This window comes from Halichoerus grypus, chromosome 1 (genome assembly GCF_964656455.1).
Source record: "Halichoerus grypus chromosome 1, mHalGry1.hap1.1, whole genome shotgun sequence".
In the NCBI taxonomy this organism is placed as follows: domain Eukaryota; kingdom Metazoa; phylum Chordata; class Mammalia; order Carnivora; family Phocidae; genus Halichoerus; species Halichoerus grypus.
Window position 1 is genome coordinate 42,452,180 of NC_135712.1, and position 72,089 is coordinate 42,524,268.

Consider the following 72,089-nt stretch of genomic DNA (forward strand, 5'->3'; position numbering starts at 1 on the left):
TTTCCACTACCAACTGCCAATTTCATTCCAGGAATCAAGTTAATCCGTTATCAAGTGTCTTAGAGCTCACCTATTGTTTGTGGGCGAATATGATTTTTACATGTCCATATGCATCAGGGGTATCTACTATAAAGCTTCTAGAAGGCAGGGATGTTGTCTTTTCCAACTCACATAGCTCTTGCAAACATAGGCATTTCATTTTTTAAAAATGCAAAACAAACAAACGGAAAGAATCTACTAATAACATCTTGGTGTCTGACGATGTCTCAATCGCAGATATAGCAAACGGCATCCGCTTTATTAAATAAGAATCTTTCGGGGGACTATTTAAAGTACTGGTAACTTAACCAGTTACCAGCTGATTCATTCTGGGTCTAGGAATGTGTATTCTTAACCTTTTCCTGCCCCTGATAGGCAGAGGTCAATTGTATCCTATCTCAACACATGGATCCTTTCTGTGTCTGGAAACATATTGCTTCTTAAAGGGTCCAATAGAATGATGGTAATAAAATTTAAATTCAACCTATTGAATTATTTCTTGGTTGGAAACTCTAATAATCTTACCTGTATATATTTGTCTGTCCTATTTGTGCATTTCAGTACTGGACAAAGGAATCTGTGAATTCAGTGTGTTTTAAATCACTTTGGAGTCTGGTGTTGAAGAATGTAAAGGCAAAAAAAAAAAAAAAAAACAACATTACTATTATGTATTGCAAAAGCAGAGAAACCCTAGATCCTTGCCTCTGCCGGCATTTGTCATATTTAAAAAAGAGAATTTTGAAAATGAGCCTGTGTAATACCTGGGCATGTCCAGGGCACCTCATAGGTGTGATTATTTGCAAAGAGTAAAATCTCCTCAGGCCATATCAGCAATACCTTCACTTTCCTGAGTAACAAGTCATGCTTCTTTGATGACATTCTGTTAGGCAAAGAAGAGAATAATAATAATAATAATAAAAAAAATCCCAGTCTTTTTTCTTTATCTTTTTTTTTTCTTTGATATTATCAATATGTAATACCCAAGGCATGAAGAGGCCTTTGGCATCCTTGTTAGTAAACAAACGGAGCAGTTACAATTCTTTTGACAAGAAGGTGTGGAAGAGTGTGCTCTGGAAGGCTCTTTCTCCTTTTCTCCCCCAACTTCCTCTCCTCCAACTTGACAAGCTGATTGCAGAGGCCAGTGAAAAAAACATCCTTGTCTTTTTCAGGTTGAGAGCATTTGTTTGGCATCTGGGTGGGTGGCCTTCTTGCTATGCGGTGTCAAGTCACGCGATGGGAACGAAGGCAGCCTTCTTGGACTGCTCAGCCGTCGTTTTCCTATGAGGGCAGCACTGATGCCGAAGCAAGTGGCCCAGTTAGAAACTGAAGAAAACATTTCACCACGGGGGACACCAGCTGACTTTACCGACTGTGGTATTATTAGTTAGATTGACAGGGGCAGCCAGGAGAGGTTGCAGTGGCTGAGAGGATATGGAGACAGAGTTCATGTTTCCTCAAAAGGCGAGAAATCACTGTTCTTCTCGTGTTGTTGGCAAGCTGTTGATCTTGAAAATCAGAAACCTGATTCACAGCCTCTTTTCCAGACTTTGTTAATATTTTAAATTATTTTGACTGACATTCGCAAATGTAATGTCTCACAATATTTATTTTATTTATTATTTTTTAAAGATTTTATGTATTTATTTGACAGAGAGAGAGACATAGCGAGAGAGGAAACGCAAGCAGGGGGAGTGGGAGAGGGAGAAGCAGGCTTCCCGTGGAGCAGGGAGCCCAATGCGGGGCTCGATCCCAGGACCCTGGGATCATGACCTGAGCCGAAGGCAGATGCTTAACTGACTGAGCCACCCAGGTGCCCCATGTCTCACAATATTTAAAGTACCACAGATTTCTCTAGAACTTAGCTCCATCCTGTGCATCCAGGTAGGACCACTTTAATAGTTCTATTCAGGGTTTACTCTCTGCATATGTTGCCTTTGGTTATTTCTTGGTGCTTTCAGGAAGCACTTTATATATCTTCACCAATATGTTTCCTTATAGCTGGGCACCATGTTGCCTACCTTTTCCACAGAGCCTCTGCCTTCCTTAGCCAGACATCACTGTCAATCTCTTATTCTGTCACTGCTCCTAGGCATTGCCACTGATTTACCAGACCCCTGATAAGTTCTATATTCAATCCAAAGTGAGGAGCGTATGTCTTTTTTTTTTTTTTCTTCATACCTTGTCACTGGGGACATGATCAGCATTTGATCCCTGTTTCATATAGTCTCTCTTAAAAATGAACTTGTCATCATTTCCCTTGGGAAGGAGCCCCTTGGCCTTGCCTAGTCGACTTTTGGGCCAACAATAGATGAGAATTGACAGATAATAACAGTAAGTTCCAGACCACGAAAACCCGAATGCAAGACGAAACAATGTCTTCTAGTACAGGCAGATCACATAATTAGCTGTATTTGTATGCTTTGGGGCTTCAGGATAGCAGAGGATAAACCACATAACTTGTCCTCTTAACCTAGATCTGTCAGGCATTGTCTTGTAGCCTTGGACTCCTGCCAATTCAAACCTGAGAGACCAGTAGTGACCACAACATATTTCCTCAGCTCCAGGCCTGCCAAAAGGGATCAGATCCAGGATCTGCCAAAAGGCTCAATCAGTAGTTTCCAAGAATCTGTTAACTTATGCTGCATACAAATTACTCTGAAATTAGTGGTATTTATTTATTTATGTCATAATTTTGCAAGTCAACAACTTGGGCTGGGTTCAGCTAGGAGATTCTTCTGGTCTTAGCTGGGCTCACTCATGCGTATATGTCCAGTTGGCTGGGAGCCAGCTCACTGGGATGCTCTCAGCTGATATGTGGTCTTTCATCCTCTAGTTAGCAAGCCGGGGTTTATTTCCATGATGTCTGCTAGGATTCTAAGAGATACTGAAGAAGTGTGCAAAACTTCTTGAGGTCTAGGCTTGGAATTGACATGTCATTACTTCTGCTGTATTCTGTTGGCCAAGGCAGATTAAAAGGCAGGTGCAAACTCAAGGGGAGGAGAAATAGGTCCCCTTCTTGATGGGAGAAGGATGTGGATTCAGATTGGAATGAAGGTTTAGTATCATTTTTGCAACGTACTAGAAGACATGTTTTAAATACAGCTACATGTGATATTTCTGTGGATTGATTAATAAACAATTCTTGACTTTTGTTGGGTTATTTTGTTTTGTTTGTTTATTTTTGTAAGCATAGATCCGGGTATGCTTCTTATTTATCTCCCAGAGCCTACAAAGTAATTTTGCCTAAACCTCGTCTTGTAACTTACTGTGTAATGCCATAAGATTATAGAGATAGGTTTAGAAATAAAAAAGAGAAAAAACAAAAACAAAATCAATACCTTTCTATCTTATACAACCAAAAGAGAGGGATATGAGGAAAAGTATTACATAATAGAGGAAAATATAAGGGTAAAAGTTATGGGACTTCTACCTCTTACCTGGGCAAAAGAAGGGGAAATAACTGTCCATGGCTATTTGGAGGAGTATTTACTCATCTCTTCTGGCTTTGCTTTCTTCCTCTTATACCTCAAGGCTTCTGGCTCTTCATGTCCTTGTTCTTCCACTATACCTGCCCTGTGGGCCCTCAACTCTAAATCAGGCCCATCATCAGTTGTGTGCATTTCTTATACCTGAGTTTCTAGCCACTACTAGAAGAAGTGACATCACTAGACAGAATGGTATCACTGCTGGGTCCTCCACTTTGTGTTAGAATCCTTTCATGTGCAAGTCTCTCTCTTCTTCCCCCTACTAACAATCCCACATTCCCACCAGCATCCTCATTCTCTCACATCACCTTTCAAAGAGAACCACTGATATCAGACAGAATGTTCTTAACCTCCTCTCCACTCACAAGATGAACTGTATAAGTTCAAACTCTTCTACATCTTTCTCATTCAGTGTAAAAAAAGTTTCACTTTTCCTGTAACAAGAAAATAACATTACTGAGCGTTCAGATGCACAGATTATGGAGCTAGACTGATTGTATTGAAATGTCTCTGCCTCTTACAAGCTTCATGACTTCATTTTAGGTCTCAGCTTTGTCACCTGTAATAGAGGCAGCGTTAGGTAGAGTAGTTGTGAGATTTTAATGGGACTTTCCCATTGAATGCAATGGGCTTAGCATCATACCTGACACATAGTTATTATGAGCCCTATCGATTCACAGTACTTGGGCCCTGAATTCCATCTCTACTGTTTTCAGAAAACATAATCAATTGTGATGAGCTTCTTTTATATAGTCAGTTTTTATTTTTCTTACTGACTCAAGTGTACTCTATTTTTATTTTCTTTCCCCTTTTCATTCTCATTTTGGGACTTTAAGTGACAAATGATCCCTTTGGAGAATGTGAGGTCAATCTCTCTCTCTCTCTTTTTAAACAAAATATTTAAAATTTTTCTTTCATGTTCCCTGGTTTCTTTAGGCATTTGCTTTTTGTCTTTCTCCTCTTCTTCCCAGACATATATGTTTGATAGAGCTTACTGCATCTTTCTTTTTCTTCAACTAAGTATAAACTTATAGTCTATCAGTACTATTAGTCAACTTTGTTCCAAATGGACAACCCCAAATTTCAGTGGCTTATAATAGAGCTATTTAGCTCTGCTCCCATATGTGGGACATACACTTTCTTATGGTAGAAGGGAAGAGTAAGAGGCTGAGCTGAACCACACAATTGTGTGTAAAATTTTTGTTTGGATATGACAAATGGCATTTCAGCTCATATTCTATTGTCAAACCAAGTCGTATAACCAGATTAAAGTCAATGGGATGGTAAGTATAATTACACCCATAAGAAGTACACAAGATACACAGCAATGGTGTGTGGGCATATGTGTAGTAGTAGAGCTTACCATGTCAGTCCATTTAAATATGGTCTTGACCTGCACCTAAATGATACTTATTTACCAAATCGTGGAGCTTGAGAGTAAGCACACTTGGATTTGAGTCCTGCTACACCATTTACTCACCATAGTTCCATCCTCAGTAAGCCTCATTTTCCCTATCTATAAATGAGAGTTATAGTTCCTAGTTCATGGACAGCTTGTTATGGAGCATTGAAATATTATATTTAAAGCACTTACATAAAAGTTAACTGTATGGTCAACATCACCACTACCACCATCCTGTAGCAGGGACCAATATGAGCTATTTTAAAATTTTCAACTGTTTCTACATTGGAGGAGAGGGGGAAATGGAAGTTGAAGTTCATCCTTTGAGGAGAAGAAGAGAGCACTACCTTTGTTTTGAGAAGAACTACTTTGAGAGGGCACGTATTGCATGGAGCACTGGGTGTTATACGCAAACAATGAATCATGGAACACTACATCAAACACTAATGATGTAATGTATGGTGATTAACATAACATAATAAAATTAAATTTAAAAAATTAAAAACATAAAAAAAAGAACTACTTTGGAGAACCTTTCGAATTCACCTCACCTCAGATACACTGAGATGTTTGATATTAGAATACCATTAAATAATATAAAACAAAGTTTGTCTTTTTTTTCCTTATGGGCAGAGGGTAGCATTATAGAAATTAAAACATATATTTTTAAAATTTTTTAATTTATTTGAGAGGGGGTGGGAGACGCAGAAGAAGAGAGAATCATACTCAGGGCTCAATCTCACAATTCTGAGATCATGAGCTGAGCTGAAACCAAGAGTTGGTGGCTCAACTGACTGAGCCACCCAGGTGCCCCAGAAATTAATATATTAACTTAATGTTTTTTAATGCTTCTTGACCATCCATATATGGGGGCCCAGGACTTAGGGAGAGAAGAGAGAAAAATAAAATTCCTCTTTATTGTCTTATGTATTTGTTCACTAATTCTTTCATGATTCCTTCATCCATTCAATAGATATTTATAGTGTGCCTACTAGAGGCCAGGCATTGTGCTTCTAGGTTCTGGGGTTATAATAATGCACAAATCCCCATATATGGTCCCTGCCTTCTTACATCCTTCAGTTTTACCTCTATTTATGCTTGGAGATGAAGCAGATCAGAGAGTTGAGCATAGAAAACTAAGTGGCTTGGAGAACACTCTACAAAATAGAAGCCAGGGCAGCAGTCTGAAGGGAGGGATGACTGATGGCAATCAGAAATGAATCACGGGGTATGCTAGAACTTACTGGAAATTCTCAAAACAACAGCAACAACAAAAACAACAAATTAGAATATAGGACACAAGACAGGATAATGATTTGGACTATTATCACTTATACACTAAAGGAAAGGATGATGCAGAAAGCTTGTTGTTACTGATTCACTTGTTTATCTTCCCATTCTTCTTCCCATCCCTCACCTCAATTAGGAGACTTGAGACAATGTCTTTCATTTCTTTTGTTATAATCCGAATAGCTAACACAATGCATGGATATAGTATGTATTTAAAAATTGTTTTCTCTAAGAACAAATAAATAAGATCACTTGGGCCAAAGCTGTCCTCTAGCTCTTGGCTGTCTTTAGATATCAAAGGGATTTTGGAATTTGGAGAACATATTGTGAATTTGAAAATTTTTGAAAAAAGAATGTGGCAAGAATTTGAATGTCTCAAGCGAAGGGGATGGACATGTGGTGGAGTCCCTGAATATGCATAAAATCTTTTTTAGGCCATATGCTTTTCCTATAAGAGAATCTTTCTCTAAAGACAATAGCTGGTACTTATTGAGTGTTACCCTGTGGAAGTTACTATTCTAAATATTTTACCTGCATTAACTCATTTAATACTCCCAGAATCACAATCTCGCTTTTGTTCTGTTATTATTCCCATTTTATAGATGAGAAGACTGAGACTTGGGAATTTAAGTCATTTGTCAAATGTAACTCAGTTACAAAGTATCAGCACTGAGATCAGACCAAAGAGGTCACGCTCTCAACCACCACACTGTGTTACGTCCTTATGCTACAGGGTGTGAACCACGGTCAAAGGTTGTAATATCATGTCATAGAGCTCAAGAAGTCACGAATACTTAGAGTCAGATGAGGTAGATCTTCTCACCCCTTTCCCTGAAAATCTATTTTGTAATTAATGTGGGTAAACAGATTTGGTTTCCCAAAGGTTGATTAGGAGGAGCCAAAATATAAACTGCTCTACATTTAAGTAGAATAGAATTTATATTGCCTTTGATGGGGTCCAGAAATTGATGAAATGTAATAATCAATAGTTTAGTTGCAGACACTAAAAAAATTATACCCTTTTTCTTTGAGGGGGAAGGAGTGGGAGAGACGAAGCCATAGGAAGGGATGTTTAGCAGCCTCTGGTTTGATGTATGTAACTAGCTCAAGCTTCCTGTGGGGTTGCTCTAAGGAGAGGTGGCTCTATCTCTTTGCTGCAGATCATCCCAAATGGTGCCCCACACATGTTCTGGGGGTCTGCATGTGGGCTGTCATGTGCATTGTTAGAGTGATGGAGATTGTGTTTTTTTCTATTTTTATAAAATTATTAATTCTTAGGAAATAGATGGCACATGCTATGTTTCACCCTAGAATTTATGGATTTTGGCTGGTACATCAGTTCAGATGTTATCTCCTAGACATAAGCCCTGAGATCCTGAAGCATGATGTAGTATTACAAGGCAGCGATTATTTGCTCAACCGTTTACAGTTGTTTTCTCAGGAGGTAGCCTCTTTGTCTCTCAAGGAAATGACAAAACATCAATGAAGTTTCAGTTCAGGGGCTTGGAGGAAACTTGGAGTCTAATGCTTCCTAACTGACAGGGATATTTTAAGCTGAGACTTAAATCAGGATTCCCCGAGGTAGATTCTGCTGCTTTGTTTAACAAAAGCAAACTATGAGTACAAATTATTCATTACCATATTCATAAGTAGCCTATTTAGTAAGACGGTATGGAGATAATAATAAAAACAAATATTGAATAAAACTCTTTCCATGTCAACCTTTCCAGCACATACAGTAGTTGACTCATTGTTAGTCTGGAATCAATGGTTTAAAATTAATGAGTATTTACTCTTTTTTTTTTTTTTGAGAGACAGAGACAGAGACAGAGAGAGGGAGAGAGAGGGAGAAGGAGAGAGAGAGAGAGAGAGAGAGAGAGAATGAGTGGGGGAGGGGCTGAGGGAGAGAGCAAGAGAGAATCCCAAGCAGGCTCTGTGCTTAGCACAGAGCCCCATACAGGGCTTGACCTCATGACCCTGAGATCATGACCCGAGCCGAAATCAAGAGTCTGATGCTTAACCGACTGAGCCACCCAGGTTCCCTGAATGAGCATATACTCTTGATTTCTGGGTGAGAAACTGAAAAAATTGGAAATATGTAGCCAGACTTTCCATGAGAGCTTTTCATGTAGGAAAATGCTGAATAAAGAAAAATAAAATGTTGGTTTAAAATTCATTTTAATGGATTTGAACTTTCAAAATGTGTTGTACATGGTTCACTCACTTAAATGTGATAATAATTTGTACTAAATTAAAGTACTAACAATGTTTGCCAGTAGTAATTTTTCTTTTTCTTTTTTTTTTTTTTAATATTTTATTTATTTATTTGACAAAGAGAGAGACAGCTAGAGAGGGAACACAAGCAAGGGGAGTGGGAAGAGGAAGAAGCAGGCTTCCCGCGGAGCAGGGAGCCCGATGCGGGGCTCGATCCCAGGACCCTGGGATCATGACCCGAGCTGAAGGCAGTCGCTTAATGACTGAGCCACCCAGGTGCCCCCCAGTAGTAATTTTTCTTATCCATTCTCATTTCTTTCCATTCTCCATTTTTCATCTCTCTCATGGTTTATGACACTGCAACTAGAGAACAAAGACAAGTTGCAAGTATTGCTCTGGCTTACATTTGTCTTTATATATTCTCTTGATTTTATATTCTCCTTTGTGATTCAGATTCCTTGAGCAATTCCTTGAGCAATTTCTACTGCCATTTATAGCTATCCAAGTACAAATATAAATCTGTTGCATTTTTACATCCTGTTTACTAATAGTGTTTTAACAAGGTAGTAAAATTCTATATCCTGGCATATTAACACAGGGAAAGGCCATTTGCTTGCCTTGTAATCTTCTGAGAAACAGCTGAACTTGTTTCTTATTGGTGGAGGGACTCTTAGAAACATTTGCTTCGCTCTTTTCTTGTGATCTTCATTTTACAAAATTAGGAGAAAGTGGGGGTATGGTTAAAGGGGAATCTCTGCAGTCACAAGAACATGTCATTATAAGGAAAAATGAACTGTGGGCTTTGTTCTCAAAAACATGAAGCAGAAAAGGGTTCATTAGGCCCCTGCTGAAAGAAGGCCAGGGAACCCCTGCTGGAAAAAAAAAAAAAAGTCTGGATGGTAAATTAAGATCTGTTAGAAAAGAAAAGTATTCTCTTAGTTCTTCAGAGAGAGAGTATGATTGCACTAAAGCAGAAGAAAACTATTCTTCCTTGATAATAAAATGAGGAAAGGAGAGACAGGTATACTATGCAGCTAATGATCCTTGCAAGGACAGTAGCAATGCATTTTCATAGACTTACTCCTTTTTGTTCTTATTCTTTGAGAGGGCTCTCTAAATTGTAGAAGCCACACAAAACCAGAATCCACCCCTAGAAACAGTGTTTGAATTATTGAATTATCAGTGTTCAAAAAAAAAAAATCTCAGAGTTGAACTGGTTGGAATGAGGAGGCCAGATGAACTAGTGGCAAGTTCTAAAGTACTGAGTATATGCAGAATACAACATGTGCAAAATTTCTAAGTTTTTGTTTCGTTAGCATTTACTTTATCTGTAAATGGATTATTTAAATATACTTAAAACTTTCTTCTGAAATAATTTAAATATCCTCCTTTTTTAGCATTGTGAATTTGATCAGTCAATTGTTTTCTTTATAGAGTTGTCAAGGGAAAGTTTTGTTCTAAATGCCAAGAATCTGAGCCTATGGAATCTGTATTAAAGACTGTTTTAACATACTTCTAAACAGGATCTTCATTTTTGTTTTTTTCTTCCATTTATTTATTTTATTTTTGTTTATTTATTATCTGTAGTTATGGAGTACAGGCCTGGGTAATGATGGACATGATATATGCATCAAATATGGATTTGCATCAAATATGGATTAAATCCTAATAAAACAAGCTCTAATCAGTAACAAGTCTATTTATTGCACCTCTTTTCTTTAATTAAAATTAAAATTAAAAATTTTTTAAATGATTATCAGAGACTCTCCATTCTTTAAAGTGAAGACTCAGGTTGTATTATTATTATTGTCATCATCATCATCATCATTGCTGTTGTTGTTACTCCTATTAATTCTGTAGTTCCTGCTTTTTTAATAGTAATTTGTTCCAATTTCTTAATTATAAGATACACATGACATCAAATTTACTATCTTAACCATATTTATGTGTACAGTTCAGTGGTATTTAATACATTGATATTATTACACAACTATCACTACCATCCATGCCAGAACTCTATTCATTTGGCAAAACAGAAACTCTGAACTGATTAAGCAATAACTCCCCATGACCTGTTCCCCCAGCCCCTGCACCATTCTACTTTCTTCTCTTCTTCTTTTTTTAAATGCCTCTATTCCCCCACACCCCAGCCTCTGGTAACCCACCATTGTACTCTGTTAATATTAGCTCAGGTTTTGGTTTTTGTTTTGGATTCCACATGTAAATGAGATCATGTAATATTTGACTTTCTGTGTCTGACTTATTTTACTTAGCATAATGTCCTGCAGTTTCATACATGTTGTTGTAAAAGGAAGATTTTTTTTCTTTTTAAAGGCGGAATAATATTCTACTCTGTGTGTGTGTGTGTGTGTGTGTGTGTGTATGTGCGTGACATTTTATTTATTCATTCATTCGCTGATGAACATTTAGGTTGTTTTCATATCTTGCAATTGTAAATAATGCAACACTGCAATGAGTATGGAAGTGCAGATATCCCCTTGAGGTGGTGGTTTTTTTCTTTTGGATATATACCCAGAAATGGGATTGCTGGATCATATGGTAGTTATATTTTTAATTTTTTAGGAACTTCCATAATTTTTCCATAATACCTGTGCCAGTTTTATATTCCTACCAGCAGTGCATAAGGTTTGGGTTCTGTATTCTCCCTATCCTTGCTAAAACTTATCTTTTGAATTCTTGATGATAGCCATCCTAACAGATATGAGGTTGTATTTCATTGTAGTTTTGATTTGCACCGCCCTGATGATTAGTGATGTTGACCATCTTTTCATGTATTTTTTGGCCATTTATATGTCTTCTTTGGAAAACAGTCTATTCAAGTCCTTTGCCCATTTTTTATTTGGGTTATTTTTTAAAGTTTATTTTATTTTTTTTGCCATTAAGTTGTAAAACTTCCTTATATATTTTGGTTTCCAAATATTTTCTTCCATTCTGCAGATTGCCTTTTCATTTTGTTGTTTCCTTTGTTGTGCAGAGACTTTAGTTTGATGTAGTCCCATTTGGTTTTTTTGTTTGTTTGTTGTTTTTGCTTGCACTTTGGGTATTAAACCCAAAAAATCATTGCCAAGACCAATGTTGAGCACCCTTCCCCCTAAGTTTTCTTCTAGGAGTTTTATAGTTCCAGATTTTATGTTTAAATCTTTAATCCACTTTGGGTTTATTTATGCATATAGTGGAAGATAAGGGTCCGATTTCATTCGTTTGCATGTAGCCGTTCAGTTTTCCCAGCACCATTTATTGAAGAGACTGTCCTGCCCCCATTATGTTTGCTTGGTGCCTTTGTCAAAAATTCACTGACTAAATATGTGTGGACTTATTTCTGAGCTGTCTATTCTCTTCCATTGATTTATGTGTCTGTTTTTATGCTAGTACCATTTTATTCTGATTACTATAGCTTTGTCATATAGTTTGAAATGGGGACATGTGATACCTCCAGCTTTGTTTTTCTTACTTAATTGTTTAGCTCTTTGTTAATGTAGGTTCTTATTACTATAAACTCTTAGAACTGTTTTGATTGCATCTCATTAAGTTGTGGTTCGATGTGCTTCCATCTTTTTTGTCTCAATATATTTTTTGATTTCCTTTTTGATTTCTTCTTTGACCCATTGATTGTTCAGGTACAAGTTGTTTAATCTCTACATTTTTTGTTTGTTTAATTTTCCAGTTTTCCTCCTGTTATATTGATTTCTAGTTTCATACCATTGTGGTCAGAAAAGATACTTGAGATGATTTCAGTCTCATAAATTTGTTAATACTTGTTTTGTGGCCTAACACATGATCTGTCCTACTGAATGTTTGTGTAATACTTGGGAAAAATGGGTATTCTGCTACCGTGGGATAGAATAGTCTATATATGTCTGTTGTGTCCATTTGGTCTATCGTATAGTTCAAATCCAATGTTTCCTCACTGATCTCCTGCCTGGATGATCTATCATTGGAGTACCTTACTATGCATGTGTTGCTATCTATTATTTCTCCCTTTATACTTGTTAATATCTGCTGTGTATATATAGGTGCTATGATGTTAGGTGCATAAATATTTACAATTGTTATATGCTCTTGTTGAATTGAACCCATTATCATTATATAATGATCTTCTTTGTCTTTTGTTACAGTTTTTTATTTAAAAGTCTATTTTGTCTGATATAAATGTAGCTACCCCTGCTTTCTTTTGGTTTCTATTTGTGTGGACCATCTTTCTGCATACCTTCACTTTCAGTCTATGCATGAAGTGAGTCTCTTATAGGCACTATATAGCTGGGTCTTGTTTTTTTTTTTGCCTATTCACATTATTTTATATCTTTCTATTGAAAAACTTAGGCCATTTACATTTAAAGTGATTATTGATAGGTAAGAGCTTACTATTGCCATTTATTTGTTTTCTGGGTGTTTATAGATTTTTTTGTTCCTTGCTTAATCTCTTGCTGTCTTCCTTTGTGATTTGATGATTTTCTCCTTTGATTCCTTCTTTATATTTTGTATATCCACTATAGATCTTTGCTTTGTGGTTACCATGAGGCTTACATACAAACATACCAGGTATAAAATTCTATTTTAAGCTGATGACAACTTAACTTCAAATACATACAAAAGGTCTACATTTTTTACACTCTCCCCATCATTTTATGTTTTTCATTTCATAATTTACATCTTTTTATATGGTGCACTGCTAACAAATATTGTAGTTATTGTTATTTTTAATATTTTGTGTTTTAACTTTTACACTAGAGTTAAGAGTGATTTACACACCACCATTACAATATGAGAGTATTCTGAATTTGACTGTATTTACTGAGTTATATACTTTTATATTTCTTAGTGTAACCTTTTCATTTCAGCTTCAAGAACTCCCTTTAGCATTTCTTATAAGGCAGGTCTAAGGGTGATGAACTTTAGCTTTTGTCTCTCCTTCAAATATGAATGACAAGTTTGCCGAATAAAATATTCTTGGTTAGCAGTTTATTACTTTCAGCAGTTTGAATATATCTTCCCACTCAGTTCTGGCCTGAAAAGCTTCTGCTAAAAAATCTTCTGTTTTATGGGGGTTTCCTTATATGCAAAAATTGCTTTTTCTTGCTATATTCAAAATTGTGTTAATCTCTTTAAATTTTGACAATTTAATTGTAACGTGTACTGGGTGTGGGTCTCTTTGGATTCATCTTAATAATTTTCTCTGGGATTCCTGGATCTGGATGTTTATTTCTTTCCCCACGTTTGGGGAATTTTTAGCCATTATTTCTTTGAATGGGTTTTTTCCCCTTTTTTCTTTCTGTTTTCCTTCTGGGACTCCATAATGTGTATACCGTTCCACTAATAGTATTCTATAAGTCACTTAAACAATCTTCACTCTATTTCATTTTTTTGTCTTTTTGTTCCTCTGATTGAATGATTTCCACTAACTTATCTTCATGTTTGCTAATCCTTTCTTCTGCTTGATCTAGTCTGCTGTTGAATTCTTCTATTAAATGTTTTGGTCCATTTATCATATTCTCCAGCTTTATGATTTTGGTTTGGTACTCTTTTTATATTTTCTTTCTCTTTATTGGAATTCTCACTTGTTCATGCATTGCTCTTCTGATCTCAGTAATCTTCTTTATGATTGTTGTTTTGCATTCTCTTTTTTGGGTAAATCACTTGTCTTTGTTTACTTAGGGTTGGTTTCTTGAGATTTGTCTTGCTCTTTTGTTTGGAACATATTCTCCTATTCATTTTCCTTAATCCTCTGTGTTGGTTTCTGTGCATTTCATGAAATAGTTACCTCTCCTAGTCTTGGAAGACTGGCCTCATGTAACGGATAAATCTTGCCAATCAACCTGGCCTGAGATTCTGGGTGTCTCTCAAAACTTTGTGTTTGTCTAAACTTCCATCTTTGTTCTTTCTTTTTTTTTCTTTTTTAATTTTATTAAGTTTTTAATTTTTATCCCAGTGTAGTTAAAATACAGTGTTATGTTAGTTTCAGGTGTACAACATAATGATTCAACAATTCTATACATTACACAATGCTTATCATGATATGTGTACTCTTTAATCCCCACTACACAGTTCACCCATCTCCTCATCTACCTCCCCTCTGGTAACCATCAGTTTGTTCTCTATAGTTAGAAGTCTATTTCTTGGTTTGTATCTCTCTCCCTATTTTTTTTTTTTTTTAATCTTGTTCTTTTTTGTTTCTTTAATTCTACATATAAGTGAAATCATGTTTTTTGCCTTTCTCCAACTTATTTTGTTTAGCATTATACTCTCTAGCTTTATCCATGTTGTTGCAAATGGTAAGATTTTATTCTTTTTTATATCTGTATCTATCTATTCCATTTATCCTTTTACTATATATATATTTATAAATATATATATGTTTATATATATTTATCTATCTATATATCTATCTATATCTATATCTATCTATCTATATTATATCCCTTCAAATTAGCGTTTTTGTATGCTTTGGGTAAATATGCAATAGTGCAGTTACTGGATTGTAGGGTAGTTCTATTTTTAACTTTTTTTTTTTTTAACTTTTGAGGAAACTCCGTGCTGTTTTCCACAGTGGCTGCAACAGTTTGCATTCCTGTTAACAGTGCACAAGGGTTCCTTTTTCACCACATCCTTGCCAATGCTTGTTGTTTCTTGTGTTTTGGATTTTAGCTATTCTGACAGGTATGAGGTGATATCTCATTTTAGTTTTGATTTGCATTTTCCTGATGATGAGTGATGTTAAGCATCTTTTCATTTGTCCATTGGCATCTGTTTGTCTTCTTGGAGAAATGTCTGTTCTTGTCTTCTGCCCATTTTTTAATTGGAATGTTTGTTTTTTGGTACTGAGTTGTATTAAGTTATTTATATATTTTGGATACTAACCCTTTATCAGATATGTCATTTGCAAATGTCTTCTCCCATTCTGTAGGTTGTCTTTTAGTTTTGTTGATTGTTTGCTTCACTATGCAGAAACTTTTTATTTTTGTGTACTCTCAATAGTTTATATTTGTTTTTGTTTCCTTTGCCTCAGGAGACATAGCTAGAAAAATGTTGCCATGGCTGATGTCAGAGAAATGATTGCCTGTGCTCTCTTATAAGATTTTTATGGATTCAAGTCTCACATTTAGGTCTTTAATCCATTTTGAGTTTATTTTTGTGTATGCTTTAAGAAAGTGGTCCAGTTTCATTCTTTTACATGTAGCTGTCCAGTTTTCCCAACATCATTGTTGAAGAGACTGTCTTTCTCATTGTATATTTTTGCCTCTTTTGTCAAATTAATTGACCATATAGTCATGGGTTTGTTTTTGGGCTTTCTATCCTGTTCCATTGATCTATGTGTCTATTTTTGTGCCAGTACCATACTGTTTTGATTACTACAGCTTTGTAATATAACTTGACATTGGGAGTTGTGATGCCTCTAACTTTGCTTTTCTTTTTCAAGATTGCTTTGGCTATTTGGGGTCTTTTGTGGTTCCATACAAATTTTAGGATTGTTTGCTCTAGCCCTGTGAAAAATGCTATTGGTATTTTGATAGGAATTGCATTAAATCTGTAGATTGCTTTGGGAGATGGACATTTTAACAATATTAATTTTTCCAATCCATGAGCATAGTGTGTCTTTCCATTTATTTGTGTTGTCTTCAATTTCTTTCATCAATGTTTTATAGTTTTCAGGGTATAGATCTTTCACATCCTTGGTTAAATTATTCCTAGGCATTTTATTATTTTTATTATAATCATAAATGGGATCATAAATCATAAATCTTTCTGTTGGTTCATTATTAGTGTATAGAAATGCAATGGACTTCTGTACATTGATTTTGTATCTTTTACCTTAGTGAATTTATTTATCACCTCTAGTAGATTTTTGGTGGAGTCATTAGGGTTTTCTAAATAGAGTATCACATCATCTGCGAATAGTGAAAGTTTTACTTCTTCCTTACCAATTTAGATGCCTTTTATTCCATTTTCTTGTCTGACTGCTGTGGCTAGGACTTCCAGTACTATATTGAATAATAACCAGCTCCTGGTTTCACTGATCTATTCTCTTATTTTTTTGTTTTTTATTTCAGTTTTATGTATTTTTGCTCTAATCTTTATTTCCTTCCTTCTATTCCAAATCCTTCTATGATTTGAAATTTTGTTTGTTCTTTTTTTTTCCCCCCCAGCTCCTTTAGATGTAAGGTTAGGTTGTTTATTGGATATTTTCTTGCTTCTTGAAGTAGCTTGTATTACCATAAATTTCCTCCCTCTTAGAGCAGCTTTTATTGCATCCCAAAGATTTTGGACTGTAGTGTTTTCATTTGTCTCTGTGTATTTTTTGATTTTGTCTTTGATTTCTTGGGTGAGCCATTAATTGTTTAGTAGCACATTATTTAGCCTCCATGTATTTGTGATCATTCCTTTTTTTCCCCCTAGTTTATTTCTAGTTCATAGTGTTGTGGATAGAAAAGATGCATGGAATGACTTCTCTCTTTTTGAATTTGTTGAGGCTTGTTTTATGGCTTAATATGTGATCTATTCTGGAGAATGTTTCATGTGCACTTGAAAAGAATGTGTATTCTGCTGTTTTAGGATGGAATGTTCTGAATGTGTCTGTTAAGTCCATCTAGTCCAATCTATCATTCAAAGCCACTGTTTCCTTGTTGATTTTCTGTTTGGATGATTTGTCCATTGATGTAAGTGGGGTGATAAAGTCTCATACTATTATTATATTACTATCAATTACTTCCTCTCTGTTTGTTTTTAACTGCTTTAAGGATTTGGCTGCTCCTATGTTGGGTTCATAAATATTTACAATTATTATATCTTCTTTTTGGATTGTCCCCTTAATGATTATATAGTGTCCTTTGTCTCTTGTTACAGTCTTTGTTCTAAAGTCTATTTTGTCTGATATAAGTATTGCTACCCTGGCTTTCTTTTGACAGCCATTTGCATCATAAATGCTTCTCCATCTCTTCACTTTCAATATACAGGTGTCTTTAGGTCTGAAATGAGTCTTGTGTAGGCAGCATATAGTTGGATCTTTTTTTTTTTAATCCATTTTGTCACCCTATGTCTTTTCATGGGAGCATTTAGTTTACATTCACATAATTATTGATAAGTGTGTATTTATTGCTATTTTGTTATTTTATGGTTGTTTTTGGTTTTGTAGTTTTTCTCCATTCATTTCTTCTCCTGCTTTCTTCTTTCATGATTAGTTGGCTTTCTTTAGCAATATACTTGGATTCCTTTCTCTTTATTTTTGGCATATCTATTACTGGTTTTTGATTTGTAGTTACCACTCAGTTTATATATAACATCCTCTGTATATAGCAGTCTATATTATGTTGATGGCCACTTGAGTTTGAACCTATTCTTTACTCCTCTACTCCCCACGTTTTAGGTATATGGTGTCATACTTTACATTCATACTTTACATCCTTTTATTTTGTGAGTCCCTTGACCGATTTCTACTGACATACTTATTTTCCTTCTTTTATGCTTTCTACTTTCCTTATTCTTACTTATGGTCTTTCTTTCCACTCAGAGTCCCCTTTTACATTTTTTTTTTTTCCCCTAGGGCTGATTGAGAGATCATGAATTCCTTTAACTTTTGTTTGTGTAGGAAATTCTTTATCTCTCCTTCTATTCTGAATGATAGTCTTGCTAGATAGAGTGTTCTTGGCTGCAGATGTTTTCCTTTCAGCACTTTTTTTTATTATGTTATGTTAATCACCATACATTACATCATTAATTTTTGATGTAGTGTTCCACGATTCATTGTTTGCATATAACACCCAGTGCTCCATGCAGAACGTGCCCTCTTTAATACCCATCACCAGGCTAACCCATCCTCCCACCCCCCTCTCCTCTAGAACCCTCAGTTCGTTTTTCAGAGTCCATAGTCTCTCATGGTTCATCTCCCCCTCCGATTTCCCCCCCTTCATTCTTCCCCTCCTGCTATCTTCTTCTTCTTCTTCTTCTTTTTAAACATATAATGTATTATTTGCTTCAGAGGTACAGATCTGTGATTCAACAGTCTTGCACACTTCACAGCACTCACCATAGCACATACCCTCCCCAATGTCTATCACCCAGCCACCCCATCCCTCCCACTCCCCACCACTCCAGCAACCCTCAGTTTGAATATATAATGCCACTACCTTCTGGCCTGCAAAGTTTCTGCTGAAAAATCGTCTGATAACCTTATGGGGTTTCCCTTGTATGTAACTGCTTTCTTTTCTCTTGCTGATTTTAAATCTATCTCTTTATCACTACTTTTGCTGTCTTAATTACTGTGTGTGGGCGTAGTTGCATTGATTTTGTTGGGGGATCTCTGTGCTTCCTGGATCTGGATTTCTTTTTCCTTCCCCAGATTCAGGAAATTCTCAGCTTTTATTTCTTCAAATAAATTTCCTGCCCCCTTTTCTCTCTCTTCTTCTTCTGGGATCCCTATAATGTGAATGTTATTACCCTTGATGGTGTCACTGAGTTCCCTAAGTCTATTCTCATTTTGCATAACTTTTTTTTTCTCTCTCTTGCTCAGCTGGATTACTTTCTGTTACTCTGCTCTTCAGGTCACTGGTTCATTCTGTTTCATCTAGTCTACTATTTATTCCATCTAGTGTATTTTTAATTTCATTTATTGTGTTCTTCATCTCTGATTGGTTCTTTTTTATTTCATTGTTAAGGGTCTCACTAATGTCCTCCACTCTTTTCCTCAAGTCCATTCAGTATCTTTATGATCATTACTTTGAATTCTCTATCAGACATACTACTTATCTTCATTTCACTTAGGTCTCTTCCTGTGACTTTGTCCTTTTCTTTCATTTGAGACACATTCCTCTGTTTCCTCATTTTGTCTAACTCTCTGCATCTATTTCTGTGTGTTAGGAGAGACAGCTACATCTCCTGCACTTGAAAGTAGTGGCCTTATGAAGAATAGTTCCTGTGATGCCCTGCTGTGCAGTGTCCCCTGTTTACAGAACCTGGTGCCTCAGGGGTGTTTCCTCTGTGTGATGAGTGTGCCCTGCTGTTGTGGGTGAGCCACTTTCTCTTTCAGTTCAGTCATCTGCAATGTCTCTCTTTGCCTGATGTGGGCAGTCTTTGCTTCCTGTAATGTTAGTGAGCCAGTCTGGGTATGCCTTGGGCTTGAATTGAGTCACACAAGTGTTTGCCAGAGATGCAGTGGCATCAAACTGCCAGGTGCTTTCCTGTGTTGTCCCCTGAGAAGCTTTTGTTCTTGGTCAGGGCCTGTAGTCAGACCACTTGTTTACCTCCAGCCCACTGCTGGGGCCTCTGACAGGTGTGTTTGGTTATCTTTTCCTCTCTCTGAGGCAGGAGTCACTGTGGAGTGGTACTGATCACTGTAGGGGCTGCTTGCATATTGCCAGGCCTGCAGCACTTCCCTGTATGGGTGCTGGCCAAGAGAGTATTGGAGAGGGCAGATCCACTGAAGCACAGTGCTGGGGAGTGGTGCCGTGTGATGACAGTAGTGCAAGTAAGCTTTGCATCACCATTTCTCTCCAGACTGAGGTGGGCTGCATGGGGGGGGGGGGCTGAAATGGCAGAAACACAGTACAGACAGGCTTGGTGGTAGTGCTGGCCAGGTTAGGCAGAGAGTCCTGCAGGTGGCCATGTGTTTATGTTGGGGGGTGAAGGATGAAAATGGTGTTTCCCATTTCTTTTGTTCCTGGAGGAATTCCCCAGTGATTTCTGTACCTCCACGACATGCTCTGAGTTTAATAAATAACCCTCCTGTATGTCCCAGGTGCTTTTCAAACTGCTGCTTCTATGCTGTATCTCTGTGGGCTAGTTCTTTTTTTTTTTTTCCCAAAGATTTTATTTATTTATTTTGACACAGAGAGAGAGACAGTGAGAGAGGGAACATAAGCAGGGGGAGTGGGAGAGGGAGAAGTAGGCTTCCCGCTGAGGAGAGCCTGACATGGGGCTCGATCCCAGGACCCTGGGATCATGACCTGAGCCAAAGGCAGATGCTTAACGACTGAGCCACCCAGGCACCCCTTTGTGGGCTATTTCTTATGCTGTCTCTTTAAGGATGGACAGCTCTCACCCTCCCAGCTCTCCCAGATTTTTTAAAATTCCGGGTTTAAGTCTTGCCAGTTGTAAGAACTCACAAAATTTGGCCCCTCTGGTTTTCACAATGTTATGGGGATTTTTCTTCCCCATGCAGGGTCCCCAGTAGGAGGGTCTGTTTCTCTCCCTTCTTCATACCTGTGGCATCCCTCTCTTTTGTCAACAGTCATGTGAGTCCATTTATTTCCCAATCAAATCTCTGCCCTTCCTACCCTCTTAGATGTGGCCTCTTCTCTACATATAGTTGTTGAGTTTATTCTGCCAGTCTTCAGGTCATTTTCTGGGTTATTTACACTGATGATGAGCCTAGGGTCCTCCTACTACACCATCTTCCCCGGAAGTTGCCATCTTTGTTCTTAGTGGCCCCCAGGAGATTAGATGCCAAGTCTTGTCAGTGCCCAGAATGGGGGGGAGGGGATGCCTATATGCCTATTTAGGCTCCTGGAGGACTTACCTTAATTGTACCCTGTCAGCTCCAAGAGCTAGGTAATTTAGGAGCTAGTCTCTCAGGTGGCAATTGTAGAAGTTGGGGCAAGAGATGTCTGGACCAATACCTTTCAGAGAGAAGCTGGAGATTTGATTTTATCCTGGGGCAAGCTGGGGTAAGGAGGCACACAAATTAGAAGCCTGACCCTCAGGCAGCAGCTGGAAAAGTATGTAGTTACACTCCTTCCAGTGAGAGACTGGGAGCCTTAGGTTTTTGCCTGTTCTCTCTATGCTGAGCCTGAGGGATAGCCCTAGGAAATGCTCATGTGTTCATTAAAAAAAAAAAAAAAAAAAAATGCCACTTTTTTCCTGTGACCGAGGTGGTCTCATGAATGCTGAGCCCCACCAGCTCTCAGAGCTAGATGATTTTTGGAGCCAGTCCCTTAGGTAGCAGCCATAAAACTTGAGATGTTAGATGAATGAATTTGCTCTTCCAGGGAAAAGCTGGAGACTTGTTTTTCTCTGGAACAAGCCAGGGGGAGAAGATGTAGGAAGTGCCCACAAATTCTTTCAGGCTCCCAGGGAAGCCCAGTGAACTCCCAGATGCAAGGTGATTAGAAGCATACCCCAGATAGCAGTTGGGAAAGTATATAGTTAAACCCCCTCCTGGGAGAAACAGAGCCAGGCATTTTTGTCTGCTTCCTCTGTGCTGAGCCTGGGGAAGAGCAGTGAGAAGTCCTTTTAAAATCACCTTGTTTTCTGTGGCACTGGGGGCTTGCAAATGCTGAGCCCTGTTGGCTCCCAGAGCTGGGTGATTTGGGAACCAATTTCTTGGATGGCACAATTAAAGTTGGGGCATTAGATGTTTGACCCAAACCCTTTGCTCATCAGGAAGAACCTGGGCATTGGGGGTTCCCTACTGATTGTAAGGTGCTGGGCTGGTGGTAGGATTTATGATGTGAGTGTGCCTCCACTTTTCCTACCCATTTCATATGGGTATTTTTTTCAGTAGGAGTCAGTCAACTAATTTATGGATTTCTTTCAGAGGGCATTGATCTGTATGTACTTGTTTATTTAGGGAGCTCCATGGGAGAAAGGAAAGTCAGGAGCCTGCTATTCCACCATCTTGTTGATGTCTTCCTCTTGCAACTCTTAATGAGAGGAAGTTTCACTGAAACAAAAAGAGCCAAAGAGTTCCTTGGAGTTTTAGATCAATTTGTTCTGTAGGTGGCATATAAACAGGTAAAATTCAATCTTCTCTTTTCTTGTTTTTTTGCAATTTATTACATATTTTAATTAAGAAATATAATACATGTCCATCATGTAAAAGTTTGATCATAAGATATGGATTGGAGAAAGTAAAAGTTTTCATAATTCCATCTTCGGAGATAAATTTTATCACCTGCTTGGTGCATACTCTTTAATTTTTTTCTATATATTATATATAGAAAATATAGAAATATAGAATATATAGAAAATATAGAAAAAAAATATTTTTTTTTTTGAGAAAGAGAATGCACGAGCGGGGGTGGTGGGGCAGAGGGAGAGGGATGGAGAGAATCTTAAGCAGCCCAGCATGGAGCCCCAGTGGGGCTTGATCTCACAACCCCTAGATCATGACCTAAGCTGAAATCAAGAGTCAGACACTTAACCGACTGAGCCAACCAGGCACCCCTCTATATATTATTTTTATTAATATTATTTTATAAGAAACTAAATCATGCTATAAATATGGTTTTACAACTTATATTTTAACATACATTCTATTTGAACATAGCTGTTTGTATAGATCCATTTTATTCTTTTTAATAGCTGTATTCGTGTACCTTTGTTTAACTGATCCTTTGCTGTCAGATGTGCTTTCCTCAGTCTTTGTCTATTACTAACATTTTAAAAATTTATATCTTATACATGTATCTTCACTCACTGGTGGGGATGTATCAATTTTATAAAATTCACTAAGTGAAGTTGATGTGTCAAATGATACAAAACATAATTTTAGTAGATTTTGCAAAATTGCCTTTCAAAATGGTGGCATCCATTTATAGTTCTAATAACAATGTATGAAATTGTATGAGAATATTGATTTCCCTATTTCAATGATTGAATATTAGGTAGATTTAAAAATATGTCTCATTATGGTTTTGTTTTGATATTTATATATTTTTGTTACATGTATGTTTAAACAGTTTAATTAGTTAAACTATTTGCTTATCTCTTTCATTTGCCTCTTTACATCTTGACACCTTTTTCTATTACTGTGTTTGATTTGTAGGAGCTCTTTTTCTGTCTTGGCTCTCTGTCTCTGTGTATTTACATATATTCATATACCTGAAATTATTTATTGTATATGTTGCAATTGTTTTTTACCTTTTCACTTTACTTTTAAAATTAATTTGAGTTATATTCTATGGATATAGGTTTCAAATGTTTATGAAACCAAACTTACCAATCTATTTTTAACCATAAAGATCTCTTTATGGTTATAAACATTAAAAAGAATCTCTTCATTTATCCAAAAATGGATAAATATTTTTCCATATTGAAGTAAAATATGATACTTTTTGTTTTTTAATTTTATTTTTAGCATTAAGACTTTTATTCATTTGTAATTAAATTTATATATGCTATCCATTTTCTATTCTAGGCATTGCTTATCATAAATAAAAATAATATTTGAACTTTTATATTTACAAAACAAATACACTAAGATTTAATAAGAAGTTTTTTCAGTATCAAACTCTGATAGCATACCTAAAATATAATTTACCAAAATCCAAGTTATGCTAAACTTTTCAGAATTGCATCTATTGAATAATTCAAGGTTTCTGCTTCAACTATTGATTCCTGTTCTTCTTTGTTGGTACTGGCATTTTTCCTTCAATGAAAAAGGGCTATTTCACATATTTTATTTTATTTTTTTTATTTCACATATTTTAAAAGACATTTCACCTTTATAAGTTTCAGTAAAGATAGAAATGAAAGACAATTAAGGGTAGAAGGTGGAAGAAGAAAGTGTAACCATAAAAAGTTCATTAACCCAACAAAGAACTAAGGTTCATCCAGGAAGCTGACCACATTACTAGCATCTGTCACTTCTTGGTACCCACAGAACAATACTGTTGTATACATTTTTCTGCTAGGAGTAAAGGCTTACTCTTTAAAAACAATTCTACAATTTTACTATAAATAAACTAGAGCAAATTGTCTTCCTGCCAATTACCATCAAAAAAAACACATCTTTTGATGTGTTGAAAGAGCTTGTCTAGATCATTTTTTTTTCTTCCTAAACCTGGTGTAAAAAGTTAGGCACATTAAACATGCACTGTGTTTGGGAACTTGCAAAAAATGCTTGTCTTTACAGCATTCTATTTCAATTCTCTTGATTGTTCAGCACAATTAAAATAAAGCTCTCAAACACAAACAGCTTGTCAGACACTTCTGGAAGTTTCTCTTGACTCAGGCCTGTAGTGGCAAGAACATGTTATAAACACTAGAGGTGCTCTCCATTTAAGGGAATATGTGCTCCAGGAAAGTTAATTTTAAAGAATCTTTAAATAAATTGAGTCACACTTTCCTCTTGACTATATATTTATAGAAATAAAATATGTAGAAGCCTCACAATACAGTAATGATGATGATGATGATGATGATGATAAAAATGATGGTAATTAATGCTATTGCATCACATTTTAGGGATTCTGACACAATAATATCATATAATAATTATCATTTATCAAGTTTTCTAGTTACTATGCTGTAATAAATAACCTTAATATTTAGTGATGTAAAATAATGATTCATCCCAGTTTCAAGAAGAAGTAAAATGGCCTACCTCCTAATGGCAGAGTGTCAGTATCATACAATAAGAAGACAGTGTAGAATGTGAGATATATAGTATATAACATACTATAGTGTGTGTGTGTGTGTGTGTGTGTGTGTGTGTATATATAATGTGTATTGTATGGTTGGAGGTTTCTGTGATTTGTCCTGCATAACTGACCACCCAGACCTGCATGTACGCAGGAAGGCTAAGGAATGTCATTTGTGAGACTTGTGCTGCATAAGTGACCTTGGGAGTCTGATTAATTGATTATTAGCTGGCCTCTAGATCAGAACTAACCCTTCTAGTCTGAATGCCAAGGGATATAAATTTTGCCTTTCATCTTCTCTGGCTCTAGGTTGGGCTGGCCCTCCTAGAATTGAATCTGGGTGGGGAGGCAAGCACATATGTCCCAGTCTCCTTGAGGATGTAAAGACATGATAACATAGAAATGCAGCTCACTCCAAACTGCATGTAGGCAAACAAATGTTTAACTTCAGAACCTGTCATTTGCCCTATAAATATGGCCCTTATGGGGATGGTCAGTTGGAAGTCTCACCTGAGGGGAGGATGCTCCACCCAGGCCTCTCAATCAGGACTCCAGCCTGTCTAACTCCATGGGGCTTCCCCAGCTAATGAGTTTGGATGTTGTAAGTACCCAGTTTGATGTAACTCTGTCTTATTCTCTTTTACTTATTATTGCCCTGATCTATGCATAGATTTTCCTTCTCTTCATTTCCACTAGGTTTTTACTTTATAATATCAATAAAGTGTTTTTCCCCTTCAAAACTGAAAACACAGCTGTTGTGAATATTTTCTTTAGAACAGACAGCCATCATTTGAAAATGTAATATTCTACAATAAGAAATTACTTTTTGTTAAATACTTTACATGCAACATTTTAAACTTTACAACTATGACACTGGTCTCATCTTCCATTTATAGATGAGAAATCTGTAATATCAGAGAGGTTAAATAATTTAGGCAAAGTCACATAGGTAAGTAAAAAAAGCCACAATTCAAATTAAGGTTATTTTATTACAAAGACAGTGTGCTCACATACTACATTGAAAGTGATCATTTATTGATAAGTTTTAAAAAATAATTATCAAATAAGGATTTGTGTTAGGAGGTTTACGTGTTAAGGAATCAAGATACACTTTGAATACTTTGGGTGATATTTCATTGGAAAGATACACTGGAAAATAAGAAAGAATTGGATCCAGCCTCTATAGTTTCAGGGCTGGAATTTATGGATAGATTATCTTTGGGTTTACCACAATAGTTTTAGTGACCCAACAGCAGCTTTAGAAAACTGTCTTGTTTTTGACTAGTCACTTTCTGTCCTTAGTATCTACTCTGAGTTTACCTCTGTGTTCTTACCAACAATAGCTGACTCTTGGTGTGTGGATTACTCTATTGTCTGAATTCCTGCACATGTCTCATATACAAACTCTGTGAGAGAGGGTCTGATTTTGGTCTACTAGTCAAAACCCCACAGAGAGTGCCTTCATTCGTCAGCCTCTAGGGGTCAGCGCCCACTCTTAGTCCAGTCAATCCAGAATTTCAGGTCCCATCACAAAATCATGATCATCAACTCCAAAGGACCAGCCCTTGGTTATTTTGCTCACATGGCAGCTTTTGGTGGGGTTAGCAGTCAAGGCATCATGGATTATTTAATACTGAAACTTTAAATACAGGAACTGTTCCAGAGTATTCTAGCCTCCAAGGAAGCAAAGGACTTACCAAATGATGTATTTTATGGACATATCAATTTCTGGACATTTGTGTCACAAAGTTCTAGGTACTAGTCTTTTTAACTGGAGTTAACCGGAGTGGCTTGTGGGAGCTGCTTACAACAGGCTGTATTCATTCTTTCTGGGCACCGATGCTAAGAACTTGAAGCAGGACTTGTCCCAGTTGGCACTATAGTTGCCACAATTTTCTGTGAAAAGCCCTGCAAAAGCCATTGACAAAATTACCTACTTGAGGGCACCAGAAGGAATCATCATTGGAAGTAGCAGGTGAACTCTAAGGTTTGAGGGTTGCCATTCTCTGATAATCCAATGTAAGCGACTTTAATCAGTATGAAAAAGAGAAGAACATTGGTCTTTCAAGATTTTCACATTAGAAGGTATGACTAGTTTTCTCTTAGGAAAGTTAGTTAAAATGTTCAGAAATTTTGGGAAGAGGATAAGGCATATATTGAAACTTTAAACTCTGCTTCATTCCTTAGAATCTCTTTGTAGTACATAATCCTGGAAAGAATTAATAAAATTCTGACTGATGGAAGATGTATAAACTATAACCAAATAAACACAGATGCTAGAAATGCTGAGAATGGGTTAGCTAACAATAAATTGATTTTGTTGTTATTTTCAATTGATTTGGCCTGGAACCTAGCTTCTTATGAATATTTCTTTAAAAAATTACCAGAGGAAAATAGAATAAAATCAATATTCAGTTCATTTGTCACAAATAACTTTATTGTCTTCAGTTAGTAGTATCATTTATTTCAAAGAGGTGAGCAGACGTCCCTAAAAGCTCCCATTTGTCAGTGACAGAAGACAGCCATAAAGCCGACTTTTTTATTTGTGGTTAGATTCCAAAATGCTGAAATAGACTATAATAAAATGTGCTTTGTTCCTAGAAAACTATGCAGCTTGTGTGACTTTTTATATACTACATTTTTTTTTCTTCTCTCTTCAGGGATTTTTCTCAAACTTAATTTTCAACTAGCTCATGCTGAACAGATCTCAGTAAATTACACCACCCTCTAGCTTGTTAGTGAGTCCAGAAGATTGAGATTTATATTTGACATCTTCTTCCTCATTCTCCATATTATATTTACCACTAAATCATCTGCATTCTCCCTCCAAATTGTGCTTCATGCCACTCCCTTATATCCATCTCTACTGCCACCTTTGTAATACAAGCAAAAATACAATCATTTCTTGCCTAAACCACTGCATAACTTCCAAATTCATCATCCCATTTTCTTTCTTGACCCTCTCCGATCCAGTTTTTATAGAATAGCCGGAGGGTTATTTTTAAATCATCGATTGAATTTCATGCTATTTCTCAACTTAAAAATTTTAAATGGCTTTGCGTTGCAGTTAGAATGAAATCCAAACTCCTAATTTTTGGCTACAAGATCCCAGTTGAAATGTCTTCCCCATTATGATTATGTTTGATGGATAATTTTCATTTACTTCTTCAGATTCAGATATTTGAGTGGGAACAGAGTGAGGTCAGGGCATTTAGACCGTTAACTTCCTGCAGTTGGTTACCCCAGCTCCTTTCAGATGGACAGCTAGTTATTGCACATTCTCATAACTGCTCACTCCCCTGCACCTTCAGGCCTGGAGGTGGTAATGGTTTTCCACTGGTTGTTAGCTCTGGAGGAACTATATCTTCCCTCATTTATTTCCTTCCTTCTTGCCCACTCCTTTGTAAGTAGTCCTTTATTAAACTTTTTACAAATTAGCCAGATTACATGTGCCATCTCTTTTTTGTTAGGAACATGACTGATTAAATCTCTGGTAGTGGGGGTGGCCTGAAAAATGGATTGGGTAGCTCCATAAGTTTGAGAAACACATAGATAATCTTTTGGTAGGGAGGAATAGGACCCTAATCGTCCATGGCTTATGGTGTCTTTATGATTATTCAAAATGCCACCCATATGGCACAGGCTTAAGTGAACGTGGAAAGCAAGGGAGTGGAATCAAGTGCTGCGGCACTCGGTCTTATGGTAACAAGAGAGACTATAAAGATTATGGATTGGTTGGCTGTTTTGGAAGATCCTAGAAATCATACAGGGTGAAAGGAACAAATTCAAAGTCATAAAAATATAACCCAGAGTACAAGATAGAAATCAGAAATCTTCAGGGCGCCTCAGTCGGTTAAGCACCTGCCTTCAGCTCAGGGATCGAGTCCTGCATAGGGCTCCTTGCTCAGTGGGGAGCCTGCTTCTCCCTCTGCCTCTGCCTGCTTGTGTTCTCTCTCTCTCTGTGTCAAATAAATAAATAAAATCTTAAAAACAAACAAACCAACCAACCAGAAATCTTCAAGGGCATCTTTGAAGGAGTCCTCTTATTTCCTGTAGTCACAGGGCAGATGTGGCTGAGGACCAATCCCAAGGCCTGCTTGTAAAGGCTGCAGAGGTGTAGTGCCAGTTCAAGGCTTAATCCCATGGGGAAAGATTCCCCTTGAAATGAAACTTTTAATGACCATTGCTGGGTGCGATGTCTCACAAAGAAGTGCCAGTTCTCCCAGGGACCCACCACCACTGCCCTTCATGGCTCCTCTGCCCATAGGAGTTAGATCCAAACATGGACCTGATGGAGACATACAAAGCCTACTCCAAAGGGTATAGCTTATATACCCAAAGGTTTGTAGGACCGCATCAGTTTGTATCAGCAGGAATCAGAAGCATTGTAAGTGTGGATTCTATGGATGTTATTTGATTGGACAAAAATGACTGATATGCATATGCCCACAAAAGTTACAGAATTTAATGTGCTGGTATAAGCACCTAGGAGTGATTTTAATCAATTAGGTTGGCTAATTGTAGGCTAGAGACATTGGTGGCCTATTATCAAAAAAGTGTTAAAGCTGGAATTTACCTGGTATACTGCAAAAGAAGGAGTTAAAAGGCCCAGACAGATAGCAATACTGAATTCATTTAATACCACAAACTGCTCAGCTATTCCTCTAACTATACCTGTCAGGAGAGCCAGGAACATTTTCTCAACCGCACATTCTTTTTTAAATGCCTTAGGTGAAGGGTTACTAATTGTCACTCTTGTGGTCTGGAGATCATGGTTGGGATGCTCTTTCCTTAACTAAATAAATCCCAACTTTGGGCTTTGTTGATTTCAGTAATAGCTAAGCATTAATACTCTGAATGGCAGAATTAAAGAGCAAAGAATAAACCCCACTTCCAATATCCCAACATCCTGGTAATACTTACTCTCATTTGACATAAGGTTGTGAATCTAAAACCTTAGAAATAAAAAGTATGTTTTTTAAAATTTATTTTAAACAATTTGGTGATTTTTTTCTTGTCTCTTTTAAGTCTAAGTTATAGTAATTAAAAATTTTGTTTGTCATTGGCTTCTTAGCCCTTAAGACTTTTCTTAAAAAGAAAGTCCAATTTGTAAAACTCATATTGTGTGTGTGCATATTCATATAAATTTCATATATATGTATACTTCAACTGAAGCTAAAAGAGGGATATAGATAACAGCGTGTGGAAAAGGTTAAGAAGAGTTTCTTTTGAAGGCTCTGAAGAGCCTGATTGGAAATCCACTGGTCAACTGGTCAAGGTGATTGGCTTATTACTTTTAGAATTGTCCTTACCCTTTCTAAAAGAAAGATGATAAGTTATTGCTATCAGAGGTACTATGTCCTTCAAAAACTCATAAATAATATTTAGTAGCTCAGTAATTGTTTCAGCCAATTCCTTAAGAAGCTTGGGAGGTGTGTTATTAGGATCTGATAATTGGATGGAATCCAGTTTTTAAAGTAATGTTTGATATGAAGCTGTCCTGCTTTTACCATCCTATCACATATCTAGTTATTGACAGGTATGGGAAATTAAAGGAAGGTTGCTTTTGTTTTATTAGTCTCATCAGTAGATTTTTTTGTCTTTTGCTATAGGCCTAGTAAAATGAAAGTGAATTTTCAAGTTTATTTCTCAGGATTCCCAAGACGAGAACATGCATCAAATAAAATACTTCATAATGTGATATTATGAATAAGATTAATGAAATTTATCAGATATGTCAGTGATGGTTTTCTTATGACAGAAGATTTTAATTCACAGGAAAATCCTCACCAGCTTGCTTGAAATCAAGTTTTCAGAGGTTAACCTAATAGCAATAACAATAAAAATGATGACTAATATTTGTGGAGCATTATGTACCAAGCCCTATGGGATAAGTACTTTATATGGATGATCTCATAGAAGTCTCAGATCAAATCGCTATGTGATATCACATTCAGTTTCACAAATGAGAGAACCAGGCTTAGAGAAGTTAGGTCAATTTCCCATGGCCATAAACGTTGTACAAGTGGCTAAGACAGGCCATGTTTAAATCCATAGTCTGTACCAAACTGTCTCCCGATTGATGGTGCTTCTCTCTAATTGTGATGGTGAGGACAGCAGGACTTGGCAGTTAATTTGAGAGAAATTTGGCAGTTAATATTCTGAAACAAGTAGAAAATACATGAAAGGAAATTTAGAAGCCAACCAGTAAAACCATCATATTTTATTGATAAAGAACATGAGGCATAAATAATATAATGCTGCACCCATGTTGCCTGAATATACCTCTTACAAATTAAGGGAATTTAGGCCCCTCAATTTCTGTTTTCTCATCTATAAAATGGGAATGATAATAATAGAACCTACCTCAAAGAATCACTCTAAAATTCATTACATTCTTGTAGTTATATATCTAGTTTTCCCTCTTTCTAAAGTGTAAGAACAAGAGAATTCAGGAAGTGTAAGTGTTAAAAAGGATAACTAAATAAACCGTCACCTACATGCATCACTTTGTATTCTAATTCTCAGAAATGTTAGAATAAAGAATAAGGAAGCATCTGGCCAGGAGCATACATAGTAAAATGAATTTAGATTCAAATTGTTAGCAGGGGTAAAAGTTTTATATTTTCTTTTCTTTTGGTTTCTTGGGGCTAATTTGTAGACAAGAGGAGGCTTAGTATCTCTACGAGGATATAACACTTTAAAAGTGGCAGAAAACCCAAACAACATTCCACTTCTCCCAACTATACAGTTACAATCTCGGTTAACAAGGAATGCAGAGTAGGCAGTTCTTGGCATTGGTTTATCTATGTAATAATGCCAGGGTTGCTATGTCTGAAATTATATTGGCCTTCCTTTCTTGGTCTCAAGATGGTTACTGCAGGTCCAGAAATCATGGACGCAGTTAAAGCATGAAAAGGGGGGGAAGGAATAGAATCAGCCTCCTCTGTCCCTTTTATTAGGAAATGCAAAAGCCTTCCAAAAAGGCTTCCCAGGACACTTATCCCAATATATTATTTGCCAACACCAAGGCCGTTATGTTTCCAACTGGCCTTCCAGTGTAGGCAGGTAATGAAAGGTAAAGAATAGACTAGTCAACAGTATTATTCAGATTTATGATTATCATATGTTGACCACATTTTTATATTAGCTGGGATATATATTAATGGAGATGGGGAAATTCCCACTTATATCTGCCACTTACAGAGTATTAAGCTGTAGTATATATGTTAGGAACTTTATGGTCATTATTTAATACTCAAAATACCTTTGAGAAAATGGATGAATAAACTGAGATTCAGAAAGGTGAATTCTATTGCAAACATCTTATACATAATATTCTTTGAAACTGGGTTTGACTGACTTGAAAGTTTGTGCTTACAATTGGAACATAAAAAAATGAAACTACCTTTTTCAGGTTTACTTAGTTGAAATCTGGGACTGGGGTTGGTATCTAAATCTAAATAATTTGCTCCCAACCACTAAAACAGATTACCGTTTGCCATCTATATTTAGGAGAGTGTTGTCTAACCTCCCATCATAACATGTGATGATTCTAGAATGAGCACAGAATATACTCTCCAGGCAGGTGTTGGAAATGTACACTTGGGTTTTTCCTCATTTATCAGTTAAAAATGTCGGGATAAAGTCCCAGGCAAGAAAGTTTCAGAAGGAAAGGAAGTATATGTAAGGTTAGGGATGTCTGGCATAGATACTCTATTTTGCCTGATGATCTGGAAGAGTGTGAGGTTGGAAAAGACGGTTAAACTGAGGAAGTTCCTTAGAAGCAATTTATTCTAACCCCTCTGATTACAGTGCCATATATTCTCTATTTAAACTCTTTTTAATACAAATAAGACAATAGAAAAAACAAAAACAAAAAAACACAACACCTTAAGATCAGTATTTCTTTTTATTTTTTTAAGATTTTATTTATTTATTTGACAGAGAGAGAGAGAACGAGCACAAGCAGAGGGAGTGGGAGAAGCAGGCTCCCCTCCAGGCAGGGAGCCCAATGCAGGGCTTGATCCCAGTACCCTGAGATCACGACCTGAGCCAAAGGCAGCAGCTTAACTGACTGAGCCACCCAGGCACCCCAAGATCAGTATTTCTTCACAATTCAGTAATAGCTTTAAAATTATCTTCAGTGTGTTAAAAAATTCCAGAACCATCATCTTTATGGAAGTGGGAAAAAGACAAGTATAAGGCATTGTCTTTGTTAACTATGAGATGTTAGTATATACTTAGCAGGGGGCTTATAATGGTCATGTGGGGGTGGAAGGATGAGAATTATTTTTTCCCCACATAGGTTCTCTTTAAAGAGACTTTAAAGGCTTATATCCCTTTAAAGGTAATAATGAAGGGTTTCAGAAAGACGTTTCAGCACAGTTCACTGAGCAGAGTAAAAACATTTGCCCTGTGGATATCAAATACATAGGGAGAAAAGCACCTACAATAACTGATGGCAACTACCAAAGGAAAAAAAAAATTAAAAACGGATGTGAGATTTCATTGCTAGCATAACTATGATGACTTTATAAAATGAATTTTGTGCCTCAGATGTCTGGTCTGAACATCTGAATAATCATATTTCTCAAGGTGTCTATCAGCGGATCTGTTCGTTATTCATTTGGTCCGTGCTTATGGATGAACCTGTACCCTGTAATGATCAGGAAAAGTGACTTTATGCTAATCCCAAAGAGGGGGTAATTAGGCATTTCAAGTCCCTTTGGTTCCTGTCAGTTTAATAACCACTCCTTTTTATAACTTGAAACTATAAATACATAATATTATATTATAATTTGTAACATGGTTCTATGTCATCTTTTTCCTTCTTGCTGTGAGACAAACACATACATATTGAATCTCTGTGTTTTTCAGAATAATTCAAATATTTAAAACTTTATTCTGAGCTTCTAGTAATAATACTTTTAATAAAGGCATGACTTCTTTATTCTAATGATAATAATTACAAATAATAGTCATAACTAACACTTACTGAGTTATTGCTAAATGCTAGTTTCTCTAAATATTTCATAAGCCTAATCTCTTTTCTAAACAACTTAATGGAATATGTACACTTATTTTTTTTCTTGAGCTGAGATCAAGTGTAGAAACCTTCATAGTTGTAAATGTCAGTAGTAAAACCTTTCCATCATTGCTCAGAACTGATTAGTCTTTCATATACACACATATCTTCTCCACCTTCACCCCAACCTCATTCAAGTCATCAGTTACACACTGTCACCTTTGCACACACACACACACACACACACACACACACACACACACACACAACTCCAGACATAAGCCTTTATTGTTCTAAGTTACTTTTACTTCTCAGAACTACGGAGATCATGCATCAGGTAGACTGGAAGGTCTTCTGATGCTCAAATTTGGCTATTTTCATCATTAATCCACTTCAGTAAGAGCAGATTTCAGAGAGCACTTATTATTTTTATTTCACAGGTGAGAAGATGATCCCCAGAGAGATATATAACCTATCCAAGGTCACATAGCTTATAAATGGAAAACTTATGAGTCTAGAGCCTCAACATATAAGAAAATGCTGGAGAAATTTAGATTGTATAGCTACCAAATTTAAAACTCTTATTTTAAAATTGTAAAGCTACATTGAATTATAACATATTCCTGTTGGGAAACTGGAAATAATTATGCACATTGTTCCTCACAGTTCATAGCAATGCCTTTTGTATATCTGATACTCCAGTGAATGTTTGATGAACAAATAAATGAATCAGTAATAAAATACAGAGGAAAAGCTAATGCCTTGGTAATTTAGAATAACTATTTCTTTATTATCTTCAAGCATATTCAAAGTATTGAAGTGTGGATATTTGTTGATACTACATAGTATGATATCAGTGTTTTGCATTTTTTTTTTTTTTAAAGATTTTATTTATTTGACAGAGAAAGACACAGTGAGAGAGGGAACACAAGCAGGGGGAGTGGGAGAGGGAGAAGCAGGCTCCCCACTGAGCAGGGAGCCCGATGTGGGGCTCGATCCCAGGACTCTGGGATCATGACCTGAGCTGAAGGCAGACGCTTAACTGACTGAGCCACCCAGGCGCCCCAGTGTTTTGCATTGTTGACTATATATGGATCATCTGTGTTCCATGTTAATTTTTCTATTGAAAATGTGTAATGTGTTTTGTATCACCTTTATCTGGATTTACCCCAGTTGACTGAGATACTTGTAAAGAGACACAGGATCAAAGCTTTTAGCTGGTAGGAGTTTAGAATGAATTGCCCCAAAGATGTGCCACTTTAGCATGCAGATTATTTGAGCTTAAAACAATCAAGGCCCAAAAACTTTTACTTTTCCCCTAATTGCCTAAAGGAAGTTAGATAGAGGACCTGCTCCAGAAATAGAGCTATCACCAACTATATTATAATATGAACTAGAGGTAGTAGACGGTAGTAGATGAGGAGGAATTTAGCTTAGAGTCTGTTGAAATTCCTCTGTATGTCTCATTGTTTCTGTATGGCCCAGCAAACATTTATTTACCAAACATTACTCTTTTTCATCTCTTGTGACTGCCTTTCCTTCCTTTTGAAGTCCCACACCTCTACCCCTTTATTCTTAGTTCAGGATGGTGTATATACCTCATTTTACTTTGCTATCTTTGAACCTTTCATATATGGGATTCCTACACATGCAAAGTTAAAATTGATTTTCTCCTGTTAATCTGTCTCATGTCAGTTTAACTCTTAGACCAACCAGAAGAATTTTGAAGGGTAGAGAAAACTTCCTCCCCAACAAGCTTATTGAGTAGAAGCAAAACAAGCATTCATGTGGCTTCAGGATAACTCCTCACGGTGTCAGGTTTCTCTATTCGCTTGCTGTCCAGAAAAACAGCTTTGTGAAACTGCTCCTCATACAAATTTTCTTGCTTCAGGAAATCAGATCATGGTCCCAATCTGACAGTGTGGCTTTCACACAAATTTTGGGCTATTCTTGGCAGTGCTCCCGTGTTGTGAAGATAATTGAGAATTGACTAAAATATATACATTTTCCTTTAGGGTAATCAATAGAAATATGGCTGTAAAGAAAATTAAGTTGCTTTCTCCTTGAGGTTTAAAGAAATTGAATTTATAAAACTTTAATATATAGTATCAAATTCTTTGGGAAAAAAATAAGAGTACAACACTGATTACATCACTTCACTTCATGTGTTCCTCATTGTCTAAAGTCTAAACAACTTAGCTTGATATTCTTGATATTCAAGTCTTCCAAGCCCTAGGTCCAACATTATTGTCATCCTTTTTTTTTTTTTAAAGATTTTATTTATTTATTTGACAGAGAGAGACACAGCGAGAGAGGGAACACAAGCAGGGTGAGTGGGAGAGGGAGAAGCAGGCTCCCCGCTGAGCAGAGAGCCCGATGCAGGGCTTGATCCCAGGACCCTGGGACCATGACCTGAGCCGAAGGCAGACGCTTAGCGACTGAGCCACCCAGGCGCCCCAACATTATTGTCATCCTTAAATCAAACTTCTTACACATATAGCTAGCAAGGCCAAATTGGACTATAATATTTTCCTGGACATTCACTGTTTTCAATTCTTCTTTTCTGTAGGCATTCTCTGACCACTCTACCAAAAATATCCTTTATTATTTTTTATTTCCTTGCTGTCTTTTTTCTTCTTGACCCTGCTTTGTTTTTTTTCCCCCATAGCACTGAGATTATATTACATATTTGATTAAATTTGCCTTATAGCACCTAGAAGACTGCTCAATCAGTATTTGTTGAATGAATGAATAATTTTCTAAACCATCAAGTAACTTCAATTCTCCATATTGAAAAAAAAAAGCTTATTTTTCAGGAGCTTTAGAGTGGTATGGTGGGTCAGTTTGTACTTAGCAGGCTTTGCAGCTTAAGCAAGGTTTTTTGTTTTTTTATTTTTATTTTTTTCAATTTTATTCAGAAATTACCATGTCCTTTAGGGAAACCTACCACCAGTTTTAACAAATTGACCACCATCAATTCCAAGAAGTTTTATATAGTTTTTTGTACCTAACGAGGATTTTTGGTCACTTACTGCCATGCCCTCAAAGAAAGCCAGATGTGATTTGAATGCGAATGAAACTCCTGATCTGATATTATTTACATTGTGTTTTTATTTTGTCCATCAGTGGTGGCATGTGATGACCAAGTAGCATTATGTACCAGTGGGAAGTTGTAGAAGATCTATTGATATAGTAGCCAAGAGACTTTTTATCTATTTGGGATGTCAGTGAAGTGCTTCCTTGAAACTGAATTAAGCCACTTAGAGATGAGCATTATTTTTTCTAAATTAAAAAAAAAAAAATTAAATCCTACAAAAAGTTAAAAGAATAGTATAATGGGTACACATATAGCTTTCCCTTAGAAGTTCTAATTTTTATCATCTTGTCACATTTGCTCTAAAATTTCTATCAATATATGCATTTTAAATTTATACATTTTTTTCTGAGATATTTGAAATTAAGTTGCAAACATAAAGATATTTTGCTCTAAATACTTCAACATGTGTTTCATAAGAACAAGGACTTCTTTTTATATGAACACATTATCACTTTCATATTTAGAAAATTGCTTATTAACACAATTATAATATCTAATATGCAATTTCATTCAAATTTCTCCATTTGTCCCAGCCATGTGTGTTCCTTTTAATTGTGAGAATGTGGCTTTTATTATTTGTTTGTTTGCATCTAATCAAGGATCTCAATTTGCATTTAGTTGTCATGCCTCCTTAGTCTCCCTTAATCTATAGCTGTTCCTTTGCCTCTTTTCTTTTCCCTGTTTTTATTTTGCTTTATTTTTTTCTTTTACAAACTTGACAAGTTTGTCAAATCCAGGGCAATTGTTTTGTGAAATATTCTACCATCTGAACTTGTTTTCTCATGACTACCTTCAGGTTAAATTTTTTTCTGCACATAGCCATAGGTGGTATTGCATACTTTCCATTGCATCATATCAGAAAATACATAATGCTAATTTGACCCAATACTGCTGATGCTTACTTTGATCCCTTGGTTAAGATACTTTCACTATTGTAAAAATACCTTTTTCCCCCTTTGTAATCATATATAATATGTTAAGTGAAACTTTGAAAATGTGGGGATCCTTTCATCCTATGGTTTTTAGCATCATTTGGTGATTCTTACATAAATCAATTCTTACACTGTTGTTCGCAAATTGATGATTTTCTTATTTTATCATTCCTTCTACACAAAATAGCCAGCTTTCTTTTGTTACAGAGGTTTTTTTTCTCTCCCTCCCCCATACATTTTCTTTTAAATTTTTAAATTTTAAGTAGGCTCCATGCCCTGCATGGAGCCCAGTGTAGGGCTCGAACTCATGACCCCAAGATCAAGACCTGAGCTGAGATCAAGAGTTGGACGCTTAATGAACTGAGCCACCCAGGCACCACTTGACTCTTTTTTAGAATGCAATGTTATAATTTACTTCCTTTAAAAATAAATGTTCCAGTTGTCCCAAATTTGGCTAGTTGGATCTTTGAAGCTATTCCCTATGGTTTTTTGTTATGTCCCCATTAATCATTGAGTATTTTCTTGCTTTCTGACACTATAAGAACATTTAGCTTCACCAGTGATTTTCCTTGCCTCAGCCATTTCTCCAAGGACCTCTGGTTCCTTTATGTGGAGAACGGTATTTAGAAACCAAGATCTTGGCACTAGATGAACACAATAATGTGAGGGTGGGCATGAGCAATTTTCACTTCTATTATATACAGTTTAGTTTCATTCTTCTTACTCTTGTTCCCACTTGTTTAATTTTGGATTTCATACAATAATAGCTTTTCTTCTCTTGTATTTTCTTCAGCTATTTAACTTCAAATGCTGCTACCTAAAATTCTCCACGATTCCTAAGGATTGGCAGAGGATGAGATTCTTTCTTTCTTCATCTGACAGCATGAAAACTCTAAAATTCTGCACTCATTCAAGTCTTTCTCAGTCACCTCTGTTTGTCTTTCATCTGATTTTTTACAGATGTTCTAAAGTTCCCAAAATAAATAGGGATATTCAGTGAACCACAATATCTGAAAGATAAAGCAACTGCTTACCTGTTCGCTTTGCCATCTGCTCTGTTTTGGATTGGATAAGTACATATTCAGTCCCCCCAAACAGCATGCATGTCTCAAATTCCCACAGTGACTGGCTTCAGTTCCATCTGGTTGATTCTTGTTATTTCATTACAACTGTTCAGATTTATAAACCCAGCAATTAAAAAAACTTAGACATATTAATACCTATGTTACCCTTAACTACAATTACTCAAAAAAAGTGCAATAGGTTTTACAAGACATTGTTTCATTGAAGGGACTATTATTATTTTAATGGAACATATTATACATGCATATTATTTTAAAAGGTTTCTTTCTTTTTGAATTTGTCAGGCCTTCATTTACAAATAGAAGATTAACTATACTTTGTTTTAATTGTTCCAAATGTGATGATGGTAAAAAGCAAAATACAAATTCCAACTTCCCGCCCCCATCAATGTTTCTATGCAAAGATTAAGAGTGTCTGTGACTAGTTCTAAAGTGATAATTTCAATTGGCTCAGGTCCATTAACTGCAGGGAAAAACACCTGGCAAGGAGGTTAGTAGCAGCCCATTCTTGTTAACCTTTCAGCCTTCACAATAACTATCAGCAGGCACCAAATAAGGGCCTCTAATAAACTGGCATTGAAGCTGCTGACAGCTAATAACTTTTTATGGGCTTCCAGAACTAAGTGAAAGAAAATGTTCTGATTAATTAGAATCAAAGAATTTTTAAATTCCTTAATCCTAGAATTGGATAGTTTTTAGACATGTAAAGTAGAATAAAGATCAATGTGTCCTCTCAGAAAACGTTTTCCTATAAATAAAATGGATTTTCAAAGTATACTATTTTCACCACTTTAATCCAGTTTTTCAGCTACTGTGCTCTTTTATTTTAGTAAAAGGGAAAGTAGCTGAGAAATGGGAAACTACCAACTTTAGAGGTAGTTTTAACTAGATTCTTCTCACCTGTAGTATAATTTCTGCTAGTGAATTACAGAAACTATAATACCCAATAACTGTGGGAAATTAGGCCTCAGTCCTGCAGGGGAAACACTAAAGAAGAGTATTTAAAAGCTTCACAGACACCCTTCTCTTTGCCTTGCCTATAAGAAAATCAAACAATTTGCTGGTGGGTCCTATCTGTAAAGAGAATCCATTTGCCACCGGTTATGTGGAAGCTAAGAGGGACTTGAGGAATCACAGGAGAAAGCCAGAGTGGGAGGCTCAACTATGATCCTGCAAAAACCCAGTCGAGAAGTCATTTTGTTTCTGTGTCAGATAGCTGAGGCTCAGATGCTGGATACGGCTCTATTAGAAGAAGGCATGGATAGAGATTGGTATAGGAAGTCAATTCATGCTGCTGACTTTGGGCAAAGACAATTGAGAACCATCACTGCACAAAAGCATGAGGTTTCTTAGAGACTAGTCTCAGCTAACTCTGGTAGCAGGAAGGTAGTGAAGTTCTGCCTACAACAATGGCCCAGCTTTTGGGTGAGAATAAAATGAAGAGTGAAGAGAGTTTCCTGAGACAGTGAGTGGAGATCTGTATTAGAAAAAACTAGCCAGTCCTTCATCTCCTGTGTGCCTTCTTTATACCTCATAATAGCACTTTACCTCCTATCGCTTCTGGTCACCAAATGTGTGGGTTTTTTTCCCATACCAAGTAATTCTATAACACTAGCGGGGTGTCTTACAACTTAATTCTGACACTGTCTACCTAGAGATAGCATCAGATCCCCCAGGTTAATGGCTCAGTCTCACAGGACAGCTTCCTACTTCAGATAACTACTGCAAGTAGTAGGTCCCCAGGGTAGCCACAACTTCTATCCAACTTGGCTACAAATTGGAGGTTCCCATGAACTCCCCCACCCCGGATTTGATTATTTTCTAGAGATGCTCACAGAACTCAGGGAAATATTTGCTTAGGTTTACCAGTTTATTAAAGGATATGATAAAGGATACAGATGAACAACCAGGTGAAGAGATACATAGGATGAGGTCTTGGAGGGTCCCGAGTACAGTAGCTTCTGTGCCCAATAATTGGGGTGCATCACCCTCCCGGTGTGGATGTGTTCACCAGCCTGGAAGTTCTCTGAACCCCGGACTATTAGGATTTTTATGGAGGCTTCCTCATGTAGGCATGACAGATCATTAACTCCATTCCTCTCCCCTCTCTGGAGAAGTGGGAACAGGGTGTGTGTGTGTGTGTGTGTGTGTGAAAATTGCAAACTTCTAATCATAGCTTGGTCTTGCTGGTGATCAACCCCCATCCAGGAGACCACTCAGAGAAGCCTCATTAGACAAAAAGACGTTCCTAGTGCTCTTGTCACTTAGCAAGGGTCTTAGGAGCTCTGTGTCAGGAACCAGGGGTAGAGACCAATACAGATATTTGCTATTATCTCTCAAAACCTTAGTAGAGTGAGGTGAAAACTCCACACAACTTTCTTTTTTTTTTTTTTTAAAGATTTTATTTATTTATTTGAGACAGAATGAGAGAGAGAGAGAGAGAGCACATGAGAGGGGGGAGGGTCAGAGGGAGAAGCAGGCTCCCCGCCAAGCAGGGAGCCCGATGCGGGACTCGATCCAGGGACTCCAGGATCATGACCTGAGCCGAAGGCAGTCGCTTAACCAACTGAGCCACCCAGGCGCCCCATCCACACAACTTTCAATCTTATCACCCAATCTTGGAGAGCCTGGTGAAAACAGTTCTCTTGGCTGTTTGTAGGTAGGAGATAAGATTCTGCAGAAACAGATTCAACTAAGGTCCTATGCTCTTAGCATGGAGGGGTCTTTGAAATTTCAAAAAAAAATTTTTTTTTCAAGCTTGCAAGTATTTACTAATGGAAAAATAAATAAATAGGATAATACTTCGAGATATTAACTGTAGTTCTTTATAGTCCATGACAATTTGTTCTAGAGAAGGAAGCTACAATATTAATGTTTCAGGGAGTGGGTATAACCAATATCAGAAATAAGAGAGAAAAGAATAAACAACTTCTGAAAGGACCTTTGAAACTCCTCATTAGGAGAAAGGCCTTTTGGACTTTTCCAAAGCTTGTCTAAAAAAATCAAACAATGTAATTGTTTTGTGATGAATAGAATAGACAGAATCAGTATTTTCCATGCTCACAGATTCAGTAAAATCTATTTGGACTGAAAAGAAGGGAGGGATAACCAGAGGATAAGCAAGAAAGTTTATGTATGGTGAGCCCCTGTGTTCTGTGTCTCTACTCTTGCTTGAAAAATGGGGAGGCATAGACAGATCCAAAATCTCAGAGCAAGATCCATTTCCTCTTTCTCAGTGAGTACCCAAACAGGTCCCATGATCCAGAGCTCCACCTTGTTCCCAGAATCACATGGAAACAAAAGTCAGCTTAGGGTAGCATGTTTAAGATGAGAGAACCTGGAGCAGCCTCCACAGAATTTCTCACAACTCAGCTTTGAGGGAGAGCATTTGGTGGCTTCCTGTGCTTTTTGGAGACTGCATAAGTAATAAAAAGACAGCCAGACCTGGAGAATTGCTAAAGGAGGGAGCATAAGAAAATGCAGAGGCAACCTGCCTTCATCCGTGTCTGAGGATCGGATGGGAACATGCTCATCTGAGAGGGTGCAGACAGGAAGAGCTCCTGAGTAAGGACCGATACCATCCCCTCATTCCTTGATACCAAGGCATTACATAAGAACACTAGATTTATGGCAAAACCCCTGGAATAAAGGAAATGGTTTGACTTAAGATTTTATTTTCATCACCTGATCAGAGACCAAAATACAAAATTAAGTTTTAAAATATTGAAAAATAAGCAAATTTACAGTTTTTGTTCACCTGAGTTTTGTGGATTAAGATTCATACTGATTACATTTAATATTTATGTTGTGTGTCAGCTTTAATAAATTCTATTAGAATGTGAGTTCCCAAAGGATAGTGGTTACATCTCTCTCATCTTTCTGACTTCCAGACATCTTGAAAATAGTAGTAACTTACAGACCTGTACCCCTGAAACAAATAATACATTATATATTAGTAAAAAAATAATAAAAAAAGAAAACAGTAGTAACTTAATATTTGTTCAGTAGTATTAAGCTAATCCAAAACATCCTAGTAGCAAATTTTCTTGGTTAACCAACTCATTCATTCACTATTTTCAAGGCTGGTGTTCAGATATGTTTACTCATTCAGTGGGTCATCAGACATAACCAGCTACAGTCCAACGCCACTAATCCAAAGACTGCATGAAAGAGAAGCAAACCAGAATGTCCTAACAACTTGGGCACATAGATCTCCAGTCTCAATATCTGATATATCACTACTTTTGAAGTACCGTCCTCACTTACTTTCCAACATACTTGACTCATGTAGCCTTCTTTGTACCTTTGTGTCCATTCCTACTCAATTTCTTTTGCTGGTTTCTCCTCTCTTTATCTTATGCAGTCTCCAGGCTTTAAATTCCACCTGTATACTGATACTCATACATTTATATATCTGGCTCATGTTTCTTTCCTTAGCTCCAAATGGCCCCTTAACTTTTGCATCTAGATGTCTAATAGGCTCCTAAAACTTAACCTGTCTAAAACTCACCTCCTGATATATTCCCCCAAGCCAACTCCTCTAGCATTTTGCTGCTATCTCAGGTAAGTGACAATTTTCTATTCCCAGCTTCTCAAAACAAAATACATGGTGACATGCCTGACTCATTCTTTTCTCTTGAACCTCATATCTAAGTTCACAGGGAATCTATTTGGTTCTACCTTTAGATATATCCGGAATCTGACTGTTCTCATCGTATCTACTGCTATCATATAAGTTCAAGCCACCATCTTCCCTTGCCTGGATTATTGTTAACAGCTTCCCAGCTTGGCCTCTCTTGTCCAATCTTATACTCCTACAGACTATTTATCAACACAGTGGCCAGAGTGATCCTATTAAATTATCATCAGATTAGGTTACTCCTCTGCACCAAATTTTTCTATGGCTTTCTAATTCAGAGTAAAACTCAAAAGCCTCACTGTAACTCCTTCCATGTGATCTGGCTCCACATGGCCTCTCAACCTTCAATTTTTCCTCTTAGGATTTTAGCAACTCTGGCTTCCTTGGCCTTTCTCACATATCAGACATACTTTCAAGAAGTCCTCTGCCCTTAGTATACTCACAGTTTGGAATAGTCTTCCTGTTACATTGATATGGTTAGCTGCCTCACTTCCTTCATATTTTTATTCAAAAATCATCTCTTAATAAGACTTTACTGGCCACTTGATCTAAAATTTTAATGCTTAACTTCACATTTCATGGGGCTTTCTCTGTTTTATAATTCCTTCTTATAACATCATTTATTCACATATATTTTACTATTTATCTTGTTTATTGTCTGTCTCCTGCTTGACGGTTTTTTGTTCACTACATGATAGCTGGCCCTACCATAGTGCTTGGCATATAGCAGGTACTCAGTAAATATTGTTGAATAATTATTTAGTAAATAACAAGTATTTACTAAACCATCACCAGAATCTTTTTTAGTTATATTAATTCATGGCCACGTTAAAAAAAAAAAAAAAAAAACCTATTTCGCTAACAAAATTTTTCAACATGGATTTTATTCTATTCATCACAAAACAACCCAGTATTAAAAATGCTTCTGTAACACAAATTTACATATGATAAAGTATTACTTTTCTCCTAGTAAATATACTCTCTGAGCACAATGCTATCTGGAAAAAGCTCTGTTAGTAATTAACATGAAGGTTATTTTGCCTCATTATAAATTGGTTCTTTATCCTAGAATGGTTTCTGCACCAAATCATAAAATAAGCATTTTGCTTTTGAATGAAGTCTGTGTTTTTGTAGACAATCTTCTGTTTGCTTTTTTATTTATTTTTTTTATTTATCTTGTTCTCTTTTGCTAGAATTTTTAACCTCTTCATTTCTATCCATGGAAACCTACATATTAAGGGTGAAATATTTTTAATACTTCCTGAATTAATTTCCTTATTAATAAATTGATTTTTCTCTGCAGGTTGCCCACTATCAGGGAAGGAGAGAATGATAATACTCTCTCTGAAAGAAGGAGAATATGATGTTGGAGACAAAAGTAATGGAATTTTAACCTACCTTCCAATGCTTCAAAGCCCCACACAGAATGGGGAGGAAGCTTGCTGCATGTATAAACAGGAAAACTAAGGGCAGACAGGCTATAGCCTTGCTCAGCATTTGGTAGTTCTTTAGGAAGCTAATGTCCAGGACTGCTCTGGCCCATATGCAGCAGCTCAGCAGTCAAAAGAGTGGGTGGTTCAGTTTGGTGGAGAGAGGATTTCATTGACTTGTACTTGCTTCTTAGTTTCAGAATGTATGGACACTGGTTTAAAGACTACAAAAGAACCTAGTATGGTGAGAGCAACCTGGGGCCAAGGATAAGACAGATGTGGCACCAGTTCTAAGGGGTCTACAAAATCAGGAACAGAGGGGAAGCAGGGTCAGGTTGGAGGGTTAAGAGGTCCGACCAAGCTGAGAAATTTAAGATCACAAGAGTACAGCCATCTAGGGGCGCCTGGGTGGCTCAGTCATTAAGCGTCTGCCTTTGGCTCAGGTCATGATCCCAGGGTCCTGGGATTGAGCCCCACATCGGGCTCCATGCTCCGCGGGAAGCCTGCTTCTCCCTCTCCCACTCCCCCTGCTTGTGTTCCTGCTTTCACTCTCTCTCTGTCAAATAAATAAATAAAATCTTTAAAAAAAAAAAAAAGAGTACAGCCATCTAACAAATAGGCAGACTCTTAGTGATCACCAGCTAACACACCCAGAGATTAGCTTGATGCTAAGAACCTCCCTGTCCCAGTGCCCAAGGTCACTTAAAGAGTCCCCAGTAGTATACAACACACCTGGGGTCAGCAAATTGTAGCCCACGGTCCACTATAGCTTGCTGCCTGTTTTTATATGTCCTATAGGCTGAGAATGGCTTTTACATTTTTAAATGGTTGAAAAAAACCCAAAATATTTTATAGCAGCCCTTGAATGATATATGAAGATAAAATTTCATATAAAGCATTCATAAATAAAGCTTTATTGGAACACAGCCATACTCATTCATTTACATCTTGACTATAGTTACTTTCCTCCTGATGGCGTTGAATAGTTGCAATAGTGACTATACGGCCAATAAAACCTCAAATATACTGTCTGGCCATTTACAGATCAAGTTTGCCCACTCTTGCGATAGACCTCTTGGAAGGTAGCCTAAGGAGAAAGAATTTGAAGAACTGAATTATAACCTGAAAGGGATTGAATTAACCCCCAGGAGACCATTGAATTATTGAATTCATTACATTTAATTGAGACAAAAATTAGGATTAGCAAGAAATTCTGGGTGATGCCAATTCTTCCACATGTTCCTAAATGGTTCAGTGGGACATCTTTAGTCATGATATATCTCAGACAGAGGGTGGTCTCTAGGCCCTCAACAGACTCAGTGCAGATTTATTCATACCTCATGCAATGGTTCCCTACAGCAAGTATCCAGCATATAAATATTTTATTAGAACCCAAGCTTATGAAACCTTTGGACAAAACTGTGAAATTGTTTTGTTTTGTTTTCTATTCTCTTATTTCTCACTTCCAAATCTGTTGGCAGCCCTATTTTCATGCTTCCTGAGGTACCAACTTCATTCAGGCTATATTATTGATGTCATGTGTTATTCCTGGCTCTCCTCTCCTACTCTTCACAAGACAGTGGAAGCATCATGTTTGTTTTTAAAAATTCACATTACTCTGATTTTAAAGGAGAAGAAATGGAAATGGATAAGAATTGATGTTGATTAAAGACACACCTGGATCTATAAGCCAAGTGGAAAGGAATATGGAAGTAATCACCAGTCATCAAACTTAATCTTGAACTTAAACATTACTAATTGATTGATTAGGGGTTATCATTTCTCTTATTAGTTACATTACAGTGATACCATTAATAAATGTTCCCTATTTATTAGGTATTTTCAGTGTTAAGTACAGTCTTTTTATTTTACTTAATCCCTAAGAACAATTCTCAAGTTTGTGTAACTTCAAAGCCTATACTTTTAAATTGAGAATAAATTAAAACTCCTAACCATGACTTAACCCTACTTTGAACATTTGAAATACATTTTTTGTAAATGAATTAGTTTTCTTTCTCTCTCTCACTTTTTAATAATTATTGAGTTTTCTATACATAGGTCCTTAAAGGCTTCAACAGCCTACTCTTTTTTTCCTCTAACCCTCAAGGTTAAATAGCCCAGTTTAGCTATGCCAGCATTCTTCTTGGTAGAGGAGATAGCACCTCAGTGTGCAGAGTTAACCTTGAAGTTACTTGATGTCAAATCAGTTTTACTTAGGGATGTTTTTTTCACCCCTCCCCCAAGGTCCCTTTTATTCTGTCATAGAATTTGCTGTCAAACTAAATGATGCATTTAAATAAAATGACCAAAGATAATGACTGTGACAAGGGAGAGACCAGAACAATTGCTGTTATAATGTCATTCTGATCTGAATGACCCTGTTATGTTGGAGTCATGATACAAGAGGTGTCAAGTCATGGTAACTTGCCACTTTTTCCCCAGCCAAATCACATAAGTTTCTGGTGGGCTGGCATTTAAAGAAAATTTGCCCAAGGTGTAAAGTATTTGTTATAAGACAGGCTCAGGAATGATCACAATACTAATCATAAGTAGAATGTAAGAACAATGTACTCAAGTTGATCATCAGATTGAATGACATTCAAATCCGTTTCTTACTGGAATTTATATAGCATGGTAAAATAATGAGGAAGAACAGTTTTGATTTTGAAATTGGATTGGCTATACTGTGAAATAGAAGGATAATTGACAAGATGTTTTTCAAAGACAATTGGGTTTATGAACGTAGAAGTTGGATTTTTGTGGTGGAAAAAAGCAATTGCAGAGCTTTCAGACTGTATGATAGTCTAACCGTAATAATATCTTTTCTTCCCTTCCTCCCTTCCTCTATTCCTCCCTTCCTTACTTCTTCCTTCCTTCCTTCCTTCCTTCCTTCCTTCCTTCCTTCCTTCCTTCCTTCCCTCCTTCCTTCCTTCCATCTTTGCTTCCTTCCTTCCATCTTTGCTTCCTTCCTTCTTCCCCACCCCCCTTTGGCTAACTTGGATAAAGGGAGATCTTACAATTTTACTTTCACCTTCCAGGTTTCAGTCATATGAATTTAGCACCTATGTATACTTGATTTCAATTAATTAATCTCCAAAAGAAATGGTCTATACTTCACAACTCTGTCACTTTTTTCATGCATCATTGACCAGATTTTTTTGCTTTATTTTTTTTAAGATTTTATTTATTTGACAGAGAGAGTGCACGTGCGCACAAGCGGCGGGGGCAACAGGCAGAGGGAGAGGGAGAAGCAGGCTCCCCACTGAGCAGGGCTCAGTGATGCGGGGCTCAGTGATGTGGGGCTGGATCCCAGGACCCTGGGATCATGACCCCAGCCAAAGACAGATTCTTAACCGACTGAGCCACTCAGATGCCAGTTTTTTTTTATTTTTTTTTGCTTTATAAGCCACTAGAAAAGCACCAGAAAGTTTGGTTTCTTAAAAATTTGTTCAATGATACTCTATACATTTTCTTAATTTATTTCTAAGCAGAAAGTTCATAATCTATTTCCTATTTATTTTTCTCCTATTTAATATGCAACCTGATCTTAATGCATGAATATGGAGTCTTATTGAGACTAGAGTATTTTGTGATTCTTATACGGCCTTGGATTTTTTTTCCCCTTAATAACAAGAATAATATTTTTGTTTTATAATCAGAAGCCAAATTTAATGTACTCTATTAAAACTCATCAAATAACCGATTTGTATGTCCTTATGTCAATTATATATCCTTTTCTTGGTAATGGAATAGGTAATTTTCTTTATCTGAGATATTAATTCTATGTTCTATAGGGAAGAAAAAAGGTAGTTTTCCCTATACTCTTCTAAGATCTCAGCTGGGACCTCTATAACAAAAGACAGATTGACAAGAGAAAAAACAAACAAACAAAAAAAACCAGAAGCGTATTAGTGTTGCAGGATTTCTTTTCCTTTGGTGCCCGCAGTTCTTGGTCATGCTGCTTTAAAGAATGGAAAGGTAGATCAGACCAAGAGTGGTGGGCAGCAAAGCGGCATTTATTAAACAATAGTACAGAGTTCCCAAAGAGGGAGAGTACCCAAGAGGGTACCAGAGTTTCTAAGTCTAGGGGTTTTTATGGGGTCTTCGGTTTGAGTTGTTTTTTTTGTTTTTTTGTTTTTTTAAATTTTTATTTATTTGTTTGACAGAGAGAGACACAGCGAAAGAGGGAACACAAGCAGGGAGAGAGGGAGAGGGAGAAGCAGACTCCCAGCTGAGCAAGGAGCCCGATGCAGGGCTCAATCCCAGGACCCTGGGATCATGACCTGAGCCGAAGGCAGACACTTAACGACTGAGCCACCCAGGCGCCCCGTGGTTTGGGTGATTTTAATCTGATTAATCCTCCCTGCACCTGTCACCTGATCAGGTTTTTGTACATGCTCACCTACCTATCAGGTAGTTGTTCGAGTGGGAAAGGATGGAGGTCTCCTTCCAGGGTGGTGTAAAATCCTTTTAAGGGTGGTTTCCTTTTAGGGTGGGGCCCCTTGTCCCTGCCTGCCTTTCTTTGGAGTATCCTTCACTATTAGTATATCTAGCTCCTGTGTACATGGGAGATACCCAGGGAAAAATGACTAACTTTGGCTGTGGCTTCGAATTTAGGCTTAAATACCGTCCTCAGCTAAAGACAAAGGAGGAGAGTGTGAGGAAGGCCCGTTGTAGGGAGGTAAGCAGGAAAAGTATGGTAAACAAGAGTAAGGCTTGTTATTCAGATTTACATTGATTCCTTCTCCATCAATAGGAGTTTCTAGTGAGTAATCCTTTTCTTTTTGGTATATCCTTACACTGGGGACTTTATAAATGTAAATTTCCCTTATAAAAGGGTAACTTCTCTTGTATTTTCAGAGCTTCTCTTGTGTCTGCTGTTTCTCAATCAGTTCAAAATAATCCTTTTGTTAAAGAGGCATATTTTGGGGTGGCATATTTTCACACCCTTCACTCCTTTTTAGTTTTGATATTTATAACTTATTTTTACGATTAAAGGGAAAATAATTTTGAAGTATTTTCAACAGAAGCTAAAAGCAGTTTATAAGAAAAAATTTCTGTATAGGATATTTGAAAAAGTGGATTTAAATATTTAATAGTAACTAGTGAATTGCAACTAAATATAAAAACAAAACAAAACAAACAAGAAAACATCCAACTCTTCCTCCATTTGGTGACTTCTTCCATTGCATTTGAGGGCATTTCTAGTCTTGCTTAAAGTATTAAAGTAAAATTCAGCACAACTCTTCCTCCTAATTTTGGTACCACTGATTGTCTCTACTTTGTGAAATGTTCTCACTTCTTCCTTATAGCACACTATTCTTGATTTTCTTCCTGTCTCTTAAGTTCTTCCATGTCTTCATTTTCCCCTTCAATGAGTATTTTTCTAAGTGTGATTCTTTGTTCATCTGCATGTATAATAATCAATAATAGGATTCCTACTAAAAATGTGGCTTTTTTGACCCTAGTTCTGGCCTTCTAAAGAGAAATCTAGTGGTGGAGCCTGACGATCTGCCTTATAGTTTCTCTGAGTGTGCCTTAAGCACAGTAAAGTTTGAGATCTGCTACCTTAAATGATGGGCTATTTCAGAGTTTTACCACAATTTGCCTCAGTCACACCAGAATTCTTCCTACTGTCTAAAAATGCACTTAACCTCTTCTGGCCTCCATGCTGTATCCATTCCAATCTCACTCCTGAGGCTCAGACTTCCGTCTCATTGGAGGGCTCACAAAAGTGTCAAATTCCCCTTGAACTTGGTCATCCTCCTGCTTTTCCTTCTTTAGTGATTGACATCACTTATATCTGGACAGCTGCCAGAGCCAGAAACTGGGAGGTAACTCTAATTTCTGTCCTTTCCCCAAGATTCATTCACTAATAGTTTCATATTTTTTTCTGCCTTCTGAATCTTTGTACATTTTACCCAATTATCTCTAGTACCACTTTCACTACCTTCATTGGCCCCTGTTATCTCTCATCAAAACTATTACAACAGTAATTTTTGGGGTGTCTGGGTGGCTCAGTTGATTAAGCATCTGCCTTTGGCTCAGGTCATGATTCCGGGGTCCTGGGATCAAGCCCAGCATTGGGCTCCCTGCTCAGTGAGAAGCCTGCTTCTCCCTCTCCCTCTGCTGCTCCCCCTGCTTGTGCTCTCTCTTTCCCTCTCTCTATCTCTCTCTGTCAAATAAATAAATAAAATCTTTAAAAAACAGTAATTTTTTTTTCCCCTAGACCCTAATAAAGTCCCATGCATTTCCCTTCTAAGATTTTATTCTAGTCCTGTCACTTCTCTGATTAAAAGCTTTCAATAGCCCCTATTCGTTTTTAGTGTAAAATATCACCTCCTTAGTGTGGCTTACAATGCCCTTCATGGTCTGATCATAGTTTGTCTCTCCAATTTATTTCTTAGCGCTCCCATCCTCATGCTTTATAGTTTGGTCATACTAAATTTCTTACAGTTTCTTCAAGATTCCATGCTGTTTCTTATCTCTGGGCATTTATAGAGTAGTCTTTCTTCTTGGAGACCTATTCCCCACTCCTCCCCCACCACCCGTTTACTCTGATAGTTTCTGATGTAGGAAAGATGTTAGGGTTCAAAGCCAATGGCCAAGAAAGAATTCTTGAGACATCTTTGGTGAAAAAGGTGGTTTTATTAAAGCACAGGGACAGGACTCATAGGCAGAATAGCTGCACTGGGGTCACGAGGAGTGGCCAATTATAAACTTTCAAGTTGGGAGGAGGCTAGGACCTGGAGGGGGCTAGCAATTGTTGGGTAAAGGTCATTTATTACTATCTAATAAAACCTGAGTCGTGAGACCCTTCAGATGTATATCGGTGGGTCATATGCTTGGGGGATGCTTGCCAACATGTACCTTGGGGAGTAGAGATAAAGGAAGTTTCCAAAGGAATTTTTATATGTTTTAAGTAGGCTTACAGGATCCTGAGGTTTGGCTAAGGTTGCCCTTTGCTCTTAGCAAAGTATTAACATTGAGGCAGCTGAGCTCCTAGAGGAATGTCACTCTGCCTGTTTTAAGGACTTTTGGATGGGCTGTGAGTATACTGTAAGGAAATTTTCTTTTGCCTTTGTTTCCCACATCAGTTTCTATTTAACATTTAGGTCTCACTTCTTCTGAAATGCCTTTCTCCCCACCTTTTGGCTTTGGGAACAGCATCACAACAGTGACCCAAACAAGAAGGAAGAAGGGGTAGTACCAGCCAACACTATTCTAACTTCACTCATACTATTTTCCAGAATTGAGTCAAATTGTCACCTGTAGCTGCAAAGGAGGCTAGGTATGAAAGTATCTTCCAAAGGGAATGAGATACTAAGATTAGTTCAGACATCATGATTCATCACTCAGATTAAAAAAAATAGTTGTTACAAACAAAGTTAGGATTCTGTTATCAAGAAAGAAGGGGAAATGCCTAAGAGGAGGAAATCAATTGTGTTTATCAAGCTTTCCCTTAAAGATTGACACCCCAGGGAACTGCTCAACTGTCCTCCTCCTTAATCCAGCCCTAGTTACCTCTCCCCTCTGCCCAGAACCTCCGTGCTGTTTCCACAGTAAGAAGCAAACACCTGCAGGGCTCTCCCAGTCAAGGTTAATGTCTAGGCATCTCGTGTTTGCTGCTGCTTAAGGGAGCCTCTGCTACTTTGCATGCTACTTGTTTCCAGAGCTAAAGAAACATGGCTTAAAAGGATTAATTTGCCTGGTGCTCCAGAGAATTTGGAAGGTAAACAACTGTTTCTTTTTTGTCAATATGGCAATTAAGAACGAAGAGATTAAAGAAAGAAAAGTAAATGCAGCTTTTATTTCTACAGTAGACTGATAGGCTAGTGAGTCACTGAATAGGTAATGAGCACCAGAATAGTTTGGGATTAATAAATTCAGTTCAGGGATAAAGGTCTCTCTTCCTTCAACTCCTTTTACCCCAGAGTACCCAAACACAGCATAAACTGAAGCTTGACGATTTAGAATTGGGAATTTGTGTTCATTTGATTGTGCTTAAAAACGTTTTTATGCCAGGGACACATATCTGCATGAAAATTTGGTTTCAAGTGAAAGCAAATTTTTCCTCAGCCAGAAGTGTTATTTTTTATTTTATTATGGTTGAGAAAAAATATATAGTCATCTTATTAGAGTAAATGATCCAATAGGAGTGTTACTAGTTGATATGAAATCATAGTCTCACAAAGTAAAAACTAGTTTCAACTCTGTTATCAATTTACCTATCAGTAAGCTTGGCCAGCTGCTTAATCTTTCTGAGATTGCTTCCTTATATTTTAGAGAGTGGCTTTCTTGACCATTGGTTTTTCAGGGCTGTTATACTTCATTGTACTCCCTTATTCTTAAGTTAGTGCCTGACACATGATAGACACTGAGTAAATACTCATTAAAGAGAATATAGAATTAAAAAGCAAATGAAATATGTATATGAAAGAATTGTGAATGACTATACAAATATAATTATTTTTATTTTCTTCCATGATATGAGTATATCTTGTTTCAAATTTTACTGTCAGAAATTAATAGGTAAATTAAAACTACATTATAGAAACATTAAATTTGCAATATTTTTAAGATTCCATTTGGCAGTCTATTGAGATTGACCTTATCTATAAACCTTCAAAGTTATTTATAGGAGTGAATTCTATTTGTAAACAATTGGAATCACTTAAAAAGCAACTTTATAATCTTGGATTTTTTTCATTCCACTGGGTAAAAGAACAAATGGATGTACAGTGGCTTTCATTGTCAATCATTAATAGCTAAATTAATCAGAAGCCAAATTTGCTGAAGCGTAGCCACTAAGAAGGGAACAGACTTATTGGAATATAATTTCAGGAAAAGATCACGATGGGGTTTTCCTTAACTGTTTGAATTCCTGGTAGCCTTGAGTGAGATAAGGTGGCTTTGAGACTTCCTGGGGAGTATTGCTGAGAGGAGAGCACCATTGCATTTGCTATCTCTCCAGCTGAGAATTCCAGAACAGCCCCCCTACAAACACTTACCTAATGTTCGAGGACCAGTTATCTTACATGGTAAAAACTGTAGGGAAAGCAGAGGGAGCAGTGAACCCAAAGAGGAAAAAGGGACATTTTTCAGGGGAAATCGTGTTTCAGAAATCCCTCTAAAAAATCAGGAGAGGGGAGAAAACCTGGTTAAATTTATTAGACAAGGAGGCCTTTAGGCTGAGGTGGCTTTAATGCCTCAGTTGCTTACGTAAGCAAACCAGGCTCTAAGCCTGTAATACCTCAAGGTTTAGAAATCAAAACTTAAGGACAACCAATCACAGTCAACTAAGGCAACCCAAATAAGGCAACTGCTTAAGCTGTAGTCAATCAGTTTTTTTTTTTTTTCTTTGCTTCTGCTGCTTCTCTAAAAGTCTTTCTTTTGCTCCTGTCAGAGGAGCACTACTGACCATTGCCAGTTTGGCACTGCCTAATTCCAAGGAATTTTTGCTCAAATACACTCTTAAATTTTAATATGCCTCAGTTTATCTCTTAATGATTTTATTTTATTTTAAAAGTTTTTATTTATTTATTTGTCAGAGAAAAAGAGAAAGGAGAGAGAGCATGAGCAGGGGAGAAGCAGAGGGAGAGAGAAGCAGCCTCCCTGCTGAGCGGGGAGCCGGATGCGGGACTCAATCCCAGGACCCTGGGATCATGACCTGAGCCAAAGGGAGACAGACGCTCAACCCACTGAGCCAACCAGACATCCCTCTTGTGAATGATTTTAAATGCAAGTGTTATTTTAGTGGTTACTGTTGCTTCTCTCATCTGCTCTTTCAGAGTAGCAATAGCCAAATTTAATTAATGACAGGTTTAAATATACTATAATAAGGACTCAAAAATATTATGAAAAAGTCCGATATTAACCAAATGGTGAGCTAATGCCCACAAGATAGAGTCAACATTGCAACAACCGTAACCAAGGGTATTGTGACTATACAGAGACAATTCTTTGTATAGAGAAATGAAAATGGATAACATTTTGAAATACTACCCACTTCATTTTCCATCTTGGTCATTGTCTTTTAAATCTGTAGTCTTCATGATTAAATGAGACATGAGTATGAGGGCCATTACCTTAGGAAAAAATGGAATAAAAAAGAATTCTGAAAGAGTCAAATTTTTGACTTTATAGCTCCAGAGTAGGCTTTTATAATTTTATATTAGATATTAAGATGAAAGCTGAAGAATGTTTGAGAAGCAAATTCATACAAAGAGGTTTGTAATGAAATAGCAGCAGTTGCATTTTAATGTGTATCAAGGAAACTGGAGTACTCAAACATGGAACTCTCGCCCAAAACCAAAGGGTTTAGGAGGATGAACAGTGGACCATTTTCTCTCTCATAAAGAAGATAAAAGTACAACTAGTTGAACTGAAGGAGATAACTGAACTTGATGTGACTGGGGTTTAGATACCAATGGGAGATGATAATAATTCTCCTAGACTTGCAAGTACTAGCTTTGGTTTTTGTTTTTATTAAAAACAAAAAATATCACTAACAAAATCACTCATCATCCCATCACCCCAGTGATATATGTCCCGTGCTTACTCTGTTCATCCTTTTCATCCGTACGTATTTCTGTATAACTACGTCCGCCGCTCTGTCTGTGCACCTGTGCCTGCAGCTCTGCATCTATATCCACATCTGTGGCTCGAGCTGGACCCGTATCTGTTTCTAAAAGTGGCATGTTCTGGGAAATTCTGGGAACATGGTGACAACTGGAAAGGAAACTCAAAAAACTCCTTGTCAATGTTTACAACAAAACTGGGTCACGAGCTACTCCTTTGAACCTCAAAATTTAAGCATTGGAAACAAATCAACAGCCACAAAACCTGTATGACGACAACATTTTCTTTCTTTCTTTTTTTTTTTTTTGACAACATTTTCATTGGAAGAAGCTATATGGTAGCAATAGAATGACTGAAGGACCTGAGCATAGGAACCCACAAAAGAGCCAACAAGTATTCACTGGAAAGTTTAAGGAGCTGGAGCTGGAGAGCCCCCATAACTCTTGAAACTGATTAATCAGAGTTTCCTTCCAGGAGAGGGTCCCTTATTAGGGAGAAACTGCCAAAAATAGAATCAGTATTGGTCAGGATAGGGACAATAACAAGAAAGAGAAAATGACATCTGTGTAAAAGTGGGAAAGGGAAATAGAACTAGAAAATCTCAGAAAGCAAGCCACCATGTATTTTTTTTAACACTACCTGCAAATGCTGGAAGAAGGAGCTCTCTGAAGTTAGAAAATACCATTTGAACCAAGGTCCCTTCTAAAAGTTCAGGAAAATAATTTCACATAAAAATGAACAACAAAAAAGTGTTGTGGCTAAATCCCATTAAAAAACATCAAAATACAAAGAGAATGAGAATAAAAGCATGCCAGAGTGATATGCCTGTAAAACAGATCAAAGTTATAACATGCTATTTCAAGTAAGTTTAAAGGTGGTAAGTGTGTGTGTGTGTGTGTGTTTGTGTGTGTTTGTGTGTGTGTGTATGTGTGTGTGTATTATATATATATTCACACTGAAAAGGCCTGGGAACGATGACAACATTGCCAGCATCAGTGCATATTTCTGGGGATCAAACTGTGTGTTGAAATACCTTATAACTTTCAAGAGAAATGGAGAAATGTACAAGATGAGTTTGTTAAATCTGTTGTACTGGGTAGCAAGGGAGCTACCAGAGACTTTTTACGATCTTGTCAAAAGGAATTAGCATTAACTTAAAGAGTTTCCCACTGGCTAATACAGTTGACCCTTGAACAACACAGGTTTAAGTGATCCCTCATACCTGGATTTTTTACAGTACAATACTATAAATGCATTTCTCTCTTCCTTATGATTTTCTTAATAAGATTGTTTTCTCTAGCTTACTTTATTGCAAGACTATAGTATATAACATATAACATACAAAATATGTGTTAATCAACTATGTTATTGGTGAGGCTTCTTGTCAACAATAATAGGCTATTAGTAGTTAAGTCTGGAGGAGTCAATGCAGATTTTTGACTGTGCAGGGGGTCAGCACCCTAACCCACATGTTTTTTAAGGGTCAACTCTATAGGACAATTTGAACTCCAATAAGCATAAGAAATACATGTATTAAACTCAGTATGTTTAAATACATAGGTTTGTTAGGGGTGAGAGAGAGTCTGCTTTGTGTGATTGGAGTCCCGGGATTCCCCAGGAGAAGGTTTACCTGGGGATCTGTGCTTCAATAAAGACAGCCAGGAGGAAACTAGCAAGCACACAGCAGTTTATTAAAGTGAAAGTACGCTGTCAAAGTGGGAGAGTAGGCAGGTTCCATGAGATGGAACCAGACCAAAGATTGTTTCAGGATTGGATATGATTGGGTCTCTCTGGGCTGGGAGGCCCTGGACTATAGTGGGGATGGTATCTACTGGAGTTGGCTTCCAATCTTTTGGGGAACTCCTCCCACAGGTTGAGCGGGGGAGGGTTTCACCCTACGAGGTTTCTACCCACCATCATTGTGGCAGCCTTTCTCTATGGGCGGGGCTGTACCTGCAATGCAAATGTATTATAATGAGTCTAGGGATTACCCTGGGGCAGAGGTGGAAGAGGCGAACGCATGCTCTGCACCTGTGACTCTTGATCTATCAGGCGGAAGGTCTTAGAAGCTACAAGGTCAGGATGTTGAGCTCTCCATCTTATAATATGTAGATTATTTTATTATTTTATTTTTTTTATCACCATCCTTGCCTCCAGCTCATGTCTCTATCATTCCCCTTCAAGGACTTGGGACTCTGCATCTGGGTGTTCCTTCCACTGCTCATATCTAGCTTCTCCCTAACAGGTTTATAATGATATAAAAATTAGTCACTTTTTTAGTGATGTAAGGGATCAATACTTATCTTGAGAAATGGTATATAAAGGGAAAGAATAAGACATTTATGTTGCTTTCTTACATGAACTGTACCACTAGCTGACCAAAGGGTAGAAAAGTCACTACGGCCAATCAGCTATTTCAGATTTTTTCTATAAATGAAACAAGTACTGTGCTTAACAATAGCTATGAGGTTAACCAGCAATGCATTCATTTATTATCTATTCTGATGAACTAGTCCAATTAGTCATTTTATCTGCTTCTGCTATTAAGAATTAAGAAGCTAAGGAAAAAGCCAGACTTGGTTTAATGTTTTTTCTGTATATTACTGAATATATTTGAGAATAGATGGTAAATTTCTCCCTTGAAACCATCTTTGACATATGCTCAAAGTGAGTTTTATAACCTGCTGTAGGAGGAGAGATTTCTAAAATGTAGGCCCTGATGCTGAGGTCTTCTATGGCTTATGGTAGTGCTGGGATTGGACAAACATCCATTTTTCTGGCAGAGATTCACGTGACTTCTAAGTACCTAAGTAGTGAACTAGCCCAACCTCTTTGGAATGAGAGAATCTCCTTGAAGGACCTGGGTGTGTGCATCTATTTTTAAAAATAATGAAGTGTTAATTTTGAACAGTGTCAGAACTCTGATAAACTTGTGTTAATATTTGCAGGATATTCCCCAGTAGAAGATTTCAGGTTTTGCCTAATATTTTTCTTAAAATAACGCTGTTTTGAGAACAATGTTGCTATTCCAACCTGTCATTCCCTGGAGCAAAAGAGCATGGCTGAATGTCCATGGTTGGATTTCCTGCCTCTTATCATATATCTGGAGCCTCCCTCCAATAAAGTATTTTGAGCCTAATACACCCTTTTTGCTATTTTTGTGAGAGCTATTGTTCAGCTATTGTTCTTCAGCTTGCTGCTTTCCCTCCTTTACTTAGTTAAAAGATACTTCAGGAATATATTGACTATACATCAAGTCCGTAGGATGCCTTAGACATTTCTTCAGCCCCTCCAGTATATAACAGAAAAAAGAAGTGAAACCAGAGAAGTTATGACTTTCCAATGTTCACAAAGCAAGTTCACAGCTGATATTTTTTTGTAATTCTATTCAGGATGTGGGTTACTTTACATTGTTATGCATGTAACAACAATGAATAAAACCCTCCCTGGTTTGTTAATGGCTTCAAAGAGACTGAGTTACCAATATTGATCTTTTCTAAAGTTATATACAGAGAATACATACTACTATTTGTATAACTGATATTTTTTTCTTTTTATTAACATATAATGTATTATTTGTTTCAGGGATACAGGTCTGTGATTCATCAGTCTTACACAATTCACAGCACTCACCATAGCACATACCCTCCCCGATGTCCATCACCCAGCCACCCCATATAACTGATATTTTTGTCCCAGATATGATACCAAATAAGTTGAAACATGTTAATATTGTTGCATTGATATTTGTACCACAATACATTCATGTTTGCTTTGCATTACCAATACTTCGTGGTACTTTAGCAATACTGGGAAAAAGAGGATACCGTGTTGTAAGAGAGCTTTAATTACAATTGTAATGAGTGTTTGATTGCCAGAGTTGATTTCAGTTGTAATCAAGTAGCACCCTTTTTCCTGACCCCGTGGCAGCCTCGCCATGCTGACTGATTCTTTCTTGGAAAGGCAGATTTACCCTGTCTTGGTGACATATTCTAGTCTCGTTTTCCCCACATATCCTGTGAGAACTTTTGCTCTGTCTCGTTTTCCTATCTCTTAAATTTTGCAATATCCAAGTTTCTTTTCTTGATTCTTTTACTTTCCGTCCCATACTCTTTGTTTTTCTAAATATTTCCACAACATCAACAATCATCTCCACTTACATTATTTGTAGCACTTTCAGCCTATTCCCAACTACTGGGGACTGCATTTCTAACTGCCTGGTAAGTCAGCTCATTTTGGCATTTGCTGGTATATCGAGTTTAATATGTCCAAGCCTGAAAACTCATTATCTCTTCAACATCCTAAACCAGCCTGCCCTCCTTATTTTCCTTTTTTCTGTTAGTGACACATCTTTCTCCCAGTTCCTCAGGCTCAGGGCCTAGGAATAATTTTTTCTTGTCATATATTATTCCCTTACCCTTGAAATTCAAAAAGTTGTCAAGAATTGCAAATTTTCCTTTGAAAAGTTTTTTAATCCAGCCTCATTTTTGCATTTCTTTCCTACAGTCCTAATTCATCTCTTTTATGAACTCTTTCCAGACCATTGCAAGAATGAACTGTTGGTCTCCCTACTTCTGAAAGTCTTTGTACGTTACTCCACAAACATGCTTAAAGGTTCACATGCTTAAAGGCTGCCAGGAGTCCCCAGTGGCTAATGGTGGATTTTTGTCAAAGCATAATAATTTCTTTAGGAAATGGCTCCAAACTACCTTGCTAATAATTGTCCTTTTCTTTCACTTTAGCTACAGGTGCCTAAATTTGCTTCTCAATTTTAACGTGCATATAAATCAAATGTAGTTCTTGCACTCTTCTTGAAAAGTATTATGTTGTTGTTTTTTTTCTTTTTTGGTTCTGTGCTGTTCACTGTCTGCAGGGCCTTGTCTCCCCATCTCCCTCTATTATAATCCTATGCCAACAGCAAAGCACATCTGAAAAGCCAACCTATTCATGAGATTTTATTTGCATGAATTTTATATGTTCTTCTTTCAAATTTTCAAACATCTGTATGTATATTGTGCATAACAAACTATATTATCTCACATGACAGTTTCTCAAATAGAATGTAAGAATTTTGAAGACAGGCTGTGCTTTATTCTGCTTTCTATCCCCCGTAGGCCTTACACAACACTTCACACACACGGGGTGTTCAGTAACTATTTTTTTTTTTTTTTTAAGATTTTATTTTTTTATTTATTTGACAGAGAGAGAGAGAGACAGCTAGAGAGAGAACACAAGCAGGGGGAATGGGAGAGGGAGAAGCAGGCTCCTGGCCGAGCAGGGAGCCCGATGCGGGGCTTGATCCCAGGACCCTGGAATCATAACCTGAGCCGAAGGCAGACGCTTAACGACTGAGCCACCCAGGCACCCCCAGTAACTATTTTTTAAGTGGAATTATTCTGCATGGTTGAGTCACACTGGTAGAATAAACCACTAGTAAAAAGACTTGAGTTCATAATTAATGTTTGTGATATTTCCTGTAAACTGGAAAAGCTTAGATTCTATTTAGCTGTGGCCTTTTCAGAAATGTTTGTATGAATTCCAAATATCAAACTCTGCCCTATTGTTAAAATAACAGCAGATTTCAAATCAATTTGATGTTTGAGATTAAAAGAGAAAATGCTATGTAGTAATGAGTATAAAGAAGATTAAACCTTTAAAAACAAAAACAAAAACAGGAAAACCTAAATTGCTAAAAATAAGTAGGAATGAAGGTGTTTCTGTGGCTGAACTGGATATTTTTACCAACTTATTCAACATATTGTTTGAGAAATCCTGTGTGTTCTCAGAGGTTGTCTTAATTTGTCACCACTCAAGCAGAGGGCAAGTTGTGTCTGTTGTTAAGTGAGAATTGCTGGAGCATTAGACTTACAGGTAAAATGCCCCTGGTGTGCTCATTCGGCATTCACATTTTTTGTGCTGTTGTTATGTGCCAAGTAAGGTGTTATAAATGCAGAATTGAAAATCATAATCTTTTTTTTTTAAGATTTTATTTATTTGAGAGAGAGAGACAGAGAGAGCACAAGCAGGGGGAGTGGCAGGCAGAGGGAGAGGGAGAAGCAGGCTCCCTGCTGAGCAAGGAGCCCGACGTGGGACTCAATCCCAGGACCCTGGGATCGTGACCTGAGCCGAAGGCAGACGCTTAACCGACTGAGCCACCCAGGTGCCCCAAAAATCATAATCTTCTTAAAATCTAGTGAGGAGATAGAAAAATAATCACGAATCAAACAATATGACAAGTTGTTAACTGAAGAAGCTATGGAATCCAAAAGAATAAGTAGGATTTGCTTAATAGAACAGGCAGGGGAGGACACTCACATTCAGCAATATTCCTTAGTCTTTTTCTTTTTTCTTCCATGATCACTGCCCTCCACCCCACCCCCCACCCAGAGACTTTTTTAGACTCTTTGTTCCCCCATCACCATGAAATGTTAATACCGTAGAAATATTATATGTCCCTTTATGTACTGTGGCATGTTGGAGAGCCACAAACCATTGTATACTAACATTTCTTTTTTGTCCCTGAAGAACCAGTTTTCATCACCTTAGCTGAGAATGCCTGACATAGAAGGCCTAGATCTTGTCAACTAATGCGAATGCCCAAGGATCAGCTTTGGCAGTCTTGGTGTCATACTGCCCCCATATCGTTGTCCCTACTTTGCTCTCAGTTATTTTCAACTGATCATGACTTAAACATTGCAACTAGCTGGCTTTTGGGCTGACCTCTTTGCATTTACTAAGTTGAGATTTTGTTTTTAGTAACAGAAAAGTGAAAACTAACGGTAGTTTATACAAGATGGTTTCTTGCTCACTATCCTTCACGTAGAGAAAGGCCAGAGATAGGCAAACCAGGGCTGAGAGTACGACTCTGCTCTACGTTGTCTTGAAGGATTCAGACTCCTTCCAGTTCAAACTGTTTTGTCAACTCTACACTGGCCCTTGTCCAAGTTGGCTTCTACAACCTATGTAGCAGGATGAAGGAACATTGAAGCTGGGGAAGGCCATGTGATGGCTGTCTGTTAAGGCAGGATTCAGGAAGCTGCCACATAGCATTCTGACTCATGGCACATTGGCCAGGACTTAGGTATGTCCCAGGACACTGGGATATGCTGCCTTTATTCAGGTGGCCTTGTGCCCAGCTAAAATTTTTATGGAAAATGAGAGGATAGAAAATAGGGACCACTAGGGTTTTTGTTACTCCTTGCCAGGAATTTTTGCTTTGAATAAATTATTTTTGCTAAATAAATAAAATTGTAGTACCGATTGGGTTAAAACACAATGCATTAAAATGGCTTATAGTCAAAGATTTAACCAATCAAACTTTTAACTATTCTTTTGTCCCCCCATGTATTTCTTATCTAGGCATGATTTTTATATTTAGTAGACAGATGCAGTTATTTATTTTTTCATTTAGTGTTATAAATAAGCATTTTTCATGTTGCACAATCCTCATAATTTTAATGGCTTTATATTTATTATAATGAATATTTTCATGCATATTAACTTTTCCTCATTTTTTTTCCTTCCTATTTTCCCTCTTTTATCTTTTCATCAAAAGATAATTGGGTTAAAGGGTACAATTATTTTATATGTCTTGGAATACCTTGAAAAATCATTTTTCCAGAAGGAATCTGACCATTTATTATTTTTTATAAGTTATGTATGAGAGCACCTGCTTGATTACCAAATTTCCTCATTTTATTGGTTTAAAAAGGCACATTACTCTTATCTCATTGTTTTCTTTTGGTAACTAGCAGAACTGAATATTTTTGTTTTTAAAGATTTTATGTATTTATTTGAGAGGGAGAGAGCACAAGAGAGAGCACAAGGGTGGGGAGGAGCAGAAGGAGAAGGAGAAGCAGGTTCCCCACTGAGCAGGGAGCTAGATTCAGAGCTCCTTGCAAGGACCCTGGGATCATGACCTGAGGGGAAGGCAGACGCTTCACCAACTGAGCCACCCAGGTGCCCTTCTCTGAGAATTGAACATTTTTATATAGATATTTTACTTTACTAACTTTAGTTTAAATTGTTCATATCCTTTTTTATATTTTAGTGTTTTTTATACCAATTTGCATAAACCTTTTTTATACAGTACAGATATTGTTTTTTTAAATATATAGAAAATTTGCTGCAAATATTTGTATGGATCTGTTTCCCTTCTTATAAAATCATTTTTATTATCATTATAAATAGATATATTTATATAATGTATCTGCCAATCTTTTTATATAGCTCCTTTATCAGCATTTATTGCACATCATTTTAAAATAGCATCTTTCTTTACATTTATGAAGTAACACTTATAATACATAAATATGTAATAGATATTTGTGTGCATATATGTATATAAGTGTACCCTGAATTATTATTGTTTTCTGTTTTTGCAATAATCTCCCCTGATTTAATGATGTTTTAAAATATATTTTTCAATGATGAATAATGTTAGCTCTTATGTTACCTGTCATATCCTTTCTTTTGAATAATACCCATTTTTAAGGATATTTATTTTTTAATGGAATATCATTAAGGAGAATAAAATCCCACTCAAAATACTGGCTTTGGACACAGGGGACTAAACATTGGTAAATGAGTACAGGAGAATAGGCCCCTCCACCACCCACCACCCCAGCAACAGTACCTGTATGGAACACTCTGAGAATATTCCTGCTCATTGGTGCTGGGGGGAGGCTCAAGCTCAAATATGCATCCATTATTCTGAGGTAGGTTTTAGGTCACCTGAGTAGCTTTTACCAGTCACCTTTTTGGAATAGTGATGTATAAGAAATAATGTTTTACTCCAATTTTACTCCTCGAACAAACTTTACCTTCTTTATATTGGCCTATGATCTAGCAAACAACCACTAGTAACTTTTCAATCCCTGTTCTAGAGCCTAAAAGATCAAAGAATAAGAAAACGGAGGAGGGATATTTATAGAGAATCTGACCTGGAGAGATGCATGGCAGAGAGAGGGGAAATAGAATTAGGAAGGAATGACTGAAATGATTCAGATACATGGCAATTCTCTTTTGGTTACTCTTCACACTTAAATGCCTAGGGCAGGGTGATCTGGTTTGTTCCCTTATCTCTGGTTTCCCCACACCTTCACATTTTTGGGATTTCTGTGAGCCTGATCACATAGCCCCCTATCTGTCTTTCCCTACCTAGCCACCTGTCCCTTACTCCCTGTTACATGCAAGTTTGCACACCTTGTTATAAGAACAAATATAAAACAATAGGTAGGAGCCAATTTATATGAATTTATTTACATTAGGCAGTAATAGCTTTAGATAAATTTCTTGGAAGTTGCAAGTTGGAATTTTATCTACGTTGCAGCTTACATCAAATAGTTCTTGAGTTCCACAAATCCCTTCATAAATATGCAGGCTCAATAGATGGAATGATGCTATATTGGTTTTAAACTATTTATCTTGTTTTATTATATAATTTTTGCAGGAAAATTAAGTAGATGGGAGGGCTGATTATTTTGGCCATTTGATTCCTGAGTCTGTCCAAGAGGAGGAACAACCAAAGATCAGATTTATTATAAAATTTTGCAAAGTTCAGCTGACAAATTCCACCAATTTTTCTTTCCTCATATTCTCTGTCATAAGGAATTCTTTAGAAAAATAAAAATTTAAAAGGATAGCAAAATGCATGTCAAACATCAATGAAAAGCAAATATTTAGAGCAGACATCTCTTAGCCAAGGAAACATGTGTTTTGATAAATTTCCCTCTGATTAGTTTTCTCTTGAACACCACTAAAATAAACACACACACAAAATCAGCCTTCAGGGTTTCTATTTGCTGTGATTGTGTGGTTCAATCCATTAGAAAACTAGCAGTACATAGGGCTTCCCACACTCCACTCGAGGAATCACAATTTCACAGTTGGTTCCCAGCACTGCCTTTCAGGGCTGCAATCATAATGAGTTTCTGGCTCTGGACGTGCAGGCAGAAGTCTCTTATGTTGGCTTCTCAAAGGGGAAGGAGAAACACTAGAGGAAACAGCAATTATATCACTCTATAATAGCACAAGAGCTATAGAATTGTTCCGAATACTCACATGTACGTTACTGATATAATGTGTCTCTTTTCCCCTCAAATAATGATTTTTTTTTTTCAGGATGAAAATGGTACAGATTTGTACAAGCTAAACCACAGGAAGAAGGCTGGGAAACTCAGGTAATTTGCCTTATATATTTAGAGCATTATTTAACTGGGGTCTTAAAAAAAATGACCAAATCCAAGTATTTAATCAGCTATGAAATCTCTGATATAAAAATGTTTTATGGATAAAGTACATATTTTTTAAAAGATCTGTCTTATTAAAAATATTATGAAAATAAACCAATTTATAGGACATAATCTCATCATATTCAGGGCAATAGGGCATGTTAAACTTATGTTTTGTGGTACTTTTCTTAAAAACAAGGTCACTGAGCATCCAGAAGAGTCTGAAGTTATTTTAGCCTGTGCTACTCCAGTACTCTGGAGACATATGACATCAGGCTCCTCACTAGCGCTCCTTCCAACCCGAGGCGATGTGATACATGAGAAATCACACAGGCCTTGAAGTCAGCTAAACTTGGGGACACATTACAGCTTCTCACTCCTTCTGTGTCCCCGGGTAAGTTTCTTAACTTGTCTCTCCCTTTTGTAAAAATGTAAAAATTGAGACAAATACCTACTTGCCAGGTCTTTGTGAAGGTCTGTGATAATGTATTTAAAGTATCCACCATAAACTAGTGGGTATTGTGCTAAGCAAAATAAGTCAGTCAGAGAAAGACAAATACCGTATGATTTCACTCATATGTGGAATTTGAGAAACAAAACAAATGAACATAGGGGAAGGGAAGGAAAAATAAAATAAGATAGAAACAGAGAAGGAGGCAAACCATAAGAGACTCTTAACTGTAGGAAACAAATGGAGGGTTGCTTGAGGGGAGGTGGGTGGGGGGATGGGGTAACTGGGTGATGGGCATTAAGGAGGACACTTGACGTAATGAACACTGGGTGTTATATGCAACTGATGAATCACTAAATTCTACCCCTGAAACTAATAATATACTATATATTAACTAAATTGAATTTAAATAAAAAATTAAAATAAAGTATCCACCATAATGACTATAAAAGCATGGAGATTTAATAACTAGTGGGAAGTACTATTTTTATCCTCTTTTCTCTTATCTATCCTACATTATTTTCATTGGTCAATAGTGGCAAATATATCTTAATTGCACGTACTTGCATTTCCACCCTCATCCTCTTTCCACACCCCTGAAGACACTGTAGATTGATAATGGCACTGTATTTCACTGTGTTTGAACAGTCCTAGAATCGAATTATCTTACTAATTTGCTGAGGGAGATACTGTATTATGTTTTGTTGTTGTTGTTTGGTAGGTGTTATGATTTCCAAGACACATTACATGCAAGAAATGATACATTTGTTTCATCATTTCTCAATTTTTCCATTTGAGTTTTATTACAGTTTAATTTTGTACAATACTAGAAGAATAAAGTAAGTGAGAATTCATTTGTGCTGTCAGTGTTTTGAGGGCTGATACTGAGTAGAATCAGGTTCTATTATGAACAGGTACCTAATTCTCACCTGGTTAGTCTCTGCTCATTTCATAAAGAGATCCCGAATCCAAAGGGAAAAGAGTCCCCAACAGGAGTCTTCTCTTTCTGTGCTGAGAAAGTCCAAAACCAAGTGTGCTTATGAATATACGTATGAGGGAATGGGGAGAGATAGTCTACCTTAAGCACTAGGTCTGCACTGTACCAAAGAGGGTCAACAGTTAGTGTCAACCCAAAGCGGAAGTTCCCAAGGATAATTTCATTAAGACAGGTGGGAAAAGCTGTATCAAAGAGTTGCAATAATTGCCTTCATTTTCCTGTTTTTTTTTTTTTTTTTTTTTTTTTTTTAGTGTTATTGAAGGTCATGATTTAGATCTCTATGTATGCTAATGAGATCTCTCCGCAATTACACTCTTTGCCTAATTCTGGTTTAGAAGGGTCCCAATAGTTTTCAATGATGTTGCTTTTTTCAATAAATGGTAAATTTTTAGTTCTTTTGTAGATTTGGTTCTTTTACAACTGAAAATTACTTCCATAAAAGATAGATATAAAACAATGTATATATGTATGTATTTAGAGATGAGTACCCTCATATTAAGTGAGTAGTGAACAAATCTCCCTTTCAGAAAGAAAAGAAAAATATTTAAATTTAAGGTGATCTTTTTGTTGTTGTGTGTTATGCAGGATTCTGAGATGGCCCTCAGACTTCCCCCTCCTGGAGTACATGTTCTGTAGTATCGCTTCCTTTTGGGTGTGGATGGGACATGTGAGTAGATTGGGTGTCACTCCTGTGATTAGGTTACGTTATATTATAAAGGTAAAGGGAATTTTCAGTTAGAGTTAAGGTTGCAAATCAGTTGACTTTGAGTTAATCACAAGGAATTATCCTGGGTGGTCCTGGTTTAATCAGGTGAGCCATTAAAAGAGACTGGGCTCTTCTAATATTAGAGAGATTTGAAGCAGCAAATGTTCTCTTGTTGGCCTTGAAGAAGCAGTTGCCATCTTATAGAGAGGACAACATGAAAGGGACAAATGGCTTGTTAGAACAACACCTGGCTGACAGGAAAAAGCAGGGACCTTTTTCACAGTTGCAAGGAACAACTGTGAAAGACTTTGCTAAGAACCAGTGGGTTTAGAAGAAGACCCTGAATCTCAGATGAGAACACAACCCCAGCCAACAAACAACTTGATTTCACTCTGTTAGTCCCTGAGATGCCCCATTTAACCAGTGTCCAGACTCCTGAAAACTGTGAGATGAGAATTTGTATAGTCATAAACTACTAAGTTTGTAGTGATTTTTTACATAGCAATAGAAAACTAATACACTGGACTAAGAAAAAAATTGAATCCATCATTTTCTTCTTTACGTAAGAAAAAAAAATTCCCCCACCCCCTTAAAGTTAATTATTTCACTTTGGGGGTGTTTTGATTCCATCCTGTATCTTTGATGTCATTGTGTACTCATATCTCTAATGAACATTTAACCATGCCAGACAATATAGACAATCTTGTATCTCTTCTATGTCTCTCTTTAGATATTTCTGAAGCTTGTGCTCATTTTGGCTGCACATATTACTAAATATCTGTAGCTTTACCTAAAAGAGTTGTCTATCTGTAATTGCTTTCTGAAATTTACCTTCTGTCATTCACTGCAAACTAACTTGTCCCCATTAATCTACAGACACATTATTGCCATGTTTGTTCATAATATTCTTGCTAATGAGTCCAGTAGACACTTTTCAGTTCTTATCATCCTTGACCACTCAGTAGCATTAATGCATTCATTTTTCAAAGCAGTTCTTGTGGCTTTCATCACATTTTACTTCTTCTCATTTTCTGATTTAATCCCTGACTACTTTTTTTTTCCCCTTTGGCATTAATTGTTGGTGTTATTCAGGCTCCATTTGTCAGCTTAAATAGTATCCCTGAACAATCTCATTTACTCCCTTTATTTCAATTGCCATATATATGCTGATGATCAATCTCTGGAACAGATCTTTCTTCTTTGCTTCAAACCTGTGTGTCCAGTTGTCTATAGGATGCCTCCATTTGGATAACTTAGGCATCGTTAATGCAATATACATAAAGTTCAATTCATATCTTACATCTCAGATTTGGTCTTTTCCTACTGATCCTGTCTTAGTGAATACCATCTCCCTGGTTACTCAATTTAAGGGACTTGATATTATCTTAGATCTGCTGTTAGGCTTCTCCCTTTCCCTTATCTCCATATTTATTCACTTACCACATTCTGCTAGTCTTACTATATCATATTTATATCCACTTTTAAGTGTTTAGAAGGCACCAGTATCTCTTTTCATATTCTGCAATATCCTCAAAGCCAGTTTCTCTTTTCAATCTAATTGATCTGTTTCTCTGCATTGCACCTGACATAATGGTTATAATGCTCACATGTGACTGTGTCACTTCCCTGCTTAAAACTTGAATGACCTCTTTTTTTCTGGGTGGAATCCCAAACTCTTCAACAGAGCACACAATCCTTTCATCATTCTTCTATCCTTACTTTTGCCACCCCCTCCCCCACTGCTGTCCACCAACCTTTTCTGCTGTCCAGCTCCTTGCCTCCAGGTCTTCTCATTACATGTCCTCTGCTGGGAAACTTCCATGTCCACCTCACTTCTTTCAGTTGGTCCAGTTACACCTTACTCTGAGGTTGAAGAAGCCTTCTCTGATCTATCACACATGCATCAGGTGCTTGTGTCTTGTACATCATAGCACTGTGTCCTTAGATTTCAAACTCTGTTACAGTTGAGTGACTTTTCTACTCTTTCAGGCAATAACTTCCTTTAGGATGGGCCTGTTTTCTTTTCATGGTTGAAACCTGGTGCCTAATTCTAACATAGTGCTTAACACAGCATAAATGTTTTAGGAAAAGGTTATCGATTTTCCAAATTATAGCTAACTTTTATCATATCATTAAAATCTACTAATAAATGTACAATATTACTTATATCAGTTAATTTCTTGTTTCAATGACAAATATCCCATATATAAAACTATACTATCAATTTTTACTCATATAATATTTCCTAAAAATGAAATAATATAAGCAAATTTAGGTAAAAAAAAATTAAGGAATATTTCCTTTATAGTCTGCTTATATGTCAACTCAGTTACTGTGTTTTTTGTCTTATTAATGCAAGGTTAGTACCTTATTCAACATAGTACTGGAAGTCCTAGCCATAGCAATCAGATAAGAAAAAGAAATAAGAGGCATCTATATTGGTAGAGAAGAAGTTAAACTGTCACTATTTGCAGATGACATGATACTGTACAGAGAAAATCCTAAAGACTCCACCAAAAACTTTACCAGAACTGATAAATGAATTTGGTAAAGTTGCAGGATACAAAATTGATATGCAGAAATCAATAGCATATCTATACACTAAAAATCAAGTAGCAGAAAGAGAAATTACACTGTTTTAATTACACCAAAAAGAATAAGATACCTGGAAATAAACTTAACCAAAGAGATGAAAGACTTATACTTTGAAAACTATAAAACACTGATGAAAGAAATTGAAGATAATGCAAACATATGGAATACTCATAGATTGGATGTATTAATATTGTTAAAATGTCTATAGTAGGGGTGCCTGGGTGGCTCAGACAGTTAAGCATCTGCCTTAGGCTCGGGTCATGATCCCAGGGTCCTGGGATTGAGCCCCGCATCGGGCTCTCTGCTGAGCGGGGAGCCTGCTTCTCCCTCTCCCTCTGCCTGCTGCTTCCCTTGCTTGTACACTCTCTCTCTCTGTCAAAAATAAATAAAATCTTAAAAAAAAAATGTCCATAGTATGCAAAGGAATCTACAGATTCAATGCAATCCCTATTAAAATACCAACGACATTTTTCAGAGAACTAAAATAACACTAAAATATGTACGGAATCACAAAAGACCTCAAATAGCCAAAGTAATCTTGAGAAAGAAAAACAAAGAGGGAATATCACAATTCCAGATTTCAGGATATACTACAAAGCTGTATTAATCAAAACATTATCGTACTTGCACAAAAATAGATATATAGATCAATGGAACAGAATAGGGAGCCTAGAAATAAACCCATACTTATATGGCCAGTTAATCTATGACAAAGGAGACAAGAGTATATAGTGGGGAAAAGACAGTCTGTTTAATAAATGGTGCTGGAAAAACTTGACAGCTACAAATAAAAGAATGAAACTGGACCACCTTTTAGCACCACACACACACACACACACACCAAAAAACAAAAAAACCTCAAAATGGATTAAAGACCTAAATGTGAGACTTGAAACTATAAAAATCCTAGTAAATTCTCTGACATCAGCCATTGCAACATTTTCCTAGACATGTCTCCTGAGACAAGGGAAAGAAAAGCAAAAACAAACTATTGGGACTATATCAAAATGAAAAGTTTTTGCACAGCAGAGGAAATCATCAAGAAAACAAAAAGGCAATCTACTGGATGGGAGAAGGCATTTCAAATGATATATCCAATACAGCGTTAATATCCAAATATATAAAGAACTTCTACAACTCATCACCAAAAAAACCAACAATCCAATTAAAATATGGACAGAGGACCTGAATAGATATTTTTCCATAGAAGACATACAGATGCCAACAGACACATGGAGAGATTCTCAACATCACTAATCATCAGGGAAATGCAAATCAAAACCACAATGAGGGGTGCTTGGGTGGCTCAGTTGATTAAGTGTCCAACTCTTGATCTCAGCTCAGGTCTTGATCTCAGGGTTGCTTGAGTTCAAGCTCTACATTGGGCTCCATGCTGGGCATGTAGCCTACTTAAAAACAAACCAATAAATAAACACCACAAGGAGGTATCACCTTCTAGATGTTGGAAAGGCTAGACAAGAAATGACAAGTGTTGGCAAAGATAGAAAAAAAGAGGCAT

At 36.9% G+C, this 72,089-nt stretch overlaps 2 non-coding genes across 2 annotated transcripts; both read right to left on the reverse strand.

Moving 5' to 3' along the window:
- Positions 1-33,893: 33,893 nt before the first annotated feature.
- LOC118539027 (small nucleolar RNA U2-30) lies at positions 33,894-33,963 on the reverse strand. Its single transcript, XR_004918901.2, has one exon. It is a non-coding gene; the product is annotated as a small nucleolar RNA U2-30 (small nucleolar RNA).
- A 174-nt stretch (positions 33,964-34,137) lies between these two features.
- On the reverse strand, positions 34,138-34,217 carry LOC118539028 (small nucleolar RNA U2-19). The gene has a single exon (XR_004918902.1). It is a non-coding gene; the product is annotated as a small nucleolar RNA U2-19 (small nucleolar RNA).
- Between the last annotated feature and the right edge of the window lie 37,872 nt (positions 34,218-72,089).